The 72,089-nt window shown below is 35.3% G+C and overlaps 2 protein-coding genes and 1 pseudogene across 2 annotated transcripts; all 3 read left to right on the forward strand.

Annotated features, from left to right (window-relative positions):
- Positions 1 to 20,865: 20,865 nt before the first annotated feature.
- Positions 20,866 to 25,728, forward strand: LOC117340004 (2-oxoglutarate-dependent dioxygenase citB-like). Its single transcript, XM_033901747.1, is given in 3 exon segments — positions 20,866 to 20,939; positions 24,605 to 25,376; positions 25,378 to 25,728. Coding segments are annotated over 2 exon segments (990 nt in total). The 5' UTR covers positions 20,866 to 20,939; positions 24,605 to 24,612; the 3' UTR covers positions 25,604 to 25,728.
- Positions 25,729 to 29,777: 4,049 nt separating this feature from the next.
- Positions 29,778 to 45,348, forward strand: LOC117339880 (uncharacterized transporter slc-17.2-like). The gene is given in 11 exon segments (XM_033901592.1): positions 29,778 to 30,129; positions 34,346 to 34,578; positions 35,953 to 36,186; positions 38,011 to 38,098; positions 39,191 to 39,286; positions 40,094 to 40,128; positions 40,130 to 40,234; positions 41,820 to 41,969; positions 42,337 to 42,466; positions 43,216 to 43,457; positions 43,894 to 45,348. Coding segments are annotated over 11 exon segments (1,608 nt in total). The 5' UTR covers positions 29,778 to 30,062; the 3' UTR covers positions 44,122 to 45,348.
- Positions 45,349 to 58,749: 13,401 nt separating this feature from the next.
- LOC117339720 overlaps positions 58,750 to 72,089 on the forward strand; it is a 344,709-nt pseudogene continuing 331,369 nt past the window's right edge.

The following is a 72,089-nucleotide window of genomic DNA, read 5'->3' on the forward strand; positions in this document are numbered from 1 at the left end:
AACTTTTAACCCGGAGAAAACTGAGATGATATTAATTTCGAATTCTATCAACATATAAATGCACTATACAGTTCGGTTTTGAAGAAAATAAATGTATTAAGAAGATTGATTTTTTTTGCTAAATCGAAATAGTCTTTCAAAAATTTATAAATCATTTATCTTGCCGGTTTAAGAATATGCGTGTGAAGTATGGGATGGTTCTACTAAATTTGAAACTGAATTGTTAGAGAAAATTCAAAGGGAAGCTACCCGTAACATAGCAGGCCTTCCCTCGTATGCGCGTATAAAGGATCTACATTTTGAAACTGGTTGAGATACTCTTTCAAATCGTCGAAAACGTAACAAACTCCAATTTTTATATAAAATGCATAATTAGTGTTATCTCCAGATTGTTTAAATGATCTTCCACCTACAGTTGCAGAAAATAACCGATACGCTCTTAGAAATAACAGTGATTATCGAGTTCCTCCTTTTGGGCTTTCTCAAACGAATCTCTCGTTTATACCTTCCACTATTCGGAGTTGGAACTTGTTAGATCTATCTGTACGATCGTTGCCTTCCCTGGATTTGTTCAAAAACTCTATAAACTTTAATATACAACCATCAGTACCTATTTGTGTGACGTTTACAGGGTCCGTATCAGTTACTACTGATGATCCATATTGTCTAAAATATAATTAGTTTTACTCGAGTCCTCAGTGCAAAAATATACAGAAATATACAGCTGACCTGGCTGTGTTTATGTAATATACATCAAGTACCAACTAGCTATACAGTTGAAATTTAACACAATGATTGCTCAGTTCCTCTGAGTAATCCTACAGTATAAATACAATTATACCTAAACAGAGAGCTATTTATATTAACAGAACAGAATTGTTGTATTTATAGACACAGAAAATGCATAAATAGTAAAATTAAATAATTTTATCTTGAATTTACTTTAATTCCGGATATTTTGTCCATCACACTTTTACTATTATAATTTACTTAAATCCGGATATCATGTACCAATTTGTTTTGTAAATTAGTTGTGCCTTGGAGAAAAATAAAAATGGAAGGACAAGAAACGCTCTCCTCGTAATTTCACATTTACACCTCCACTGCCAAGCGACGATGATATGAACCATTTATATCAACATTTGACACTAACAACATTGGGGAACCTGATCTTCATTGACTTTTGTGTCCATTTATACCATTGTGTGTATGTATACCATTGTTGGTGACATTACTTTCATAGCTATGTTCTACAACGGTACACTTATTCGTTACGACGTGCGTTAGTCAATCCAACATGGCGTATCAGTCACCGTCTATATTATTGGGGGATAATTTGAATATGAACTTTTCCGGAAGTCCTATAATTACACGCCCAATCCCCAACCTGCGATCTGATGATAATCATGACTTTCCTGAACATTCTCCCACATTTGACACAAATACAATGGAAAATGACAATGCAAAGTTGACATCTGTGGCACCTCAACCTGTGATAGTAATTCCCGCCATGTCGACAGACAAAGCCTCATTGCGAAAATTCTCAGGTTATTCCCATGAGGACGGGGAAAAATTCTTGTCGGAGTTTGATAGCTATATCACTTTTAACGGTTTATATCTCGACCCCACTCCCGCACAGAAGATCGCCGCGTTCCACATGCACTTAGCAGGTCCAGCTCAAATCTGGTTCCACGCCCTGCCCTCAACCGTGAAAAGTGAATGGGACTTACTCAAGTCAGCCTTCGGTGACCGGTTTATCCATCAAGGTACCTTGGACCCAACATTGATGTTGGAGTCATCATCCTTCAATAAACTTAAACTCCAACCGGGACAGCCCATCGAAGATTTTCACAGTGTTTTACTAGAGAAGGGGATGCGCCTTCGGAAATCAGAACATGACATGGTGGCTCAGTTTCTGGATAGATTACCTCCCTCCTTGGGTCTGTTTGTCATGGCCACCATGTGCACAGATTTAAAGTCAGCACTCCTGGCCGCTAGGACAGGAGAGGCGGGTGGTTACAGAAATTCCTTACCAGGCACTACTCAAACCCTATTGGTGGCAGCCGTGTCCAAACCAGCCAACCACACTACAGCAGCCACAGAGATTCAAGATCTGAAAGGTGAAATCCAGGCGCTAAAGGCCATGGTTCAAGACATGTCAATAAGTAATGTTGAGACTGACTCGGGCTTGCATCCCCCAGCACTTCAGAGTCATCCTGGTCAAGGTGTTGTTTGTTATCGCTGTCGTGGCCCGGGCCATGTTCAACGTGCATGCCTCTGGTCTGGCCGAGGACAGGCGGACCCATCAACAACATGTAGATGGTGTGGGCAGAGGGGACACTCCGGTTTGTGCTGTATAACCCACGAGACGAGATCGACGCCACCTCCATTACAGGGAAACTTTCTGTCCCCGAGGGTAGGTCGCGCCCCCTCGGACGGGTTTTAAACGGTACTAGTGCGCGCCACAGTAGTCCACCACCATTTCGATGGACAGCTGATCGCCCCTCTGACTCGCGTGATACATCGGACAATCCTACCGCATGCTATGTTGACCAATCCAGTAACTCCCAAGAGAGTAGTGACAATTCAAGCAATGAACACTCAAAACCTACATTTATGTATCTACCAGTAACATTTGCTGGTTATTATAAAGTTGCGGGTTTGCTTGATACGGGCTGTTCCATTAATGTCATGTCTGACACCCTTTTTAACTCCCTACCCCATTCCTGTAAATCCCCCATAAATACATCTTCCAAATCCTCTCTTAAGGTTGCAGATTCCAGACATGTAGATATTGTTGGCACAGCTAGCATCAAAGCCTGCACAGAGAATGGTCATTGTAAATTCACTGTATATATATTTCCACAAACATCTAACCCACTCATTTTGGGAACAGATTTTATGTACAAACAAAAGATTGTTTTAAATTTTGACACCAGGAAAATACATTTTTCAAAAGGTAAAGTGAAAGTGAAATGTAAGCATGAGGTCTATATACAACCTACTTCAGAATGTATGATTCAGGGCCATCTACCTAAGGGTTTAATTGTGGGTGTCCAGGGCATTTGTACTGCCAGTAAACAGGTTGTCAGTAAAGGTATATTTGTTGCTAGATCAGTAGTAACTGTTAAAGTTTTAAACCCTACTAATGAAACCATTGTTTTACATCGAGGCACAGTGTTGGCAGATTTTGTGACAATGGACGAAAGTCATATTGTTGTACCTGTAAATAGTTCATTTAATTCTGAAACTACAGAAGCTGTAGTAAATGCCCAATGCAACAAAGTTGATGTCGAGAGTTGTTGTGACAAAAATTCTGTCAGAGATGGTACATCAGGTACTAGTGATTTACTGAATTCCAGTAACCAAACATTTTTCTCACACTTTGATCTGAATGTACCTAATTTATCACCTGCTCAATGTAAGTCATTGAAACACTGTTTATATGCAAATAAGGATGTTTTTGTTACAGAGGATAATCCCTCTCTTGGTTTTACAAATGTAGTGGAACATGTTATACATTTAAAACCAGATTTTGTTTCCAAACATCAACAACCTTATCGTTTGTCACCAGATAAGAAAGAGGTTCTTAGGACTCAGCTAGATAATTTATTGAGTCAGGGTATTATCATGCCTGTAGATGAGAAGGAGGAGCTACCTATCACTAGTCCTATAGTTTTAGTTTCTAAACAGAAGAAACCTGATGTTAAACAACCCAGTTCTGCCCCAGAATCCCATTTATCATCATATCGCTTTTGCTGCGACTTTCGCTACTTAAATTCTCAAACTCAGCCAATCAGATACACCATCCCCAATCTTCAGGAACTCACTGAGTCATTCAGTACTCAGACTGCAAATTTTATAACTTCCATTGATATGAAGTCAGGTTTCTTTCAGATGGGTATATCCTCAGGGTCAACAAAATATACAGCATTTAACACATGTTTTGGTTCATATAAATTTTTGAGACTGCCTATGGGTCTTAGCACAGCCCCAAATAGTTTCCAATTATTGATGGACAAGGTTTTAAAAGGGCTCACCTTTAGATCTGTACTTTGTTATTTAAATGATATTTTGATTTGTTCAACTGCCTTTGATCAACATTTAAAAGATTTAGAAGAAGTTTTTGCACGTCTGCGCTCTGCAGGTTTAAAACTAGGGCCAACGAAATGTACCTTTGCTCGTGACAAATGTGTGTTCCTAGGGCATGAGATTTCTCGTGAGGGTATCAGACCACCACCTGACCGCATGACAGTTGTACGCGACTACCCAACGCCTACCAACTCTAAGGAGCTTCGTCGTGCTTTAGGTATGTTTAGTTGGTTCCGGAAGTTCATATCACGCTTCAGTGAGATTGCCTATCCGCTCAACCTACTGATGAAAAAAGGTGCAAAATTTCGTTGGACACATACTCATGAACTCGCATTTCAGACCTTGAAAAGTACCCTCTTGAACTCGAGTGCCTTGTCATTTCCTAACTATGATCGCGAGTTTCGCCTAGCTGTCGATACCTCTAGTAAAGGAGTCGGCTACATGTTATATCAGTTATCTCCAGAGAACAAAGTGCGCGTCATTCGCTTTGGATATAAGGGCTTGCAGAAATATCAACAGAGTTATGGTCCAACAAAATTAGAGCTGTTAGGGATGGTTTATAGTGTACTTGACTGTGCATCATATGTTCGGGGCCGCCATTTTGTGGTAGAATGCGACCACAAAGCTCTCCAACCGCTTTTTCAAAAACAACTGAAAGGAGCTATATATGAACGTTGGCTGGCTATCTTGCAGCAATTTGATGTGGAAATTCAGTATAAACCTGCTGCTGAAATGGTCGTTCCAGATGCTTTGTCGCGATGTCATCCCAACACTCAGTTTGGCGCTATGGTTTTGAGTCCTGTAGAGGATGATCCCAATTTCCCTTATGTCACAGATGAACATGCTACTACTGTGAAACTTCCAACTGGACACAATCTCGCTTCCCTTGTGTAAGCTTCAAATACAGATTCGGAGTTCGCGATCAATCACATTTCATTTCTACCTCGAGTGGAGAATCTTGATGAGTTGCACTCGGCTTATGATGCTGATTCTGAAGAGGAACCCACTCCCACTTTACATCGAAAGCGTCGTGTTCGATCAAAAAGGCCGGATAAGTGTGTGTTGACAGACACTATTGTAGACAATTTTTGCCTTCACAAAGATAGTCCTGTCATAGGCAAGCCGACCAATGTTGTAGTTATAAATCCAACGTATGAAAAGACTCCATTAGACAACATGGTGTCTTCTTCCAAACCTTGTGATGACACAGTAGACACCTCGGTTGTTCACATAACTGGTGAGATAGCGACTCCTATTAGTGAACACTTGGATCCCTATGCTGTAGAGACCGAGTTAGATTATGTGCCCAGTGTTTATGAGAAAGAGACTCAATTACTTCATGAACACGACAAACCATATGAGAAAGAGACTCAAATAGATTCCACAAGTTCCACTGATAATGTGTTCAGCGCAGAAACTTTGTTGGATGGCAGTAATACAACAGATTTGTTTGAGGTGGACACTGAAATTGACTCTGCACACAGAAATGTACCTACTAAGTCCAGTGATAATGACTCTAGTGATATTGACATAACTGTAGGGCATTTAGAACTTTTTCGCAAACATGGATTTGATGTGAAGAGCTTTGCTCGTCTCCAGAGAGCGGATGATGATCATAAACTTTTGATTGATTACCTACAGGATGGGTCTTTGCCAGATTCTCCAAAATCAGCACGGAAAATTTTGCTCCGAGGTAATGATTTTGCCCTTATTGACCAGCTGTTATTTCATTCTAGAATGGCAAAGTCAAAGCGTACAAAGAACTTAGCTCACTACCAACTCGTCTTGCCTAAGAGTATGATACCTACGGTTTTAGAACTCTATCACGACTCTCCCATGAGTGGCCATGGTGGTATACAGGATACACTGGATCGACTCCGAGAACATTACTATTTCTCCCAGATGTCCGTTATTGTTACAGATTACATCAAGTCATGTTCAGAGTGTCAGCGTCGAAAAATTACCAGGGCAAAGGTCAAGAGCACCATTAGTGCTTACCCAACCCCTTCTCGTCCATTCCAGGTTTGGGAAATTGATCTATATGGACCACTTCCAGTAAGCTACTCAGGAAAGACATATATATGTATTCACGGCAGTTGACATGTTCTCTAAGTATGTTTGGACTTGTCCTATTGCCAACTCGGATGCATTGACTGTTGGAATGGCCATATATCAGTTGGTAACAACATTTGGTGTGTGTGATACTCTGGTGTCCGACAACGGTTCGGAATTCATAGCGAAGGCAACCCAAGAATCGTGTCGTTTACTCCAAATCAAACAGAACTTTACTCCAAGCTTTGTCCATAAATGTTTAGGAGCCTGCGAGCGTACCCATCGTGTGTTAGCAGAAAGACTTACTCCTTAAATGAACAAGACCAAGACAAACTGGGAACAGCTCTTGCCATCTATTGTGTTCTTTATGAATGCAGCAGTAAACGGAACTATGGGATACTCACCCTTTGAGGTATTGTTTGGCCAGCGTCCAGCTTTTCCATTATCACATGTATCGGCAGACCTTACAACCTTACCATCCGACATTTCTACCTACATTTCAGACCTTCAGAAAGGCCTGACACTTATTCGTACTCATATGTCAGAGACTATCACTTGTTCACAAGCAAACATGTAAAAGGCAAATGACCAGTCAAACAACCATAAAACTCTGCAGACAGGAGATTATGTATATCTCCAGAAGGAGCCAACAGGTGTGGGACATACACTCCAGAACATTTATTCGGATGTCATGGTAGTTAAGGAAGTGTTGTCAGCACACCTCGTTTTGCTTTCTGAACCTCACTCTGGTAAGGTTCTCCACAAGCCAGTTCATATAGACAGACTTAAGCCTGCTCATGTTCGTGCACCAACTCCAACAAATTACTTTCGTGTTGTGTCTAACGACAAGGTTGATCAGTTTGTTCAGACGGGGGACCATCATGTCTCGGAAACTCAAAATCTGTCCTCAGATAGGTCTAGTGACAATCAGACTTCCTCTACAGATTTTCAAGACACTGTTCTCTCTGAGCCTCAACCTCAAGTATCACCATTGTCGTCTTCTGTCCAGGAGTCTTCACCACCTCCACCGCCACTTCGTCCACGACGCACCATCAAAAAACCAAACCGTTTCCGTGATTCTGACTTTGTCCTTTCGGATAGTCACACCTCATCAGAACTGTCGGATAATTCCTACTATAAAATCAAACGTGTGCTTGCACAGAAAGGTTCTGGTGACTTTCGGGAATATTTAGTTCAATTTTGTGGTGAACCAGCACAGAAGAATGCTTTGTGGCTGAAACCTCAGGCTCTCAATGCTCATGCCCTGAAAAAGTGTTTAGAAAGTCCACCCAAAACAGTCGTATGTTAGATATCTTCATGGTTTGTTAATCTGTCTCATTTTAACCAAAGACATTCTAATTAGAGACAATGTGTTCAAACATCTCATGATAAATAAGTCATACCAATTTGATTGCATTTTTTGACTCTTATTCAAAATTTGTTGAATATTACATTCCTGTTTGATATATTGATATTGTATTGATTTGATTGCATATGACTATATGATTGATGGGTATTACATTAATTGATTATTTTCCATTGAAATTTCCAAATGTGGTGCATTTAATTGATTGCCCAAATGCAGATTTTTTTTTCACATTGAATAATTTTCAATCTTGCTGTTTTATCTTGTAATTACATTCTTAAAAATGTATAACAATACATAAAATATGTGAATGTATGTATTGCCTTCATATTGCATGATATTTCAATTTACAGATTGAGTAATGTTTATCTATCTCAGATATATATATATATATATATTGTTAAATATACAGGTATAATGTAATGACAGAGGAAAGGGTGACTCATTTTCACTGTTTGTATACAAAGCCAGAAATTGTTAATCTGTCCTCATTTTATACCATGTATGTTGACTGGCATGTTTTCCTGTATGGTTGTGACTCAAAACATTGCATTGCTCAATGTATCTTACCACTGGCCATGGTATACCTTTTTTTCAACTATACTGGGTAGTCAAACTTGTGTATGTCAGTTTATGGATGGAATGTATCTAGGAGAAGAATTATAGAAGATGGCCATTTACTCATGTTATGTGCAATCTACTGGCTATATATAGTGACAAATTAATTAGGTTTTTTTTTCAAATTACAAGTATTACCTGCCATTTCTGATTGATGAAATGTACATGCATGTGCCATAGAGTGCACAAAGTCAATACAACTATTGCAACCTTTTGTTTTCCTTGTAATACTTGATGTAATTTCTGTGATATTGCAGTGGGTTATAGTGTTGATGATCATGTAAGGACTATTACGAATGGGATTGTGATATTTGGTTAAAATTATTATGTGTATCTTGCTTTAACGTCACTATATCATTGTATAACAAACATAGATGGAATTGAACCACATTTTGATTTTGTCATTTGATATACATTTACCATATAATTTAGTCTTTGCGATTTGCTTTTTCCGCATCTTCTGTGTCTTCTGTAAAATTGTACACACAATTTTAGTTTTGGGGGCGGGGATGTTGTATTCATAGACACAGAAAATGCATAAATAGTTTAATTAAATAATTTGATCTTGAATTTACTTTAATTCCGGATATTTTGTCCATCACACTTTTACTATTATAATTTACTTAAATCCGGATATCATGTACCAATTTGTTTTGTAAATTAGTTGTGCCTTGGAGAAAAATAAAAATGGAAGGACAAGAAACGCTCTCCTCGTAATTTCGCGCCGTAGGCGCTAGCCGATTTTTTTTCCCCTTTTTGCGAGAGGTCTGGGGCCGCCAAACGGGTACCAGGGTGGAAAGCCACCCTGTGGATCTGCAATCGAAAGGGGGGCAGTAATTTAGTGATAAAGCGAGCGCCGAAGGCGCGAGACGATTTTTTTTTGTATTTCCTCGTACCTGTTGGTAATTAGTATCACTCGATTTACGTTAAAACCGCGCATTCTTATTCATGTTGTGTTTCTGTCTTGTTCTCATTATGAACTCAATTAACTTCACAAATTATCATCAACTTATTGAATCTATGTGATGAAGTTAAGCAAAATTTCGTATTAAGATATAAATATTGACTTACCAGGCTAGTGCAGACGACCGACACACAGGTCTGAGGATTGATATACTAGTATAAAAGTCGGAATGTTCCGGATGTACAAGATAAAGTTTTTATCGTTGCCTTCAAGAAAACATTATCGGTTCGAAAATATACAGATATTTATCGAAATGAATATATAAATTCGTGTTTTTTCCCCTTTTTTAGATTTTGGATGTCAAAAAGTGGGGGGGGCAAAAAGATATGTTTGCCCCCCCACTGTAAAAATTGGGGGGGCAATTGCCCCCCCCCCCCCCCCCCCCCCCTTCCTACGCCACTGTGATATTGAACTTACAACTTATGTGATGTACCGATCACATAGACTTATTACAGTCCCCACGGAGAAGGGAAGCCTTACTCAGGCACATCTGCCTCCGTACTCTACCGTAAGTTATTAAATACACAATACAGTACTTTGATATAGGGAAGCCTTGTTCAGGCACGTCTTTATCTTTACTATTACCTTTTTGTCCGGCCTTATCGTACTGTGTCAGACGAAGAAGTGAACGCTATCCAGCTTCGACCGTCGCCTTTTATACTCTCGCGAAAGTGGAAGCTAGCGCCACCTATTATAAAATCAGGATCTTTAGAACGCTTCTAAACCTCCTAGGTGTATATTACTTACAAACGTCTACCTGACGTCGAGACTAATAAACAAAGTGGAAGACGGACAGTCCGGAACGACAGGTAACATAACAGTGGTTCACCACATTTGCTACAGTTATGGTGAAAGAAAGTTAGATATTTTACTTACTAAATTGAGGCACAATTGTAGTGTTCTCAATTATGATCTGTATCGAGTAAATCTTATTAATGATCCGTTTTGCACCTGTGGACATCCTTGTGAAAATGCCTTTCATTTTTTCTTTGAATGCAAATTATATGAATTGATAAGATTAAATATGTTTCAAAGTTTAAATGTCTTAGGTTTGGTTTTGGAATGAAAACGTCTCCTGTTCGGAAAGTCAGATCTTTCTGTAGACCTAAACTCTCTTGTTTTCCGACATGTGCAAAACTACATCAAATCCAGCAATAGATTTTAATATGTATTCTTGTACTCGTGCTTTCAAACCTGTGTCTATGTAAAATAACTTATATATCTACTTTATGTTTGTACCAATGATGCTAACTCAATGATTTCATGTAATATATTTGTATGTTGGGAGAGGGCGTCCTTAAGTTAAACTTGTGCCTAATCCTTTGTCACAATTAAATTGGCAATAAAATGTTTGCTCTAACTCAGCAGTATACATTACAGTTTTAAATTGTATTATCATTAGATAACGCCTTTGTACTTTTCAGGCTACAAAAGAGAAACCAGAACTCTATTTAGAGTAGTGTCAAATACGTGGGAGACATTTTATCCGTGGTGACGAGAAACTTTTAACATTGATACATTTGTATCACACCCATCCTCTCACACACATCCTAAAATTCACACACGCACACCCTTCCTGACACACCTTGGAGGAAATCAGATATAGACATAACCTTGCGTTGGCGTAACAATAGCCTGTGTATAGGTAGTTACGGAGTTAGACAGTCGACAACGACGTCACAATGGTCTTTGACTAGCGCCACCTACATAGGCACGCCAAGATAGTCCGACTCCATACAACGTGTGTCTTGTAGCAGGCCGGGTTTTAATTGTAAATACTGTACATAGTTGTATGGTCGCCTTCTAGCTTCGGGCTAGGGGGGAATTCCCTTTAGCTTAGTCAGTAGAGCAGCGGACCAGTAAGCCGAGGGTCGCGGGTTCGATCCCGGCTGGCTGAACACTACTACTCCTTGAGACGTGTTTCATTCAATGCAAATTTTGTAAATTAATTGGAATCATCTGAATGCATATCATTTTGATTTATATATATTGAATGAAAAAAAACATGCATGTGCAATGTCGGAGCGACTTTCGCTGACTGACCAAAGAGTCATATACCACGTAAGCAAGCACGTGCGTTACTCAACCACAACGCCACTTATCAGAAATACGACACTAAACGGAAAATGATTATCGGCTAATTATATTCCATGGAACTCCGATGATAGTATAGTTCTGAAAATATAAATTCTGTACGGGCGCTTCCCATCGATGACACAGGGGTGTTATAAAAAATTGTGTTTATAGTCCTTTGAGTATGAAGATATAGACATTGTTGACACAAGTCCCTGTGTTAATGAAGATATAGACAATGTTGACACAAGTCCCTGTGATAATGAAGATATGGACAATGTTGACACAAGTCCCTGTGTTAATGAAGATATGGACAATATTGACACAAGTCCCTGTGTTAATGGAGATATGGACAATGTTGACACAAGCCCCTGTGTTAATGAAGATATAGACAATGTTGACACAAGTCCCTGTGATAATGAAGATATAGACATTGTTGACACAAGTCCCTGTGATAATGAAGATATAGACAATGTTGACACAAGTCCCTGTGATAATGAAGATATAGACAATGTTGACACAAGTCCCTGTGATAATGAAGATATAGACAATGTTGACACAAGTCCAAGTGATAATGAAAATATAGACAATGTTGACACAAGTCCCCGTGATAATGAAAATATAGACAATGTTGACACAAGTCCTTGTGATAATGAAAATATATACAATGTTGACACAAGTCCCTATGATTATGAAGATATAGACAATGCTGAATTTATTGGATAAAACGTTCTATTAACATACAATAATGCAAAATTGACAGGAAACTTACGTCATGCCATACAAAAACAAATTCAGGACCAAAAGTCTTCCAAGTCAATTTTCGTATGAGTTTAGAAGCAAACATGTACTAAACACAGTTGGCTTAACCACGTATGCACAATATAAAACGGTCGGCAAAAATGGGCACAACTGGATTTAAACGCATTTTAACTACATTTAGTGTATGCCTATTCTTAGCTTCACGCGCTGTCTTCTGTCGCATTTTGTTATTAAGCTACCAAGATTATATTTTATTTTAAGAAACGCTTCAATTTTCCCTTTGGCTCACGTGTACTAATGTCTTACTGCCTTTTCCTACTAACGTTTCCTTAATCAGACAAAGTGGCAGCTGAAATTACAGAATTTCAGAATTCGTGTGGGCTCTGTATCAAGCAACTCTTGCAATGTTTTCGAGAGGTATGGACATCGGTTTTATCATCTTCGCTAGCCAAGGCTTCTGATTACGTTATACTCCACGAACCCTTGGCGGATATAGTCGTGTTCAAACCGTCGCGCCCTGGAATCCCAGGGCAACCAATCAAATCGCATTTTACATTCAGGCTTGGTTTCGCATTAAACAAAAACTGCGGCACCCAGTACAGAGCTACATTGTCGACTATGTCATTGCATTTTACCTATATACAGAGACGTACAATCATTGGGGAAACATTCACAGTGTTTGATCAATTTATATAAGTCATTGATCACACATCTCATCGAAATTGACACAAGCCTTCATGTGTGTCTGTAAACATCACCGATGAAGTACATTGGTAACGCTCATTTGGATTGGTCGAAAATTTCATGAATAAAGAGGGGTAATTTCGAATCTCCGCTAGAGGGCCAGAACTGACGACTATATCCGCCAAGGGTTCGTGGAGTATAACGTAATCAGAAGCCTTGGCTAGCGAAGATGCGGTTTTATATGAATATTCATATTTTCATCGACCAATCAAAATACTTCTTATTAATGTGGCTTTTCATCGTCTAGAAAACAGAAAGGATATAGAGAGATATACAAAAGACCATCTAACACAGCAAATGGCTACGACTAGTGACTCGGCTACTCTCGTGAGCGGAAACGTTTGGGTATGGCCTAAATAGGGATAGACTTCCGCGCAACTTTGGCGAGATGTTAATCAAAGAGTAGGTAGAGCAGGATGGCTGTGTCCAGAGGTCATACTTGATTACCTACCATCTTGTTAAACAAAAAAGAAAGAGCATATAAATCGACGTTTCTTATTGGTCACATTTCCCGTAGCCATATCACACGGAACCAATCAATAACTGGATTTGAATTATGGATAATTCATGAATACGAGACTTTTTGAGCCAGTGCCTCTACTGGACAGAACACGTGGGTACCGACAATGTGCTATGTAGGTCATTGGGTTAATAGGGCGGTTCCCTCCATTACCAGTCCAGACGTTCCCTTCATAACCTCCATGACACGAATATTAAAAAACCATTAAATCATCCTCGATCACACACTCTTAGTGCTTAAAAGACCGTTACTCATGCAGCATCGAAGACGCCATGGGTGGTGCAGGAGGCGTATTTATAAAGATTGTTACATATTTGGTAACCAAGACGGTTTATAATGCTTTTGTATTACTAGTAGTTGTAACGTTTTAAAATGCCAAAGACCAAGCATAATTTGGACATGTTTATAGAATATGTAGCAACACTACAAAATCAGGGCCAATAGGAAGCAGCTTTCCTCGTGTAGTTCTAACCATAGATATGGAAATCAGTATATAATGAATACACATCCTCAAAATGAGGTTAACCTACCTGTACCTGGGGAACAAAAGTTATTGAAACAAACACAATTTCCTAAAGATGTCTTTATTACAAACATCACAGACGTTTCGGTAGGTTATAACGAGGTTCACAAAAAACAAACAAACCAAAACAAACAAAAAACCGAAAAGCCAAACCAAACAAACAAACAAAAATCACGTAATTTCTGATCAAAACAGCAAATATCAGCCCCGACACAAAATCGAGACTTTATCGGTGAAAGTTGAAAGTTTAAAGCTAACAATATTTGTTAATTTTTCAAAACGCTTGTTGTCAATAATTTCAGTACTTTAATTTTCAAGTATTTCAACGCTTGCCCAATAACAAATATGCCCGAAAAAAGAGCGATAACTAATGATTGAGTCCCATCAATGAAAATCGCAGAAACCAGTCTCATATGTTCTATTGTGAAATGTAATCAATTATGATATTCTACAGCTGAAAAACCACTCCTGAATTTCGGTCATTATTTCACAACTTACCATTCTCTTCGCATTCCGACGGTCCGAGATTTCTTCGCGTCAATATTTGACCTTTTTTGAAAATGGCTTTAATTATCTCTGGCCTTAAAAGGAGACAAAACCAACTCAAGACAAATGGAACAAAGGCATGGCCGTATATAGTAACTATATATATGCATATAAGTGGGTGTTAGACCTTGGCAATGTGTGTGGAGGACAGTAACTCGGGCAAGTATGTAAACGTCGCACATTGTCGGAACAACAAAGAACGCCTGGGCAAGCAGACTGGGTAACCAATGATAGGATAGGAAAAGTATGTATTATTGAGCACTTAAAGTGCGTCTTCATCTCGTGAGATCGATGGGTCATCCGGTACAGAATACAAGACGGAATTGACTGCTTTTTAAAGATATTATCATATCGGAATAATGATAATTGATAACATTAAGCATGTAAACACAACACGCTTTGACAATAAGTTTGTTGGTTGATGTTTATATAAATCTTTCTTCGTTGATTGTTATTAGTACAACATCTTGTAACCCTCTTTCTCTTCTATCCAAAAGGATAAACGACACAAATATAGCAACTGTATTTCACAGCGACATAGGCACAAGCTGATGAGTTTATTAAAGAAATATCATGATTATAAAAAAAAAAACAATGACGTCACAAAAATACACATCATACAAACTCCTCACGTAACATTTTCTATCGCATTAATAGAAAATAAAAAATAAATAAATAGAAAACCGTGTGCTCACTGTTACCTGTGTGGCCTGAATGACACGTATAAGTTATACCTAAACCCATTTGAACATGTAGCGGAACTGGATTAGGTCAATCATCAGCGACCAGGTAGCTCAGTGGTAGAGTGTCCATCTAGAGTTCGGAGGGTCCCTGCTTCGAGCCCCGGTCTGGCTGCTACATTTTCTCTTTCTCCAGTTACAGAACTGGCGAGCTTGCCAACCCTTGTTAAAAGCATGGAAGTACGTTTAGCAAGGGGATATCCGAACTTGTCGTTTTCGGGGGCGAAAACTTTGAAAAAAAAAGAAGGAGGAATGTAGCGAAACTGGACTGGGTCGAATATCGGCGACCAGGTAGCTCAATTAAATGGTAGACCATTCGGCTAGTATTCGGAGGTCCCGTGTTCGAACCCCGGTCTGGCAGCTACATTTACTCTATCTCCTGTTAAACACTTGCAGATACCAGTAGCGCTACCTATTGACGTATCCCATACCAAAGAGAAAATGATGAATTCTAACAATCATATTTTCCATAAGTCTGGTTCAGTAGGCTTGTGCGCCCTTGCTCGTCGTAGGCCTGGCATTATCTCTATATCTCTCTCCTATGTCTCATCAATTCTCACAATCGTGGTTGGATTTATACTACCAAGTTTTCCCCTAGCGACCACGATAATATGTGACTTCCGTTTATGAAGTTCCAAACCTGTTGACTGGCCCCCTCGGGCATAGTGAACATTACAGGAATACGAAAAGGTTTACCTACATTACTCAGAATCGCAGCGTTCGTTACTTGTAGGCTAATTCGTTTACGAAACTCTTTAAAATCTTAAAATAGAAGGCATCTCAAACCTACTGGAGCGAGTTTTCTGTGGTGATTGTTATCTTTGAACATTTAATGTCACCCGAAAATCAAGGTCATTGTAAAATCAATGTCTACATAAAGAGAACCCGAAATGAAAACATTTTTCTTTGGTGAAATGTTTAAAATGTACACGCACTTGTACAGGAAGGTAACTTTGTCAAAATGGTGTTACCAGCCAGTCTGTCTGTCTGTTCGTCTGATTTTGTGTCCCAACAAAGGTCAAGGTTATATGTCGACAAAGGTCACTGAAGACATCTACACAGCCACTTCAAAGCATGATATCACTGCAATGTCAGATAGACCGGAGGCAATATTATGGCACGTTCTTAATTAGGCTCATTCGTTTAGATTATCGACACTCATTAAAAGGGGGGCGCGGTGGCCGAGTGGTTGAGATGTCCCGACACTTTATCACTAGCCCTCCACCTCTGGGTGGCCAATCCGAAACCCAAGTGGGGCAGTTGCCAGGTACTGACCGTAGGCCGGTGGTTTTTCTTCGGGTACTCCGGCTTTCCTCCACCTCCAAAACCAGGCACGTTCTTAAATGACCTGGCTGTTAATAGGACGTTAAACAAAAACAAACAAACAAACAAACAAACACTCATTAAAGATATTTTCGTTTTGACAAACGCTAGGCAAGCGAGACACTCGGAAATGAAAGAGCAGTTACATATGGGGCGGGTGGGAGGAGGAGGGAAATCTGAAAGTTTGTGCAAATGAGCACAACCGATTCAGTAACGGTCCAGCTAATCTCGAATTTGTCACGTCTTTCAACTAACATATATACATGTACAAGCACGGGAGTTGAACAACGCTAAAAACAACTTTAACAAAATTAATGCATTCTGATCACTTTTATTAGCATTTAGATCGAAATTACATTAAAAAAATACCAGAACAACAAAACAGAAAAAAGAAATGCAATTTTCGTTTGCATATTCTCAAAGAATTTTTGAAACTTCTCGATGATCAAGCCCACCGTGTACAAGGCAACCATATAAGGGAACTAGACTGTGCTTAAAGTGTCTGTTCTTCTACAGCACTTTCACCTGTCATATATTTTGTAGTCCTAGTAGATCGTCTCGTTATATTCTTACGTTTCATGACAATTTCGGAAAAATCGCTATGACTTTTAATGACTCATGATCGTCTTTGACCTCTTGTTAACCTCTTCCCAGACCCGCTCACTTGTCTATTACAGCTCGTCTGGGATCGATCCGGCGTCATTGCTCGAATAGTTGCTTAAGATTGCCAATTACCCTGTGATGCACGTGCACTTACATCATACAACAAACTAGATAACAGCCGGAACAACGCCGGAATTGGTGTGTATCTTTCTCCGAGTGCAGAAACGGAAAAGGTCGCAATACAAGTAATTGAAAATGAAAGTCGATTGCTGGAAAACGCTCATATCGAGATGTCGGAATATTCAGTTTTTATTGATTTCTGTCTAGTCAAAACATTGTACAGACAGGATATATGGATAATTTCGGTACATATATATGTATATATTATTATCGGTCAGGGCACGAGTCAAAAGGTTGTCTTCCTTCGTCATAGGGCACGAGTCAAAAGGTTGTCTTCCTTCGTCATTTGTGTTGCTAAGTTATATATCTATTTATTAGCACAATGTATCATATACACTATGTGTTGGTGATCCGAAGATATAGATTTGAATTTCCTGTCGTAGTTGTACCGAGAGAAATATTAATAATATATGCACAATTCGTATCCATGTATGTAAATACATTGCGATCCAGGTATTCATATCATCTTATAGACGACTTCCACAATGATCATGTCAGGGTGTCGGGCCGACCATCACTGCGCCATTGAAATGTTCTTTTTTAGAATGCCGATGTGGCGCAGCGGTATAAGCTGCGGGTATTTCTGGCTAGGCGATTGGGTGCCGTAGATCGTGAGTTCGAGGCCCGGTCAGGGCACGAGTCAAAAAGTTGTCTTCCTTCGTCATTTGTGTTGCTAAGTTATATATGTATAACATTGTCTGTTGTAGACATTGTTCAGCTGGCGTCAAGCTTTCGTGATTGGCATGTTTAGTAAAACAAGACCGCCATGTTACCCGTGTTCATGTCACAGTACAATTCAAACAATTCTTGTTAACACTATTCCTCAAAAAGAGATACGATTCTTTATGGGTTTTAACAAAAAGTATTTTCCCTAAACGTACTGAAGGGGTCTGCCTCATATTTCACATCTCATTAGACATTTGAGCACGTGCAGTACGGTTTCAAGAAGATCAATTTAATTAAAATCTAGATTGTCATTCTCGCTACGTTACATGAACATCAAACAACATCCCATAAGGGGTCACGTTCTGATGACCTCTGAGATATGTGTATTTCACTTTCAGGGCGAAGTGTGAATTTGTGGATATTATCGAAGCGAACCATTTCGTCACAGCATGCCTCTGAACCAAACCATTTCGGCACAGCCTGTATATGTAGCTTCATGTATATGCTTTCAGGAACGAAATGACTTGAAACAAATTGAAAGATTATGCAAGCTATGAACTCTAGTCATGCTAATTCGGACATATAAAATTCACTTCAAAGATTCTGGAAGTAGTCATTTGATTGGCAAATCCAGAAGGTCATCCTGACGTGACCCCTTATGTGATGTTTTTAGATGTCCATGTAACGTAGTCAGAATGACCATCTAGATTTTAATCAGATTGCCAGAAGACTCTGAATCAAGTTTCTAATCTTTCAATGGTTTCCATGTGAGTCTATCTTTCATTTGTAGTATGTCCCGTTTTATACCGACATACGGGTTCGTTTTACAGGTAGGTAATCATAAGGATATAGCCTTCAAACGTCGCATTCCGACTTTCGACCTCGATGGACACTCCAGGGGTTACTTCACATAAGAGAGATCTAGAGTATGCGACAGTTTCAAACATCTCGACTTCCATCCTCGACATCACATAAGAGAGTGTGTAAGAGTTTCAAATACCCCGACTTTCATCCTCGACAGGTTACTTCAGAGAGACTGTGTGATAGTTTTAAACAATCTTACTTTCAACTTCGACACTCCAGAGGTTACTTCACATAAGAGATAGTTTTAAACCGTGACACTCTCCTGTTCACGGTTGTAAAGAAGAGTATCGTATTGAATACGAATGGCTAGCGAACTTGTCCCAGGTGTTACACCACATAGGAGAGTATTCAAGGATGTCTAACTTTTAGCTTCTTATCACGGAAAAATGATCCCGTGTCGTATTGTATTTATCTGTAACTAACAACGTTATATTTTACTCCCGGTAAGTTCTCGGTCTTCGTGGTCCGGCCACAGGGTCACGTTACTCGTCTCATGGCTGCCTACTTTACCGGTCTTTTAGGGTAAACAGACGTATACAAAGCCACCGATAGTGACGTACCCCTGTGATTAGACTAGATCACAAATATGATTTTTCTTCTTGCCTTTCTCATGTTCTTTTTTCCTCTACTTTATCTTGTCTTCCTACTAGATAGATATAATTATTGTTTCTCATTTTCTGAATTTACTATGTATTTGGTGTTGAATGTTGATCAACTGCATGTTGTCAATTGAAACAGAGCTTTGTGGCTGAATTTAGATACAAATTTCACTTAAATGGGATAAAGGTCAGGAAATTATTACAAATTGTATGTAAATATTTAGTGGTTGTGGAATATCCTACTAAAGTTAAGAAAATGTCCCTGTTTTAGCTTAGAAGAATACCTCACATTGTTAGATGTACAAATGCTTCGTAACATACAAGTGTGCAACCTGATATGCGCACATGTATCACTGCGCATGGGAGCTGTTGTTAACTTGTGTTTATTGCTGGGTTTGAAGACGATCGGGAACGTAATTTCGCACACCCATCTGACTTCTTTAAGTCTGTTGGTAAAAATAGTTTTCAGCCATTTTGTAGACAAAAAACATCCTAAACTAAGATTAAACCCAATGCCATGATTTAAAAAATCTTTAAAAACAAAATAATGTAAAATTAGAAATTGCCAATTTACCGCCATTTTTGCTTTAAATAATGACCGCTCCCTACGGCGGTAATGTAAACAAGGCGTCGAAAATGACGGAGTGTCTGCAGGTCAGCGCTATCATTAGTTACACTTTAGTGGGTTTGTATTCAGTTTTGTTTATAATCTGATCAAATGATATTTTCCTTAAATATTTGCAAATTAACATGCCAATCAACAACTGGGATTATTTTAAATAAAATATTTAATCATCCGGTATCAATTTTATCAGAAGAGAGTCGTATCAGTTAAAATTTGTTTTCAAAACGAACTTAATCTGAAAAGATGTACTTCAAATGGCAAATGTTCCATTAAAGGTTGGTATTAGTCAACATATAAACAAAAATACACAGTCCTCGACCGCTTGGAGGGAAAACGCAAAAAATCGCCAGGTGTGCGAATTTACGTACTGTGCGAAATTACGTACCCTTGCTCTATGTTTCACCAGAGTATGGAAATATGATTTTTTTTTTTTTTTTTTTGGCGAAAGCATTTTGTCCTGAATGAAATACATTTCCGTTTTTCCCCTCTTCTGGAAAGGGCTCTAAATCACAGGGACTTGACACATATTCCCAACCTGCTGTCCATATTATATGTATTATAGCACCAAGTCCATGTGCCAATGAACATATTTTTATCAACAAAATACAAGTGTGTGAGAGTTGTCTCCCTTCCATAACCTATTCTACACACAGCATCCAAAATATGTATCATGGGTTAAGAAGGGAGGCTACGATGACGACAAAAGTTTAATATCCCATTTAACAGTTGACAACGAATCTGACTCAAGAGCACGGTAACGATTATATATGTAATTAAATTTAATGTGCCATTCAATATACAGTCCTCTGATTTAATGACATGCCGCGTCGTCCGTTCGTCTGCTGTTATACTTATATACTATGCCTATGGTATATCATTGGCATATAATTTCACAACCAGTCACTCAGGGACAGTATTTCGCCGAATGGCCTTGTTAAAATAGAAATGACATACAAATGATATTCTTTCCGCACTATGAAACACACATTCTACGCAACAGTTGCGCACTATATGTGTTTTCGTGTGGAAGGATCCGGGTGTAGATTTATTTCGTTCCGCAAGGTAGACCATATACATAGGTAAGTCTACACATGGCCGTCATTCAAGGTTTTAGATTACGGTACAGCACAACTGTAGTTATCTTTCAAATATGTTTTAAGTAAATGTACCTCCTTACACGAGAACACATGGACTCGCAACAAAGTTTCAACCCTATGGTCTATGCCACGTGTGAAATGGATTGTAAGTTGGGTCTTTGCCACGTGGTATAATGAATCCGGATATAGGTACCAGGCGAAGCGGAGTTGGACCGATAATGTTAGAAGTTAGCAAGCACAGCGGGTTAACCAGCATGTCCGGTTTGGATACACGCCTACTGCGGTGATAGGCCCCGCCTACTTCTACGCCTGCTTCCTGTCTAGAACTTTACACGCATGCTATATTGTACTCACAGGCAATGATGTCATTATTGACGTATTCAGTTAACTGCACATGTAAAAATGCCATCTAGTACCGACAAATATCGGCACTGGTAACTTCAACACACCCAAACGCAGCTTTCAGGTGCTTTTAAAACACAAATAATAAATCAGGTTATGTCAGGCACCTGTGTATGGCAAGCCGTTTGGGTTTTTACCTATTAAATACAGATATCTGTATTCAAAATAAAGATATCATTACTAATATAAAAATTAAAGATATCTTTAATTCAAATAGAGATATCTTTAATTTAAATAGAGATCTCTTTAATTGAATTAGAGATATCTGTATTTGAATTAGAGATATCTCTATTTAAAATACAGATATCTCTAATTAAACACGAAATAGAGATATCTCTTATTCAAATACAGATATCTCTAATTCAATTAAAGATATCTTTAGTTTAATTAGAGATATCTGCATTCCATTGCAAACAAAGATATCTGTATTTAAAATAAGATATCTTTAATTCAAATACAGATATCTCTAATTCAAATACAGATATCTCTAATTCAATTAAAGATATCTCTATTTCAAATACAGATATCTCTAATTGTTGTAGAAATACAGATATCTCTATTTGAATTAAAGATATCTTTATTTGACATGAAATAGAGATATCTGTATTTAACCATCAAATAGGAAAAACGACTGCTCCCTTGATTCTCCCTTTTGCGCATGACGGAAGTAAAGCATTAATGATGCAAAATGGCGGGAAATGCAGACCGTGTGCTGCTTTCAATGGTACTGCGTATAGCCGCAACAGTTCGCTCTATTTCCCGTAGAACAGTTGCCATGTTCTGTTCTTTATAAATCCCCTCCAAGTAGCAAGTTTAGCGGTTTAGACCTACATCTCTCATGCATGCATATGGGATCCGGATAGTCCAATTTAATTACAAGCGTTTCGTTAACACTGATCAGGATTAGGGAGTAATCATTATTTTCTTTGTGTTTCAATATTAATCTTCGCACTGAGCAAACACGTGTAAATACAGATATCTTTAATTCAAATAGAGATATCTGTATTGCAAAGTAATTGCAGATATCTCTATATATAAAATGAAGACATCTCTATTTAAACAAATTAAAGATATCTCTATTTAAAATATGGATATCTTTAATTCAAATAGAGATATCTCTATTTTAAATAAAGATATCTTTAATTGTTGTAGAAATACAGATATCTTTATTTTAAATACAGATATCTCTATTTGAATTAAAGATATCTGTAATTCAAATAGAGATATCTGAATTTGAAATAGAGATATCTGTAATTTAAAAGAAGATATCTCTAGTTTCAGTAGAAATAGAGATATCTGTGTTTAATTTAGACATATCTTTATTTAAATATAGATATCTTTATTTAAATTACAGATATCTCTAATTAAATAGAGATATCTTCATTTTAAATATAGATATCTTTAATTAAATAGAGATATCTTCATTTCAATAGGTAAAAACCCAAACGGCTTGCCATACCTGTGTACTTTAGTAAAACAGGTACAGTGGAACTTCGTTAACTCGAACTCGGATAACTCGAATACCCCGCTTAACTCGAAGTACCTCGCCGGTCCCGGCCGAATTCTCTCTTTATCTTAGTAAAAAAAACTCGGATAATTCGAATTCGGATAACTCGAAAAACTCGGATAATACGAAGTTAAAATTTGGTCCCAACAATAAAAATCCTACTTGAAATGTTCGAATAACTCGAAGTATAATTTTCGTCGATCGGTGGCAAACGCCGACATTTTTTAAGAGCTAAATTCCGTTTGTAATACTGAACATATCGGCACTACTAACCTACATGCTATTATAAGTGTTTCATAAATTCATAAAAGAAATTGTCGGTTGAATCTTATAACAACAAGTCTTGGTGATAAAAAGTACTGCTTTACTTACATCAGGTAATTTCCCAAGGCGGTCGCCGATATCAGTACACACGATTGTCAACAACTCATCTACCCGTTCGCTCAAGCGGAACTAATCTCTGACACGCCGGTAGATCTACCCGGCTGATGTTTTTACAGGTGTAGAAATGACACAGTCACCGGCGCCTATTAAATCTTTAAACTGCTGAAACAATAGCGTAATTACTGCCGAGGTGTTCAGAGTACAACTGTAACGGTCAGTGCTGTCTATTAAATCGGATAAAACGCCAACTCAGTTACAGTAACATTTTATACGCACATGCGCAGCCCAACTTCCGGTGCTAATACACATGGAAATGGCGTGGTTATCAATAAAAAGTAAGTAGGCCGATCAAACGGTATTTTATATACATGTATGTCCAATAAAAGGAAATGGTTCTGTTACGTTTTGTATGCAATCTGTGTTAAACTTAAACGGTTATTTGTTTTTACATTAATAACTTGTTATTTTGTCGAATTCCGTTTTATCGTTTACATTTTGCAAACATGACTTGCACATCAGATCGTTATTGAAGTGACTAAGTGAAAGAAACTTTATCGTGACTGTATATCGGCAAAACTACACCAAATTACAAGTGACATAACGAAACATTACATATATATTTACATGTATTGACCAGTCTTCACACTAAACTGATGAACGACAGAGCGAAGTTATAATGATTATATAATGTTGACAAATATTGACCAAACTTTTCACCAAAAACGATAACTCGCTTAATTCGAACACTCGGATAACTCGAAGTTTTTTCGTGGTCCCGTCGACTTCGAGTTAACGAAGTTCCACTGTATCTCCATTTAATTTCCACTACATAAAAAATGAAAGGGAAAATGTTAATGTATACATATCACACGCTTATGTACAGATTATATCACAATGGTGACAGTCGATAGTAATTACCAGGTATATGCCTGTCGTTGAATTATTTTTTTCGGCATAGCCGTATAATATTCTTTTGACCCTGGATAGCGACAGGTGGCGTTACTGGTCAAGATCAAGTATGTGATTGGTCAATGTAGCGGTAAATGCAAAATGCAGATATGCAGTTAAAAACGAAACAAAGTTAAGAATGCTGGCTGAATAAGTGGATGTATCGTTTCAAATGCCGCATTAATAAAATTATATTCCTGATTCAAATGCAGTCTTATTATCACCAAAAATGATTCAAACTGATCTAATTTTGCTATCCGTGCTGAAAAGCATTAGTTCGTTGATTTATTTCGCCAGCAGTTTAACATTATAACCATCAGCATTAAACTATGCCGTTTATCTTTTTTAAAGATATTTCTTGTTATATATATAATTATGCATGTATACCTACCTATATGTATTACAGGGGGCCGAATGGAAGGGAAGTACGAGTTACCTATTGTCGATCTGGCAAAAGCCAAAACCGACAGGCAAGAATTGGCGAAGATTGTTGTGGATGGTCTTGAGAACACGGGTTTCTTGTTTATTGACAACGTTGAAGGTATTGAATTTGATAAGTTATACGAGTGCTGTCAGTGGTTCTTTACACAACCAGACGAAGAAAAAAGGCGTTTACAGAGAAAAATTTGGAATTCACAAAATCGTAACATTTATCGCGGATATTTCCCTGTGGGGAAGGATGAGCCGAGTAGAAAGGAAGGATTTGAGTTTGGAAAAGATATCGATCCAGATGACCCAGAAGTTGCACCAGGGAACTGGTTCTATGAACCATCAGTATGGCCAAAAGAAGATGGCAGCTTTCCCTTCAAAGAATTCTTGTTAGATACCTATGACGTCATGCACCAACTGTCTCTGGAGATCTTACGACTCACATCAATCGGTCTGGGAATTGACGAGTTTTCATTTGATGAAATATTTTCCAAGCGGCCATGTTCCACATTCCGCCTAATTCATTATCCATCTTGGGATGGAAATCCGCCAAAAAATGCCCGGATTGAGGACGGAAAGGCAGTAACAACTCCCGACCATACGGACTCCAATTTTCTCACCCTTCTGACGACATTTAACTTCAAAGGGTTAGAGGTACTCACTCAGAACGGGAAGTGGGCGGAGGTTGAACCCCGTCCCGGGAGCCTCGTTATGAATATCGGGGATGTATTTTCACGCATGATGGGGGGGTCGCTTCAAAGCAACAAGACATCGTGTGATTGATATTGGAATCGATCGATTTTCTGTTCCTTTTTTCTTGGAGCCGCGATACGAAGGAGACATTGGAGTGAATTTCATGACGAAAGCTACGGGCAAGGGAGAGGAACACGTTGTAGAGAAATATGGACCCTGGGCCATTTACCAGATGAAACATCTTAAAAAGTATTTTGAGTATAGGGATTTACCAGAATTTTAAACAGAGAATATGTAAAAATTCTAATCTGACATTTTTTCTATCAGACTGGTATTTCCTGAAAAATTGATGAAGTTGCTTTCAAATTATGGAAATTTCTGAAATGAACATAATATTGCAAAAATGAACAGTTCTGAGTTTGTTTTAATTGTTGACGTTATCAATTTTTAACATTTCGAAAAAAGTTACAGCAGTTTAAATCAATGACTTGTTGACCCATATGAAGCGCGTAAGGAGTCTCACTTTGGAAATTGATAGGGAATCGAACCCCGGCCGGGTATTTCTGGCTAGTTGATCGAGTGCCGTAGATCGTGAGTTCGAGGTCCAGTCAGGGCACGAGTCAAAAAGTTGTCTTCCTTGTCATTTGTGTTACTATATATGTTATATGTGTTTATGTATAGTTAGGTAAGTAACAATATTGGATATGCTTATACATGTATCTATATCTCTATAAATACACTATTGACAACGACGACCAGAACCTGAGTGGTATGGAATAGATTACAAACCAAATATGTGTTGTTAATAGAATATTTATTTAATCGAAAAATTGAGATAATGTTGATGATGTGTAATTGGGAACACCTTCTGAATATATCAAAAGATTTTCGATTTTGCTAGAAGATTTTGTATTTTACGATTCAGTGGGCTTATAAAACACCAATATTTTGGATGAGACAAAGTCTCAAATGACCTATTCTAATCACCCAGAGGACTTAGGGGCAGGGCCAAAGGGGCCAAATTGACTGAAATTTCAAAAATTACCTTCTCGTATACCTTCCCAAATAAGATAGAATCAAATACTCTTCATTGGTTGTGAATTGTGAATTTCATGACCCTGTGGTCTCAAGTTCGCTCCTGGGGTTTGGTTTGGTTTGTTTTTGTTTAACGTCCTATTAACAGCCAGGGTCATTTAAGGACGTGCCAGGTTTTGGAGGTGGAGGAAAGCCGGAGTACCCGGAGAAAAACCACCGGCCTACGGTCAGCGCTCCTGGGGAGGGAGTTAACATTACGACAGTTTATTTAAGGAAATCACATTTTTTTTTATTTCGATTGGAATTAATTCTTAATTAGTAGATTTGGATGACATTTTGATTACCTTACCGACACCATGGGCTGATGCGTGGGGCCAAAAAGGATCACATTAACTTAACTATTTCAAAACTAAGGAAGCCATTCATGCACATGCATGGGCCTCTTGTTGATAACCAATTTTTATACTCGCTTCAACGGAGGATGCGAAATAAAAGTGATTTGTAACGAAAATAGAAAATGATCTGAGTAAATTACAGTGACATCCAAAACGTGATGTTTTAAGTAAGGCATACTCGACGTCTTAACTAATATAAAGATTATCACAGCATGCTCCAAGCCTGATTGAAAGGGCTGCATTTATTTACCAACTTGTCGCCAACATTCACCCGTTCAATCGATATAGAATGTCTCCGTGGATACTAATGGTTACGGTAAGCACACCTCTCCTGATAACATTGTGTGTTGCTGATAAAAGACTTGTTAATATATATATATATATATATATACATTGTATATATACGTTACTCTAGATCGTATGAAACCAGACGGGCCTAAAGTTACTATTACAGCTCTCTGACACTGATCACAATGAGATGGGAGACTCAGAAGTTAATTAACTAAACTTGAATTGTTAACAATCACAGAGTATTGACATCATGATCTTATATTATATTGTATATGAAATATATTATTAGTTATAATACGATGTATGTATTTTTGAGTTACAAAATGTACCAGTCTCATTCTGATATAATAAAAGATATTTTATGCTAAGATGATTATTTTTTTTCTTTAAAACGTTGTTTCGCAACACTAGTTCGACTTTTGATAATATCAAAAACTTTATTAACTCAAAAGTTTATCCGATATCTCCGAATTAAATTACACACACCCACGCAAATATTTGGGTTGGGGGGGGGGGGGGGGGGGGGGGGGGGTGGATTCTGTCAGATTCTTATGTGCATTTTATTGCAAATTACTACATAATACCATACTTATTTTTTTTCAAAATGATTTTCATGGGAAACAGAAATTTTTGTTCGCCTTTGTATTTCTATTTATCGGAAACATACGATGTATACTCATAGTACTATATATAAATATGTCATAATATTTAAACAATTAGTAGGTTGACGAGTAAACATTCACAGATTTTTGTTTACAACAACAGGAAAATAATGGAATTCCAGTAATGTTAATATGAAAACAGAGAAGTCGATATCAATTGAAGCAACATTGTAGTCATCGTCGGAGAATCACGGTTGATTGCACTTCGCTTCGCATCATCGGAGACCCACGGTTGTTTGCACTTCGCTACGCATCGTTGGACTACATAACGCTATGCTACACTTATCACTACGTGTGCAAGCAACCGTGGGTCTCTGACGATGCACATTGCCAAATATAATGTGTTAATAACTGCGCCATCAAAATGAAAACTGTCCTAATATTATTTCGCGTGACCTTAACTAGTGAGCAAATTGTTATGTTACCCTCACCGAAATGAAAGGACAATCGTTGTGGCAATATGTTTAAGATCTGGCTATATTTTCAGAATTCGTATGCAATAGAGTTTTCTTGTGAATAGTTGCGGCAACATTGCTACAAATTAAATACAATATATTCGATACATAGTCAAGTGACCATAAAAGATAATGGAAATCTTAAAAAAAATATAATATCATTTTGATTTGAAACCAATTTAGATTAGCAAAACTATTAGCATTGTCTGTGTTTGTATGTATTTAATTTATAAAAAAATCTCAAAGAAAAAAGTCAAATTTTAAACAAACACTCCTATGCCGTTACTCAACCTTTTCATCACCAATCTTAAACCATATTGCCCCCCCCCCCCCCCCCCCCCCCCCCCACACACACACAGAGACAGGAAGTTGACGGTCCATATGAACCCTAAACCTTATTCCCCCCTCCGCCCCCCCCCCCACCCAACAGGATGCTGACCGTCCACACGAGGTCTCTTGACCAACCCTAAAACCTTACCCCCCCCGACAGGATGTTGACCGTCCACATGAGGTCTCTTGACCGATCCTAATAAATCTTATGTTTTTGCTTTCCTTCAACAGACAGCTAGAATGTTGACCATGTATATACATATACATACACATGCTAGTGGTGTAGGTCGATCCCAGTCATGCTTTCTAGCTATGAATTCCTAGACACCATTTTTTTTTAAAAGTTTGGTATTTTATGTTTTGTAAACAAATAGCTGGAATGAATTTAAATGTGAAATATTATGACAACTTTTTTTTTGTAATTGCCAGCTTCTCATGACAATCATATATACATGTATATATTTATATATTGATAAATAGACATTTTCATTTTTCCAATATATGCAATTAAGTATATTTTAATAGTTATTTTAGGCTGAGCTAGTCTCCAATTTATCTAGGCCTACATATATGTACATCTGTATATATATATATTGTATACAAACCTTATTGGGGGAAAAAAGAAAAAAAAGAAAAAAAATGTTAATTAAAGGAAAGTGTTGAATGTAATGCATGATACTGAGTGGTAGATCCCGGATTCGGACAGTTTTAAGTATAATCACTGAACTACATGTATTATCTGGTGAGCGATGCAGGCCCTCTAGGCCTCTTGTTTTATCTTAATTTTATTTATTTACACTGTGTATTCATTTGGTTGGTTAGCCTGTTAGCTAAATATCTGATATATATACTTTTGTATGTACCAGTATACCAGTATGAAATGTATGGGCATGTGTTTACTTCCGTAATATATTACATGGTGCTAAATGCAAATCGTGAGATGGACCTGTTAGACCATGGCCAATCTTGTATTTATTTTCATGGAATATCTAAATAGATAAAAACACATAAGTAATTCAGAACAAAAAGTTCGGTATAGTTTATAACGCTTAGATTCATTTATTTAAAAGAAATCGTTCTGTGATCCCATATGCCAGATACGGGGCCTACTGATTCCATCATCCGGTGTATATGTTGAATTTGGACGTTTCGTACCAGATTGATTTACACCGTCTGTTTCGACCCTTTTCGAAGAATCGTAATTGCTCTCCAATTACGATTCTTCGAAAAGGGTCGAAACAGACGGTGTAAATCAATCTGGTACGAAACGTCTTGATGTATATATATTTGGCACGAAACCTACATCGCCGACAACCCTTTGTGTGCTAATAACCGTAAAGGACGTGTTCAGCCAAAACTTTAGGCTGTAGATGGCTAAACACCTTCGGGGAAAAGTGAATGGAAGAGCTCTTTCTCACGTGATGAAGTTATTTTTAGAATATCAGAGTTAAAACTACCAAAACAACCGCCACGTGTGCAGTGCTAAATTGTAAACAGACACCGAGTGTTTCGTCACTATTTCGTCATCTTGTTCACGTGTAAAACAACAATAACGAATCGTGTAAGCGGTGAAAATGACTAAAACTGAATATCGTGTGGGAAATACAGAGGATGAAGAACTACAGTTTGACACTGAAAAGGGTAAGCATATGAAACTAGGCCTACATGTGTACATATACAATGTCAATTTAACCAACACATATCTCTTAGAACTCTCAAACACGGAGCAAGTCCGTGCCTTGACCGGACCGTTTGGTGTCGGGGCCAGAGGAAACCCCTGCTAACTTGTAAATTAAAGATTGTGAGAGTAGTGTTCTTTTTTTTCCTGAGAGATCTACTGAGAATATTTATATATAAATATCTCTACATCTGTATTTAGCTTACCGATCATGACTGAAACACCATTTTATACAGTACATACAGTGTACTGTAGCGGAACTGGACCGGGTCGATCATCGGCGACCAGGTAGCTCAATCGGTAGAGCATCCGGCTAGTGTTCGGAGGTCCCGGGTTCGAACCCCGGTATGGCCGTGCATTTTCCCACTCCTATTACATTTGGTGCCGTGATCAGGTGTGCAATAGGCAATACGCCTACAGTACTGCAGTACCGTATACGTAACTATTATCACACATGTATGGCAAGCCGTTTGGGTTTTTACCTAATAAATACAGATATCTGTATTCAAAATAAAGATATCATTATTAATATAAAAATTAAAGATATCTTTAATTCAAATAGAGATATCTTTAATTTAAATAGAGATATCTTTAATTGAATTAGAGATATCTTTAATTGAATTAGAGATATCTGTATTTGAATTAGAGATATCTGTATTTAAAATGAAGACATCTCTATTTAAACAAAATTAAAGATATCTCTATTTAAAATACGGATATCTTTAATTCAAATAGAGATATCTGAATTTGAAATAGAGATATCTGTAATTTAAAAGAAGATATCTCTATTTTCAGTAGAAATACAGATATCTGTGTTTAATTTAGACATATCTTTATTTAAATAGAGATATCTTTATTTAAATAACAGATATCTCTAATCAAATAGAGATATCTTTAATTAAATAGAGATATCTTCATTTCAATAGGTAAAAACCCAAACGGCTTGCCATACACATGTGATATACAAGTCTCTGTTTGAGTGTAATTATAATATAAGCTAACCTTTACATCCTCCCACATTCATAAATTACTCGGTAATTACAGTTGAGTGTAAGCTAACCTTTACACCTAGTGCACTAGTAGTGGTGCACTACGTTTAAACTAGTAGTGCACTGCATTTAAACTACAGGTAAATTAGTAGTGCACTACGTCACTGTATATGTACATATATTTTATTATTAGCTCACCTGGTCCGAAAGGACCAAGGTGAGCTTATGCCATACCGTTGCGTCCGTCGTCCGTCCGTCCGTCAACAATTGACTTCTTCTTCATAACAACTGATCAGAATTTGACCAAATTTTGTCAGAAGCATCCCTATGGGATGTGGACTCAAAATTGTAAAAATGGTGGGGCTGACCCCCAGGGGTCTGAGGGGCGTGGCCAAAAGGGATCAATTTGGCTCTATTAATATAAACTACTTCTTCTCTGAAACCATGCAAAGGATATCGCTCCTATTTGCCTGGTAGCATCACTATGGGGTGGGGATTCAAAATTGTACAAATGATGGGGCTGACCCCCTGGGGGCCTGAGGGGCGGGGCCAAATGTGTTCAATTGGGCTATATTGATATAAACGACTTCTTCTCTGAAAGCGAGCAATGGATATTGCTCATATTTGCCTGGTAGCATCACTGTTGGGTGGGGATTCAAAATTGTATAAATGGTGAGGCTGACCCCACGGGGGCCTGAGGGGCGGGGCCAAGAGGGGTCAATTTGGCTAAATTGATATGAACAACTTTTTCTCTGAAACTAACCAATGGATATCTCTAATATTTGACTGGTAGCATTCCCTTGGGTTAAGGATTCAAAATTGAACAAATGATGGGGCCAATCCCCTTGGGGCTGAGGGGCGGGGCCAAAAGGGATCAATTTGGTTAAATTGATATAAACAACTTCTCTGAAACTAATCAATGGATATCACACACAGTGGGAATTCAAAATTGTACAAATTTTAGGGTTGACCCCACCAAGGGGCTGAGGGGTGGGTCCAAAAGGGGTCAATTTGGCTAAATTGATATGAACAACTTCTTCCCTGAAACAGCTCATATTTGACAGGTAGCAGTGACAAATATACTTAATCATCATTCTTGTTTCATATATCATAAAATCCAGGTGAGCGATACAGGCCCTCTGGGTCTCTTGTTTATTATTTATCAGACAGAAATATTTTTAAATTCAGTGTATTGTTACTTCACTAATATCTGCTAATTCAACCATGAAATCATTTCATAGTACATAATCAAGAATCAAAGTTTCGTTTATTCTCTTTTATGTTCTGTAAGAGACATATGATATCTACACAACAAGTTATGTATATGTACCTGTATGTATAATTGGTACTCTTTGGACATGCTTGTTGTCATGGCCACCTGGGCCCCAGGGCCCAAATCCCACCTTACCACCACCTTATGGACCTCTATAACACCTTACCTATATATATCAGATGAGGATCAGTCTTAAGGTGTGCCTGTTTTAACACCTGGCTATAGTTTTGTCAAGTCCCCAATTACCTCCCCAGGGGTCCATTTCTTTATGTGTGCAGGTTTCTAACTTAAGCATTGGATGTAAACACATAGAATGTACAACATATATTTTGGGCTGAATTAAGTTTTAATAAGCATAATATCACATCAAAAATGAAATTATGAATATGCTTATTAATTTAATCTGAAATTAAACTACAATATAAATTTAATATATCAAATTGAAAATGGTCAAGGAACGATAATTGTTTTCCAATGTTTTATTATATACTTTCATCTGATGATGAAAGTTACTGGAATTAAACATGTGAAACATATAACTGATTAATCAATACAAAATATAAAGTACCAAAAGACAAAAGAAACTTAATTGGCTTGAACAATTTAACTTAGTTAAAGGTTTGCCCTTCTGTATTCAAGTTTACTGAATTATCTGCAAGTAAAAATGTTAAAACTTTAAGAAATTTCAGTAAATATCTAATGCATGCTTTAATTTGTCCAAAAGAATATCTCTACTCAATAACTGAATTGCGTTAGGTAGTATTTGTCAAGTTTCGTTATTAGTCCCCTACCCGAGGCTACCTGTGATTTTTACCTGTACTCTTTATGTAAGGCTATCTAGCAGTTATATTCAAAGAGTTATTAAAAAGGTTTTGGAAGTTTAGTTTGATGTTATATTTCAACCTTTTTATTCTTGTTAATTATACACTGTAACTAAGTTAAGACAGATTTACCGTATAGTTTAGTTTATTTCTGAATGTAGCACAACATATAGGAATTACATAATACATAAACGTACATTACAATTCATTTGAACAAGATGGCGGTGAACACAACTGATTTAATTATAATTCATACCATTACGGACGGACGGACAGAGGGTAAACCTATATATTGTCCCCCCGTTTTTCAAACGCCACTGCCCATTACCTGTATGGGGGTTTTGCTGTTCATCACCTCTTAGGGTGTAGTGCACTACTAGTTTATCTGTAGTTTAAATGTAGTGCACTACTAATGCACTAGGTGTAAAGGTTAGCTTACACTCAACTGTAATTACCGAGTAATTTATGAATGTGGGAGGCAATGTAAGTTATAAATTCAGATCTTAAACATTACATACCGTCAGGTACACAAACTTTGATGACTTTCAAAATGATAAATCTTAACTGATAAAGTTAGGTATCATCCAAAGTATACCAGAAACATATAAAGGGGCATTAACTCTGAAAATAGAGATATACAGGGAATTAAAATTTCATGATCGGTGCACATAACATGCACCGATATGCATGCCCATGCTCTTCTCAAAAGACATGCCTTAATTGTCAACTTGTAGTAGAGGATATTTTTTAATTGATTAAATTTATATAACTGCCTCCGCTTTAAAGTATCAAACCTGGGACCTCTGGCTTACTAGTCACTGTCTTATGCTGAACCGATTGATCGAAAGAGAAGACCTCTCTAGCTGAGTGGTATGTATTGCGTCTAGGATTTTTGCTATGGCTGAGTGGCTAATATAAGGTGCATTGACACTTTATCACTAGCCCTCATCCTCTGGGTCGCGAGTTCAAAACCCACCTGGGGCAGTTCCCTGGTACTAAAAAAAATAACCGTAAGACTGTGGTTTTTCTCAAGAGTAGTCCCGCTTTCATCCACCTCTGAAACTCATGTCCTTAATTTGAGTTTGGTTTTTTCTAGTACCATGGTGGACCTCGAAACGTCTACAGCTGGCCATCCTCGGGTTTTTCGGCTTCATCAATGTGTATACACTTAGAGCCAATATGAGTGTTGCCGTTGTGTGCATGGTCAACTGGACAGCGCTACATGAAACCCAAGGAAACTCTTCCAAGGAAAATACGAATCAAGTTATGTCTAGTAGCTGTGGCCTTGTGTCGGCTGGTTCCAACGTCACCAAAGCACCCAAGTTTGAGGTAATTAAGACAATACAGCAGCAATTAGTATAATTAGATTAATACCTAATGATTGCATGTACCTGTATGTTACAATTATTTTGCAAAAACAAGAATAATACGAAAAAACCCTTTTTTATGTCCCCACCATGAAATTGGGAAGATGAGGGTGGGGGAGTATATAGTGAGTGGGGAGCCGCGATGGCTGAGTAGTTAAGGTGTCCTGACACTTTATTACTAGCCCTCCACCTCTGAGTTGCGAGTTTGAAACCTACGTGGGGCAGTTGCCAGGTACTGACTGTAGGCCAGGAGTTTTTCTCCAGGTACTCAAGCTTTCCTCTACCTCCAAATCCAGACATGTCCTTAGATGACCCTGGCAGTTAATAGGACGTTAAACAAAATAAAGAAAGCATTATGTGTTACCTGGCCCATGTTCATCCAGTCCCGTCCCGCCCTGTCCTGTCTTGATGCAATGTAACTAGCTAATCTCAGGAATTACTGATGCGATCCTCGCCAAACTGTGTTTTAGGGTGTCAAGTGGCAACAGGGCATTTATGTCGTACAGCAATTTTCTAGTTTTATTTGAAACTTGTCATAAAAATGTTTTTACATAACTCATGAGGTCAAATAAAATGTTTCATGCTACTGTATTCTATAACTACAAGTATACGTACACATATATACCAACCACAAGTTTTTGTGCATACACATGAACAAGTGAACTTAATATTCATAACACTTTTTATACTAAAGTTTTCATGGCAGTTTTTATGGAATCACAAACTATTTGCATCATATTCCCCCTCATATTTCATTAAAAATATAAATATATTTGAAATTTTTTAAAATTTACCACATGACTTCTAGCAAATTAAAGTTTTCAAGTTCCACAGGAAACTTAATTGAAAAGATTTGATGTTAATTTTATGCTTGATATATTTTTGTGGTAAAACTAAATTGCCTTTTATTAATACAGTGTATATTGACAATAAATTTTATTTGATTTTCTGCATCAAGAAATATTTCTTACAGCAAACTTATCTCAAGGAAAAAAACAGTATATAATTAATATTGTAACCACGGTAAATACTGGCCACAATTTATATATCTCGGCCAGGAAGAACCTCTGATCAATTAAGCTTGATCAATTGAGTGTAATACTCTACTGGCCAGATGTTCCGGGTTCGATCCTGAGCAGAGGCATTGAAATTACCTTAATTATATAATTTATCGTGTGCTCTTATAATTAAATCTTGTAATATACAGCGGTAACATGCAGTTGGTATTTTTAATGTACAATTTCATTTATAAAATCATTACTTGAATTGTTTAAAATTTATTGGTATGTATATATACCTGGGTAAATTGGAATTTTTATTTCATATTTGATTACAGGATGGAGAATTCGACTGGAATGAAGATATACAGGGTTCAGTCCTTGGTGCATTTTTCTGGGGCTATCTAGTCACACAAATCCCAGGAGGATGGGTCGCCACGCGATTCGGAGGCAAGAAAGTATTTGGTGTCAGCATGCTGGCAGCCTCTGTAGCTACTTTCATCACCCCTGTGGCAGCCCAGACTAGCTACATATTCCTGATTGTGTTGCGCATCATCCTTGGAATATGTTCAGTAAGTTGTGCATTTATTATAATTAATTTTCCATTGTTTGTATGCAGAATGCGGCTTTCTGATTGGTTGAGATTTTTTTTTCATAACACTATGAAAAAATTCTGAGAATGGCGCGAAAAATGTGACGTCACAATTTGACAATTGACCTTGCGTATTGATTTGAGAAAAAGAATCCCGTATAAAACCAGTAAAATTGTACATACACATGTTTTAAATAAGAAAATTATTTTCAAAAATTAATTATAAGCGTTGATGTCAATTAAGTTTTAGTTTCATAGGGGTATGAAAAAAATTTGTTTGCAAACTTCTGTAAGAATCTGCTACACAGATTCATACAGTTTGCAAACAAATTTTTTTTTCATACCCCAATGAAACTAAAAAATATTGACATCAATGCTTCAATATAATTCATAATTTCAGTTATTATGATCGTCTCAATTCAGGATGCAGTTTATACCAAAGACATCAGACTGCCAGGCCTGACTGGTAAAACTTTCGTTAGACTAATAAACTTTGCTTTAATTAACCCTTCCAAATGTTTGGTATCCATTTTGTCATTTAGTTTTTATCTGTTCTAATCACAGGAACATTTGAAAAATATGGAAGTGCAAAAAGAAAATTTAAAGCATAATCATTTTTTTTTTCTCGGTCAGACACATTCTCTTGCGGTCCTTAATTAATCCTATGTTTTTGGTAAGGATATAGGACCGAATGGCTTATGTTCAGTATCAGTGTTAAGTCAGAAAGTTTTGCATACACTGTAGGATACACAGCAAAGTTCATACATCCAGATTAAGTGATTTTACTTCAGATAAAAGTTAAACAAATTCTTATATCATTACTGAATATCTTCCATCTTCATGTACCGTCAGTGTCAATGCTGTTTGTAATTTATCCTTTAAATATCCAGGTATTACATGAAGGAAAAATTTAATTTGCCTTTCTTGTATGTTTGTATTGGAAGTGAAATATCACAAAAAATAAAACAACCAAAGTTTGCTGGTATAAATTTATTCCAAAACATTTTCTTTTAGTTTCTCTCCAAAACCATTGTGGGCTAGTGGAGATAACTGTATTTTTAGCTGAGGTAGAATTTTACTAAAATTGGAGTGCCCTCGACTTCACAAAAAGTCAAACTAAATACGGTACATTGGTGTTAAACTGTTGAGAATTGGTTGGGAAATTAATGATCCGTTATCAATGAAATACAGTCTGCAGCATATATATATTGACATTCTCGCAACTTTTAAAATTCTAGATTGTGTTGATTGATTTGTCATTTATATCATTATTTTAGCATAACGTAAAATTAATCAGCTAGTTTAAATGAATTAACACATATTTGCTCTCTAGCATAATTTTGTTACAAATCTCAGCTTTTGCTGTCGTATCAATACCGAAAGAACTTAAATAACAGGGCCCAGTTGTTCAAAAGGTGATTAGACTAATCACATTTTAACAACATTTTTCAAATCCTGATAAAATAATTTCTGGTCAAACTAGCTTGACAAAACTTTATGAAATTCTGTAATTCTTAATTCTCTTTCAACTGGCATAGTTTAAAGATGATATACTCACAGGTTTTGCAACAAATGAGAAATGAAATTTTCACTAAACAAGTGATTAAGCTAATCACCTTATGAACAACTGGGCCCAGATTTTCATGTCTGATTTGATAACAATCAGTTGATTATTATATTGTTTTGACATGAAATGTGTAAATAAGGCTATGTGGAGTTGTTTTTGTGCTATGGCTTTAAGCCCACATACACACAGTAGATCAGAAATAGGAAGATATATGTTTATATACAATTTGATTTGCAGGGAGTAACATTTCCAGCCATGCATGCCCTCTGGGGAAGCTGGGCTCCGCCATTGGAAAGAAGTAAACTTACAGCATTCACATATGCAGGTCTGTATCTATACTCCAATAATATCAGCGGTTTACACGACAGGAAACTTTTGACAATCCACCAATGTAATCAGGTGGAATAAGACCTCATATACGTATAGGAGTAGTCTGTATCATACACATTTTAAATTTGATCTTCGGAATAAGGAAACAATCATACAACAATTAATAAATTATTTTTTTAGAAATATAGTAAAAAGAAAAGAAGCAAAATCACAATGTTTCGTTAAAGCTTTGTGTGTTAGTTTAAAATAGCAGGGGTGTATACTGGTAGCCTGACGGAAGATTATAATTTTTTTATATGTATATCGAAAATGCTCATAGCCAAGTCACTAATGTAGTTTTGGGATTCAGGCTAGTGGAATTGTAGAAGTTTGATGAAAAATTGAGGTGATTCTCTTAAAATGATAATAAAATCATGCTTGCATTATTAGATGAATGAGTGGAGTTATATGTGGAATCACACCACTTTAAATTTTTATGCTAACAAATTCACTCTAATTTAAAGTACAGCTTATATACTTTCTTTAAAAAAGATGGAGTCAATGACTGAAAATAATCAACTACCTGGGTATTCTTTTACAAGGAAATTGAAAAATCACACTCCAGAAAAATAATAAAACATTTAGATACCTTAAGAAATATTTTATTCCCTAGAAACAGTAGCAGGCCAGGTAGGATAAAAAAAGTGCTTTGAGACCAGAGACTTATTCTCAAGTGCCATACTCTAGATCTTGATAACGAAGAACACCTTTTCTTTAAATGTATCATTATGGACGATCTTTCAAAAGTCTAATTATAGAAAAAAAATTTCCAAACATAACCATTTTAGATTACAAAAATAGTACATATTATTTCTTCAGATAAAATTCAATTAATACCTACTGGACTTATGTTCTTGAAAAAGTCCCTATAGAACTCATGAGGATGGGCTTAATTAAGTGCAACTATGTGATTTAATTAATGTACTGTTATATATGACGGTACATGTATTCTAGAACTCATTTCTTGCTGTTTTATCTGTTGTCATCAAATTACTTAATATGTTATTACAATTGCACAATAAAGAATTGAATTGAATTATAATTTCAGGTGCACAGCTAGGGAACGTTATTACATATCCACTGTCAGGGATGTTGTGTAAATACGGATTTGCTGGAGGCTGGCCATCCATATTCTATGTATTGGGTAAGAAATTTAGCGGAAAATGTTGAATTATTTTCAGAAAATATTGAACTATTTTCAGAAAATATTGAATTATTTAAAAAAAAAATTTATTTTTTTTCATAAAATATTGAATTATTTTCAGAAAATAGTGAATTATTTTCAGAAAATAGTGAATTATTTTCAGAAAATAGTGATTTATTTTCAGAAAATATTTCGGTCTTAGATCTTTGATGTAGATCAGGCTATCCTCTTCCATATTATAATCTATGATGTCGCTGGAATTGTTTTCCTGTTGCATGGGTCTTATGCAGGGATAAGCCCTCTCCCAGCCTGTGCCCCCCCCCCCCCCCCCCAACCCCAACCCCACCCCCAACCCCCCATGCTTTTTGCCCATTTTCAGTACGTACAGTAGCATAGGGATTTTGAATGATTATTATTTGGTAGTCATATCGATCAGAACAGTGTGAATTGAGCTGATCTTGACTTTGTATCAAATGATAAATCTTATAGCAGCTTAAAGTAAATCAGATTCCAGTGTAGAGTTTTACATCGTTAATATTTAAATTTCAGTTACATTTGTTTCTGTGAAGGGGGACTGAATAGTTTTAGACAGCAATATTTATAAAATTTGATTATGTATGATGAAGATGATGATGATGTTTGATTATGTATGATGATGATGGATCGACATAATGATGCTATTATGATGATGATGATGATGATGATGATGATGAATGAATGTGTTGTGACATGTCATATTGTATTTGTTGTCATATTGAAATGATTAAAAATAAAACAATAATAAAAAAATTTATTTGGTGTATGTAGGGATGGTGAACGTGGTGTGGGTAGTAGTATGGTGGGATTCTGGCCAGTGACAGTCCGATGGAACATAAAGGTATCACTAAGGAGGAGAGAGACTATATCACTCACGCCCTGGCAGAATCGACACACAAAGAATCAGGCAAGGTGAGTTTGAAAATCAAGATAAGATACCTACCTACCTTTGTCTTGAAGAGGTAATTTGTGCAGATTTGATAAACATTTATATCGCATACCGATGTACATGTAGTTAAATAAAGCTTTACATATAAGAAATTTATCCTGAAAAAGAAATTTAAAGTTCAAACTTCTGTACACCAAAATTAAAAGCTGATATTTTAGACCAAACCATGAACTAGGTAGGGGTGTACAGTGAAATTTCTTGCAGTTGCATAGATGACCATGATCACACTTTGGTTTGATGTATTAAGGTCTGTTTCTCTGTTATTAATGCCTTTTTATTCTTTAATGTTTTTTCTCAGGTCAAATTTATGTTATGGTGTTTAGCTGTATTTTTTAAATAAATATCTGACACTCAGCCAAAATATACATGTACAAGATACATTTGTCAATAGACTATGTGTTAATCTTGTTTCAATCATAATTATGCCAGGGAATCATTTTGGCCGGGTGGCACAGTGGTAACACACTTGCCTTTCACCTAGGGGCCGGGGTTCGATTCCCCGATTGGACATGAAAAGGTATGGGGTCACCTGCCTGACCATGATGGTTTTCTCCGGTTACTCCGGCTGTATTTCCTCCCACAGTAAGACCCCTCAAGTGCTTTCATCTGGGCCAACAAGCGTGATTATATAACTTGTTTCGCAATTATTGAAAAATTAATAAAGTTTACAATTGTTTTCCAAAGCAGAAAGGTAAGGGAGAGATAACTCTGAAACACCTGTACTTAGTTCTATGTTTTAGAACACAGGGGCTTGGCATGAACTCCTAACCGGCAGTCCATTTTATAGGGATCTGTGGGTTTGGAGTTTGTGTCAAGCCCCTGTATTTCAGAAGGTATATTTAGCTCTGCTGCCAATTAAGCACTTATTATTTCAATGTTTCAGAAATAGAGAATCTGACATGGGTGGTTATGTCATAATGTTATGTTAATAATGCTGTAGATGTTCCCTGGCTGTTAATAATGCTGTGGATGTTCCCTGGCTGTTAATAATGCTGTAGATGTTTCCTCGCTGTAATAATGCTGTAATTGTTTCAGTGTTATAGAAGATGTTCCCTGGCTGTTAATAATGCTGTAGATATTCCCTGGCTGTTAATAAAACTGTAATTATTTCTATGTTACAGAAGAAAGATGTTCCCTGGCTGTTAATTATATAATAATGCTGTAATTATTTCTATGTTACAGAAGATAGATGTTCCCTGGCTGTTAATTATATAATAATGCTGTAATTATTTCTATGTTACAGAAGATAGATGTTCCCTGGCTGTTAATTATATAATAATGCTGTAATTATTTCTATGTTACAGAAGATTGATGTCCCCTGGCTGTTAATTATATAATAATGCTGTAATTATTTCTATGTTACAGAAGATAGATGTTCCCTGGCTGTTAATTATATAATAATGCTGTAATTATTTCTATGTTACAGAAGATAGATGTTCCCTGGCTGTTAATTATATAATAATGCTGTAATTATTTCTATGTTACAGAAGATAGATGTTCCCTGGCTGTTAATTATATAATAATGCTGTAATTATTTCTATGTTACAGAAGATTGATGTCCCCTGGCTGAAGATTTTTACGTCTGGCCCAGTTTTTGCCATTATCTGTGTGAACGTCATGTCGGACTGGGGGGCCTACACTCTGCTTGCTAATATTCCGCTCTACCTTAAGGAGGTGCTCAAGTTTGATATCACCACGGTAAGATTGGTTTTTTCTTCAATTTCTGTTTTAATTTCACATCACTATTATAGTAGCAGATGTTTAACACTGATACTAAACTAAGTTCATGCCAATATATATGTTATGATCTAGTGAATAAAGCTAGCTTTTACCTTTTTATTTAGAAGGGAGGTTATTGATCACAGAGAATAAAAATATTGAGATTCAGTCGATATTTTGAGCAGTTAAAGAACAAATCTCACATTAAACAAGAAGAAATTTGAATAAGTTATTTAAAGTTTGAGAACAGTATGTGTCATGTAAAAATGAGAATTCAGATCAGCCCTATTCACGGTAAAACCATAGCTCATAACATTTCTTATTTGCTCTATCTTGTTTATTGCAGAACGGTCTGTACTCTGCCCTGCCGTATATTGTTTTCTGGGCTGTGATCAACATTGGTGGGTGGTTAGCGGACTTCATGATGAGGAGATGTTTCACTGTTACCATCACAAGGAAGTCTGTCAACACATTTGGTAAGTAATAAATATTCCTTTCCCTTCGTTTGAAGTGTAAATTTCTAGATTCTAATCTATATATCTGGAAGAAAACCTTGTATCCATATATTTTGCGCATGAAAAAATTTGACCAGGAGGTCCCAAAATTGATGCATGAAAATGAAATAAGGGAGATTATCACAAAACTTTGCTTACAATTATTCTACTAAATACTTGGTGCTTCAAATGATTTGATCATTTCATGATTGTAGTTGTTTTAAAGGTAATAGCAAAATTGCGTGTTGTTTATTTTCTTTGAATCGATGTAAGAGGAAAAGCTACGGTAAGTGCTGTGCACATAGCATATAAACATTCATCAGCTTACACGAAATTTCAAAGAAATTTCAAATAAAACGATCTCATGCATGTATTCTGATTTTAACTAGTTCAGGGATACATTTTGGTGTTTTGTCAGAATTACACAATGGGCTAGCCAAAAGTTACCCCATCTCCAAAGCTGATAGGGGGGAAACTTTCAACTGGGGGGGGGGGGGGGGGGGGGGGGGGAGAATTGGCTAGCTGATTGCTTCCCCTGTGGGAAGAAATTGGTTAGCCAATTCTTTCCCTGAGGAAACTTTTACAGGGGGAAAAAATTGACTCCTACACCTATAGCCGGTATACAGAAAATGAATAGATTTACATCATTATATCAAATGAAATTCGCCATGATATTTTACAACAATACATTATCTCCTGTTTATCATTATGACTATGTGTTCTCCCAACAGGTATGATAATGCCCGCCCTGATGCTCATTGGCTTAGGTTATGTGGACTGCAGTTCTCCAATCCTGGCAATAGCTCTACTGACGCTCGCTGTAGGATTGAGTGGATTCCAGTACAGTGGCTGGCTCGTCAATCATGTAGACATTGCTCCAGCTTACGCTGGAATTCTTTTTGGAATATCAAACTCTATTGCCTCGGTCACAGGATTTGTCAGCCAGCAAGTTGTTGCTGCCATCAGAAAAATGGTATATGTTTAATACTTACTGATAGTTTTGAATTACCTCCCTTTATTTGGTTTTCGTTATTTGTATACATATTGACTAGGTGACTTTCGGATACACTAATTCACCAGACTCTGTGAGGTCAGCCTGATATTGGCCATAATATGAGCTCAGATCAAAAGAATTTTAAATCAAAATTAAAAAAGTAATTTCAAAGTGACTAATGTTTAAATGTAGCATATCAAATATACAAATGATGTATATAACTTGACAATGAAATTTATGCGTGGCATTTTGTGACAGTGACTCCTTTAAATACATTTTAAGCCTTAATGTTCTTGGTAATGACCAGATTTTTCATTACAACTTGAATTCAGATGAATGAAGATAAGAAACTGTGAATTTGAAGTTGTTGTCATATATTTCAATGGATAACAATCGTTTTTATCATTGTTTATAGGAGGGAATGGAGATGCGATCTCAATGGCAGATTGTCTTTTATGTGGCTTGTGGCATGTACACATTTGGAGCACTCATATTTATTCTTTTGGGAAGTGGAGAGCTTCAGCCATGGGCAATGGAGAAAAAGAGCCCAGAAGATGAAGAGCTTCACTGTGATATAGAGTTAAACCAAGTTGTCAGAAAAGAGTCATCGGAAAACAACGGTGAAATTGCAGCTATAGCATAATGTGTGCTAGCTAATAGGCATTTTGTTGTTAAGGTTTTGCCAAATCAGCTTAAGGTATGATTTTGCTAAATTGAATATTTGTTATATAATATGACCAATTTCAGACATTGTATGATTTTTACGATTAAACAAATGATTGTTAAAAGTTTGCCAATTTAAAATTGTTGATATTACACATATATGATTGTTAGAAATCTAGGCCAGTTTGAACTTAAGTTATATAAGAATTTGTAATTTCACAATTGTGATATGATTATGAAAATTTAACTAATTTCACTGTGATTTCTACCAAATGATCAATGTTTATATCACTACTGGGATATAATGATTAAAATTGATTTAAGAATTGATTTAAACAGATTATAAGCAAATGCCATTACTGTGATGAACTGTGCAGGGTACATATAGGCCTAATTTTTTTTGTTGATGTTTATAAACCGATGTGATATCTTATAATTATACCACATTAGATAAATCATGAAACATGTTTTTAAAGTAAATCAGGTTGAATTTTTAATTACTTCATACTTCTAATAATTGATTATATGAAATACATATTAACAAAATGCTTTAAGATATGAAAAGATTCAGAATAAATTAAGGGTCAATGATCTCCATCAACAGAAAATTCTTCATATTTATGATGAGTTATAATAAAAGTCCGGAGATTAGATATTAATCAAATGAAATTGTTATTTGAAATATTAGACTGTAATGTTCCTCTATAATAAGAAATTCCATATATTATCTTGGATCAATTTATTTCTTCTCAGATTGTGTTCAATTGCAAAAGGTGACACTTTTTTTCTGAGTGGAAAACTCTCTTATTTAAACTTCACTACTCAATAATCTTGAAATCCTTTAAGCTACAGGTTTCCATACTTTTATCTCTCAATTAACAAAGAGCATTCAAAAGCACCACCTTATGTACAAAAATAACACAATGTTCTCTAGTTTAAGTTTATTTTGTCGTGGTAACTATCCAAGTGTCTCTAAGTCAGATTAATCAACCGTACAAATGAAGTATATTTTCAGATCTTTTGATAAATTATGAAAGGATTCAATATACTTCAATAAATATCAATTTTAATCAAAATAAGATATTAGTATACATTTTTCATGACGCATGCTGTGCATTTGTAATTCTGCAAAACGACATTGTGTTCAGTTGAGATGTTTTGTGTGTATGTTGGAAGCCTACTAAATAAGGCTGTCATTTGTGTGTTTTTTTTTAGGTCACCTGAGACAAAGTCTCAAGTGACCTATTCTAATCCCCTTTTGTCCGTCGTCGTGCGTCGTGCGTCGTCCGTCGTGCGTCCGTAAACAATTTACATTTTCGACTTCTTCTCCAAAACCCCTAAACCAAATTCAATGAAATTTTGCAGGAAGCTTCTATGGCTAAAGGTCAACCAAAATTGTAAATTATATGGTCCCCACCCTCCAGGGGCCTGAGGGGCGGGGCTAAAAAGGGTCAAATTGACTAAAACTTCAAAAATCTTCTTCTCTACTCTCAGATATGGTGGAATAAAACACTCTTCATAGATGGAAGGGTCTTAAGGTGCTTTACTAAAATTGTAAATTTCATGACCCAGGGGTCTCACGTTTGCCCCTTGGGAGGGGGTAAACTTTACTATAGTTTATATAGGGAAATCACATAATTGACTTTTATTTGTTTTATTTCTATTGGAATTCATTCTAATTTGGTTAACATTATCAGCATGGGATGACAGTTTGATGGCATGCACATGTTGGCCCTGACTGACCCCCAAGGGCTGATGGGCGGGGCTAAAAAGGGCCAAATTGACTGAAATTTCAAAAATCTTCTTCTCTACTCTCGGATAATATGGAATCAAATACACTCCATAGATGGCAGGGTCTGAAGGTGCTTTACCAAAATTGTGAATTTCATGACCCCGGGGTCTCAAGTTTGCCCCTGGGGAGGGGGTAAACTTTACTATAGTTTATATAGGGAAATAACATTTTTGACTTTTATTTATTTTATTTCTATTGGAATTCATTCTAATTTGGTAAACATTGTCAGCATGGGATGTCAGTTTGATGACATGCACATGTTGGCCCTGACTGACCCCAAAGGGGCTTATGGGCGGGGCTAGAAAGGGCCAAATTGACTGAAATTTCAAAAATCTTCTTCTCAAGACCGAAATAAGTTGGAATCAAATACTCTTTAAAGTTGGAAGGGTCTTAAGATGCTTTACTAAAATTGTGAATTTCATGACCCCGGGGTCTCAAGTTTGCCCCTGGGGAGGGGGTAAACTTTACTATAGTTTATATAGGGAAATCACATTTTTGACTTTTATTTGTTTTCTTTCTATTGGAATTCATTCTAATTTGGTAAACATTGTCAGCATGGGATGACAGTTTGATGGCATGCACATGTTTGTCCTGACTGACCCCCAGGGGCTGATGGGCGGGGCTAAAAAGGGCCAAATTGACTGAAATTTCAAAAAGCTTCTCCTCAAGACCGAAATAAGTTGGAATCAAATACTCTTTATAGTTGGAAGGGTCTTAAGGTGCTCTACTAAAATTTATTAATTTAATGACCCGGGGGTCATAAGTTTGCCCCTGGGGAGGGGTAAAATTTTACTATAGTTTATATAGGGAAATTACATTTTTGACTGATTTGTTTGATTTCTATTGGAATTCATTCTAACTTGGTTAACATTTTCAGCATGGGATGAAAGTTTGATAATATGCATATGTTGGCCCTGACTGACCCCTGAGGGCTGATGGGCGGGGCCAAAAAGGGTAAATTAAATTTACTGAAATATTTCAAATCTCAGGTGACCGTTAAGGCCCATGGGCCTCTTGTTTCAATTTGTGGTGGTGTTCATGCCCAAAATTGATAACATGTAAATGTTTGTATTTTTAGTGCTATGTTGAATGAGTGCATAGTTTCTAATTTAGATTAAATATTCTTTAACCCTTTCAATCCTATGAAACTTGAGTAGACTGTGCCATTCATTTATCATTTTATGTCCAATATGGTCAGTAGGTACTTGTTAAGCCAATATGTCAAAGGTGGGAAGAACTAATGTCCTATGTTTATGTAAATTTGATGTAAGTTGGATTGCAAAAGTCACATGAATTTACTATTTCTAGTGAAGGGAATGCACACACATCCAGTTGCAAACAGTTTCTTCCTGGCTCATGTTTTTTTAATTTTCCTGGTGAGTGCCCCGTTTTTATAGAGCAGTTAGAATAAATACAGTACATGTATGTATCTCATTAAATAAGTTATTAAAATTATCATTAATTGTTAATAATTATATAATTATATTTGAACAAGTACATTGTAAGTTTTCTATATATTTTTTCATATGTCACTGTCTTTTACTGTTCATTTGTGTGATGCTTGACGCATTCTAGTCCAATATTATGCTTCGCATTTTCTTTTTATTCAATTAAAATCTGAATTGTTTCTTTTTAAGGGGGAAATGCATGCATGATTATTACAATTATTCAACAAATACGATAATTCAGATATATGTGGAGTTATAATTTTGATCTATATCTTGTAAAGAACGATTTATTCTACAAAAAGTCACCGCTCATAAGGTTGCTTGCTTATTATGTTTGTCTTTATATCGTACTTTTTAATTTCGTTTTTTATCCAAAAATATATCTCTGAATATGATTTGCTACACTGTTATGTGATTTGAGAATTGAAGTGTTTCAAATAATAAATATCAATATGCATTTAATGAAAAAATCTACTGATTCCTGTGACACAATCTAAGAATTAATGTAATTTTTATATAGTGCACGTGAGTTAGGGGTAACAGACCGTGCAACCCTCATTTACAGATGCGTCTTGAATCTCATTAGCTCGCTGCTAAACAAATGATGATAGCATATATATAAGTAATCCGTATTACACCGTATCATAATTAATCCACATTACACTCTAGCATAAGTGATCCATATTACACCCTAGCATAAGTGATCCATATTACACCCTAGCATAAGTGATCCATATTACACCCTAGCATAAGTGATCCATATTACACCCTAGAATACGTAATCCATATTACACCCTAGCATAAGTGATCCATATTACACCCTAGCATAAGTGATCCATATTACACTCTAGCATAAGTGATCCATATTACACCCTAGCATAAATAATCCATGTTACACCCTAGCATACGTAATCCATATTACACCCTTGCATAAGTGATCCATATTACACCCTAGCATAAGTGATTCATATCACACCCTAGCATACGTAATCCATATTACACCCTAGCATAAGTTATCCATTGTACACCCTACAATGTAGCATTAGTTATCCATTGTACACCCTAGCATAAGTTATCCATTGTACACCCTACAATGTAGCATTAGTTATCCATTGTACACTCTAGCATAAGTGATCCATATTACACCCTAGCATAAGTTATCCATTGTACACCCTAGCATAAGTGATTCATATCACACCCTAGCATACGTAATCCATATTACACCCTAGCATAAGTTATCCATTGTACACCCTACAATGTAGCATTAGTTATCCATTGTACACCCTAGCATAAGTTATCCATTGTACACCCTACAATGTAGCATTAGTTATCCATTGTACACCCTAGCATTAGTTATCCATATTACACCCTAGCATAAGTTATCCATTGTACACCCTAGCATAAGTTATCCATGTATTAGGCTACCATTGAGACGAATTGTATAAATTATATATATTTGATATACATATCTTAGAATATACTGTACCAACCACCATAATATTTTATAAGTGTAAAATGTTGTTCACATTAATTTCATTAATAAAGATGGTGTTTATTTTGATAGTTGTCCCAACACACTGCCATATTTATTGTAAGATGATAGTGTACTTGCCAATGTATGAATGCAAATAAAAAAACAAATGTTGAGATTTTTTGGAAAAACTTCATTATTGCAACATCATTTCTTTTCAACCTTCATTGTATGGAGGAAAGGAAGTACAATGTTGAATTTCATAAGCATTCTTAGCCCGAGTCAAATGTATAAAATTGTTATGAAGTGAAGCTTGCCAAAATCAAACCATCAATGGTTGTTATCTCGTGGATAGCTATAGGTGAGTCTGTGATAATTTACTTTAATTACGAGCCGAATGTGAAAAGTCCAAATGCGACTGAAATACTATGGGATTCGGGTAAGAAGGCTTAATTAGTGGTGTTATTTAGATATGTATATATACTGTAACTTTGTTATTGGAATATTATAGAAGGTTTTCTTTATAGATATACATACCAGTATTACCGTTACGGAGATCCTCATAAAATTTGTCCACCGGGGACCAGGAATTGGGTGGGTGACTATAATTTTACGTTGTGTCCATCCTTCCTCATATTATCTTGTCCAGGCTCCATTTCCTACACCACCTGATACTTGAACTCCATGCTTGTTGCTCAGGTGAGGTGAGGTGAGCTGAAATGTATCAAAGGTACATTTGTAAGTTATTTTGACCTTTGACCTACAAGAAAAAAAAAATGTCCGAGCGCTATCACATATTCACACTGACTTATATTTTGACCTTTGAATAGCATAAAACAGAAAGGTTTGCCGGGGCTTTATTTCAAAGAACAAACCATCTTTTACGAATATTATCTGCCATTCTTGGCATGTTATGAGGAAGTGAAGTTCGCCGAATTGTCTTGTTTGTAGTTTCTTTTTCAATAAAGACACAGGTAAATGTTAGAAACAACTTCTACGTAATGGTAGTTGTTCTCTTTTCTTTTCTTTTTGGCAATAGAAGGTATCATATATAAATATGAAATTCGAAATTTGTTTGAACATGAATTGATTACTATTTATCTATTATTTTGTGATAGATGTAAATTGTTGAAAGAAATTATGATTGACGCTTTAATCAAATGACCTTAATCTGCATTAGCTGCTGGCTTCTGCTGGCTTCTGATGTACACATAAGGTTATACAATGCTGTACATCTTGATGTATTTCGGTAATATCTATTTTTTTCATAAATTACATGAGAAGATTCATGAAGATGATTTTACGCAGCATTGCTTTTACATATCTTTTTTTCATCAGTATCAAATAGGAAATTAACTTTGTTTGAAAAATGACTAAAATAACAAAGCTCAAGTATTTATCTTGAGGTTTTAAAAAAAAATCTTGTTTTATATTTTCCTTTGAAGTTGCAGCTCGATTTTTTTGATTGTCGTATTTCATCTTGTTTGATTTTAATTGAATTTTACGATGTTTGAGATTTTGTTTTAAAGAGATTTTCGTTGATTTTATTGTTTCACCTATAGATGTTGGCATGGATTTGCAAAAGCTGTTCATGTCTTTAAACCGACAAACAATTACCACATGGCGTATCGTTCACTTGGTGTGTGACATATGTACAAGAATGTTTTCTTTTCAAATTCGGTTTCTGTCGAAGTTTTCGATTTCAAAATGTCATATTCCGGTATTTCAAAGACAGATTAAAATATAAGAATGAATTACTTAAAATACAATTATATTCATTAGAGAAGTCATGATTGGTTTCATCTTCTCATGAACACTCTACAAAGCATTGAATAGCTTAGTTGGTTTAACTTCTCATGAACACTACAAAGCATTGAATAGCTTAGTTGGTTTAACTTCTCATGAACACTGTACAAAGCATTATATAGCTTAGTTGGTTTTATCTTCTCATGAACACTACAAAGCATTGAATAGCTTAGTTGGTTTAACTTCTCATGAACACTGTACAAAGCATTGAATAGCTTAGTTGGTTTTATCTTCTCATGAACACTGTACAAAGCATTGAATAGCTTAGTTGGTTTATCTTCTCATGAACACTGTACAAAGCATTGAATAGCTTAGTTGGTTTAACTTCTCATGAACACTACAAAGCATTGAATAGCTTAGTTGGTTTTATCTTCTCATGAACACTGTACAAAGCATTGAATAGCTTAGTTGGTTTAACTTCTCATGAACACTACAAAGCATTGAATAGCTTAGTTGGTTTTATCTTCTCATGAACACTGTACAAAGCATTGAATAGCTTAGTTGGTTTTATCTTCTCATGAACACTGTACAAAGCATTGAATAGCTTAGTTGGTTTAACTTCTCATGAACACTACAAAGCATTGAATAGCTTAGTTGGTTTTATCTTCTCATGAACACTGTACAAAGCATTGAATAGCTTAGTTGGTTTAACTTCTCATGAACACTACAAAGCATTGAATAGCTTAGTTGGTTTTATCTTCTCATGAACACTGTACAAAGCATTGAATAGCTTAGTTGGTTTTATCTTCTCATGAACACTCTACAAAGCATTGGGTAGCTTAGTTGGTTTTATCTTCTCTCATGAACAATACAAAGCATTGAATAGCTTAGTACAGAAACGATTATTCAGTCTTCAGCAATTAGTTTAAAACTGTTAAATACGATACCTCCTAATTGATGGCGTTCTGTACTTTATTGCATGTATTTATAGCGTGGTATTGTCACACTAACAATTTTCTTTTTCTTAGAAATCCTTAGATATACAAATGTACATTACTTATGTAGTGCAGTTCATTGCTTGTATGAACAGTTTTTCTAATTGATTTTTACTGAAAAAAAAAAAGTTTTCTTATCTTTACCATTTGTTAATTGGATATGTAGATATGGTGAATGGTACATTTGTCCAATAATACTATTTTTTGAAATAATTTGTTTTTAGTTTAGAAAATATTTTTAGAAATCAAGATAGCGATCTATGACTAGTATTAGGACTATCCCCGATATAGACAATGGAACAGTCGGTCCTCTCACACAATCTTCATGTCCTCAACACTTTTTAGATGTTTACATTTATCCTCTCAATCTTCTTTGATAAACGAATTTACATAACTTTTTGATTTTTTTTTGTGGTGTCGGCGAAAATTAACATGAATCCACTAATTGTATTTTCATTGACATCAGTGTGTTAATAAGTTTTTTAAAATGAAATATTATTGTCAAGCCAAAAAACAACTGCAATATATTTTCTTATATCTGAGATTTATGTTTCAATTTTACATTTGTGAAGTATATTTAGATATCACTAAGATTCAATCAATACAAAAAATGATAAAATAGCTCGTGGAATTCATTTTCATCAAACTTCATTTATTTTGACGCGTTTAAAACGCAAATTAAGGTTCTTGCAAAACTGAAAACTGCTGTAATTGTGTGAAATTGTTATATTGTTGTTGAACTGTTTGTGATTTACTTGTAATGAATAAACATTTACTGCAGTGAAAAATTTGTTTCCTGTTTTCAATAAAGTCTCAAGTGACCTGTTCTAATCGCATTTTATCTGTCGTACTCACGCAGATGTACTTATACACATGTGCTTTTTGGCACCGAAATGAACGGAAATAAAAGTGAAATCTATATAAAATATAAACCCTTGGATTGTCCTCCACAAGTCTTAACGTGTTTTACCAAAATTTTGAACTTGAAAAAGTATAGTAATGATAAATATACAACAGCACACAATCTTTCATGGGGAAGCACAAAGTTTAATCTTTTAGGAATAGAATATGATGTTGATTTGCATAAAATAGTAAAATTGAATTCTGACAAGAAACTTATTAAACTGAAATCCCTCATTAACTCGTGGAGCCGAAGAAATCTTATTCCAATAGGGAAAATAACTATTATAAAAACACTACTTATTACACAATTCAATCATCTCTTTATAGCTCTCCCGAACCCAAACGAATCGTTTATAAAAAAAGTCAACAATATATTATATGAATTTCTTTGGTGTGGTAAAACAGACAAAATTAAACGTGATGTTATAATTAAGTCATATATTGAAGGTGGTTTAAAGATGATTAATTTAAAATCTTTTATAACAGGTCTTAAGACAACATGGGTAAGGCGGATTTATAAAGATGATGCTAGTTGGATGTATATTACAGATAAATATATGGATACATTTGCTTTGGCAAATTGTGGACTTCAAAAACTCAAATTACTTTGGAAGAATGTACAAATTTGTTTTGGAAAGATGTTCTGAAAGCTTGGTATATAACAATAGATGGGTCCAATACTTACAATGAAAAAATTTGGGAAAATCCTTTGTGGTATAATTATAACATCAAAATAAACAACAAACCTGCTTTCTGCAAAGAATGGTTCAGGAAAGGGGTAATGTATAAATATGATATTGTTAAAAAAGATGGCTCATTTTATAATTTTGAAGAATATAACAAAAATATGGTATAAGATCCAACTTTTTAACATTTCATGGTATTATTAGAGCTGTAAAACATTTTATAAATAGTAAACAGGAAATTTTCTCTTCAGCAATCTGTTTACCAAACATACCTTTAAATTTGAAAGTTATACGAAGAAATAAAAAAGGGACACATGACATCTATAGAATCTTGTGTCATAATCACACAAAGCCTACATCACAATGAAAATGGACCTTAATTTTTAATATCCAGGAAAACCAATGGAAAGAAATTTATACAAATGTTTTTAAAACCACTAATAGTACAAAACTAAGATGGCTTCAATACAGAATCAATCATAGAATTTTAACTACAAATACAATTCTACATAAAATGGGTATAAAACAAGATAATTTATGTACATTCTGTAGAAATTTTCCAGAAACCATTGAACACTTTTTTGGGGATTGTGATAAGGTTAGTGCTCTTTTACGTGAATTTAAACAATTACTTGCTGCTAACAACATTTTTGTCGATTTTATTAAACAGGAATTTATACTTGGAAAATTCAGTTTCAGTGATGCAGATTTGGTATTAGATAACCTTATTTTACTATTGATTAAACAATATTTGTTTAAAATGAAATGTTTAGAAAAAGATATCAATTTAATAAGTTTAAAAAACCATATACTGTTTGAACTGAAAGCTCATAAGCTGATGATAGTTAAGCATAAGGCATACCGAAACAACGTTGAGTTACAAAATAATATTGAAAACTGGCTTAACATATGATTTTAATGATTTTAATATATCTATTATGTGGTTTTATTTAATGTAACAGTTTTAGTTTTGTGCTGACAATTTAAAGTTCAGGTCTATACTTTTAAGTGTACATTGTATACACTATTTACCATCTGTGTAATCAAACAATTAGTCTGAGGCTGCAAAAGAAAATCCCCCCCCCCCCCCCCCCCCCAGTATGTTTGTAATGTGTAAGTTTGATTTGGTGTCTTTATGTGTGTGAGTGAGTGAGTAAAGACATATAGAATGGCTACATGTATGAATATATATATCACAGTATATCTAAATGAATATGATGTATGCTTGTAAGTTTGAATGGACATGTATTGTATTTGTAATGTGTTGTTGATAAAATTAAAATTGAATAAAAAATTGTTAAAAAAAAAAAAAAAAAAAAATTTGAACTTCATCTCTCTGGGGGCTCACGTTTTCTCCGGTGAATAGGTAAGTTAACTATAGTTTATAAAGGGAAAAAAGCTTTTTCAGATTTTTTTAATTGCCATTGGGAATAATACAAACTTTGTTAAAATTATTTGTATGTACAGTACATGTTGGCCCTGAGTAACATCAAAGGCCTGATGTACGGGACCAAAACGGTTCAAATCGACTGAAATTTAACAAATCTACTCGACACCCAGATAGTACAGGGTCCGTAGGGGCTTCAACAGATTTTTGTTTTCTTGACCACTGGGGCCTCGCATTACACACGGGCTGATGGGTGGGGCCAAAAAGGGAAAAGTTACTGACATATTTTAGAACTGTAAGTTACCGTTTAGGAAATGAATCTCGGAGATGGTGTTGATGATATAAATATAACATAAAAACAATCTATAGCCACAACCTATGTCGATGTCAAAACTGTTTACAATTATTTGCGTGAAATCCGGCGATCAGTGATCTAATTCTCGCCATTGCGATATAAGCTTAAGTATGGTGTGGCTCCACTGGGGCTGGAGGGGCGGGACCCGTTAAGGGAAAAAGCGGTATGTATAGCGAATAAATGCTTTAAATCGCTACCAGTCCTGAACAATTGAATAATTTTCGATAAAATTTGGCCTGAAGCATTATTTCGAAAAGGGGGATCCGACGTATGAATATATCTAGGATGTGACCTCCCTGTGACTGGAGGGGCGGTACCGAATAGGTAAATAAAGGTAAATCTTTTAAATTGTTCCTAGTCCTGAACGACTATGGATTTAATGAAATTTCGTCTGGAGCATTATTGGGCAATGATGTTTAACAGTGGGTGTGGCTCTCCTGGGGTCAGAGTAGCGTGGCCTAATATGGGAAATATAGCAAAACATATCCGTCTTCTTTACGAATGACAGGATTTGGTCCACATTTTATTCGAACCAGCTCAAATAATAGGGAAAACATTGTTATATAACTTGAACGTATTTTTCCATGATTACCGAAATATCCACACGCTTTCCTTTTCATGATAAATGTAATCAAATTAAAATAAACCTCGTGACATGAAAAAAGGAGCTCACAGGACCTCTTACATGATTGGATTTTTCTAAAAATATACCGTAACGCAACTTTAAGTTAAGATGAAACATTTACCGGTTCTCCTTTTTTTTTTAAATTCGATTACTCAACATTACATCCCAAATAATTACAAAATATTTTTGATATACAAGAACCTGAAGTTGGTATATTCCGTAAAATATTGACGTTGCTGAATATGTACCTCAAAATTTGCACATATTTTATTTTCAAGATTGTTACATATTTCAACATTTCCTTTCATATATGAACTCATACATGTAATTTTCAGAAATACATATTCTTGAGATTATAAGATCATTTGACAGCATACGGCATTGTTTTGTTAGATTTTTTAGGTAGAAATGAGAATTCTGTTGTACATTTCTGATTGACAACACTAAGAAGGCCATATCACAGGCCCCTGGGACCTTTTAATTATTATCTTTATAACTGACAACCTAAATCAAAATATCGACAGTTAAAATGAACATTATCAGTCAGTATTAACCATCTGTGACAATTCTGTTAAGTATTGTAAGTTAAAAATATTTTTTAAGTGACAGCCCTTTCAAAAAGTGCATGCGTTATTTATATCAAAGTGACGGTACAATGAGGCCAGGTAACAGAAATGTCAATATAGGAAATCCTATCCAGTTTCTTATCATGTTCTGCTTTCTTCCAAACTACATTGATCTCGTGTCTACCAACGTGTGATTAGCGTTGTCCGTATGAGGTGATATGGCCAGTGGTAAGCGCTGTGTCCACTTGTGGTCAGTTTAGAAAGTAGAACGTATACAGATTAATGCCCATCAATCACATTCCCGTTAAGGTATACAATGTGGACCGTTTGTTCAACTGGACATCGTTTCTGAGAGAAATGCAGTCTTTTATATTATAAGCTTTAATATAATATGTCAACCATGGTTAATGCTTATACACAGTTGATACACTTTTTAACCTTACTGAGAATGTTTTATTTGCTTTACAATTTTAGTATTATTGAACGTCGTGAATCTTCAATGCAATGGCCGCAAGGATATGTATCTGTTCATCGTGCATATTGTCGTTCGAGGAGAGACACAACACCTTACGAACAAGAGAATATAATACTGTATAGAAATTCTTCTCTGGAATATGACAAGCCTATGGGAAAAATATATTGTTTTTAAGCGTATGTTTTCTAAGTTAACGTTATCTTGCATATATAATCATACAGTGCATGTCGCATTTAGATTACCATGAAGATTGCTACCTGTCAAGACAAAACAAATTTACATATTCTTATACATATGTATACTTGTATCCAAAAATTAGAATTAATTTCCTTTCCTCTAATTTGACATTTGTTCAGACTAAAATCAAAATTCAATTAACACTGTTGAGTTAACAATATCCCTGTACTAATAATGATCATAAAAAAAACCTTGGATAAAGGCTTCGCTGAGCAAATTCCTTAGCGTTGTTTAAAAGGATTATTAAATTCATTAATCCAATATAAACGAAGTGGAGCCAAATCCTTTCCATTAGCTTGAGTTTTAAAATATTGCAATACTGCAATGATCAATAGTAAAATGCATTAATTAGCACAGATATATACATTTTTAAGCGTAATATTTTCAGTGCGGAAATGCATCATAGTAATTAACCGTTAGATATCTCCTCTTGCAGTCGGCAAAATATTGCAACAACTAATTCGTATATCAAATCATTGATTAGTCAGCATGGTAATAGTTGATAGACTAAATAAAGTCTGGAAGCAATAAAACAAATCAGCGTAATAAGTAGCTCTTTGTTCATAAGTTTTAAAAGAACCTTAAATTAATTGTTGAGGTTTGAGGTTAAGCATTGTATAAATGCCAATCACGTGTTCTCGCGCTCGCTTCCATCTGCCTTTTGTTTTATTTTCCAACAAGTTAGTCTACAGATTATATTTACCTTATATAAGTCACATGTTGGCTAGAGTCACGTGTTGGTCAGCATGGAATGTTGGTCAGTGCCACGGGATCTCCTAATATAGTACTGGTCAGATATCGTATCTTTGTAAATTCCATGGCTGTTGTGAACTCGCCGAACTTGTGTGACCTCCAACTGTACACACATCTGATTATGAAAATAAGATTTTTTAAAATCACTGAATAAATACGAAAAATAAGAAAACACAGATTCATCTGAATATGTGTAAAACTTAAGTGATAATTAATCATAAATACGGGGAAAACAAAATTAAGAGACAAACAAAATTAGCAAGTAACAGAAAACCAGCTTTGTGTTACAAACCTTTGAATTTACCGGATCATTCGGACATTGATTTTGTTAATTGCAGTCCATGGATAAATACAACATGTCTATTTCGTCATGTTTGATGCTTATATCAATATGTCCAGGACTTTCACTACTGTATGGCAAATATTATGTTATCGAAAAAAACCCAAAAAACAAACAAACAACAACAAAAACACAGTAACTCAGGCGTACATATGTATGCCAAATATTGTGTTATCGCAAAAGTAAACAAAAACAAACAAACAAACAAACAAAAATCATACAAAAAACCTAACAATAAATCAGACGTACATGTATATTCTTCAGTGATTAATCTACTAAAGTGCCGATAGGTAGAGACAATACAATGTTATTCTAGCATCAGAACGAACATAGTCAAATAACTTTGTTTTAATGAATGAAACAGATATAAACTGAAAACACTAATATGAGACATATGTTATTATCCTATATCAAAACTAACGAAAATAATCTAAAAAAAGAACGGTGAAATAGGCACTCCCAAGAAATGTCATTGTGTTATACCAAAGTACAATACAGTAAGGTAATGATGCAAAGGCGCATTTCGTCTATGTTTAATCATTCAGAGAAATAATTTATCGTCGAAGAACTTACAAAATATGGAAATCTATGTCAAAGTGCCGTTATAACTTATGTGTTTCGCATAAAAGCAGAAAATGTATACCTGGTACACATTAACTGACCGATGTATTTTTGTAGTATTAACTTGTTCATCTTGATGACCCGTGTTCCCACGTGAGGGCTGCATGTGCGTCCCCCTGAACTGATAACCGTCACGTTTACTCGCCACGGGGAGCGATACTGGGGTGTTATATCACCAATTTCAAATTTGTATAAATACGAGCTGAATATCGTCAAAAGGTACCAGTCACCTCAGAGACTTCCAGACGAAATCACTTCTAATCTTCATTCAAGACGCACCATGCTCCGTCTAATTTGCTTCACTCTTGCTCTACATGCCGTATTGGGCGGTAACCTAGTACAGGTATTACAGTCCTCCGGAGAGTCAACACTGGTCAGTCTGGTACAGAAAGCAGGCCTAGCTGACGCACTTGGACAAGGTTAGTAGTCACCTGTAAACGTTTGCGAGTTTTACTATTTTTATTTTAGGTTAAGCTAACGTGCTTTTATGCTAATGCCATTTCAAAAAGAAGAAAAAAACTTTCTACGTTGCCTTAATACACTTTGTATGAAATTACCGGACAATATGGGCCTACAATAAATATATCAATACATAATTTGAGCGCATTTGCTTCAATTCTAATGATTCGTTTATCTATAATGTTTTACTGAGTCAAATATAATGTATATAGTTATGTATGTGACTAATGCACACTAATAGCCCACTCTACCAACTTACAGGAACCTTCACCATCTTTGCTCCCACCAATGCTGCCTTTGCCAAGTTGCCGGCAGACCTTCTGGCCTCACTCAGCAATGACGTAAATGCTCTCGCTAATGTTTTGAAATACCACGTAGTGCAGGGATCTATCCGGAAACAGGATGCATCCAACGAGGCTCAACTTGATACTTTGGCTGGTCAGAAAATCCGTCTCAATATCTACAGTCATAACAATGTAAGTAATTGATTTCTTATTACTTATCCTTTAATGGTAAGTAAAACACTGTCATATCTATATCTTGGATATAGTAATAGCTTATTTATTGTAATGTATTGTATTGTTCATGACATGATAAGGACATTGTCAATGCTAATACATTGAGTGTTCATAAATAAAAGCAAAGTAGAAATTCACACGGTTCCTTCTGGGAAATGTCGCGCAACATGGAAATAGCGACGTTAAAATACAAAAGGGTTTTTTTATGAAACATTAAATTTGCATGGATACTATTGAAAGATAGAAAGACTAGATATCATTGAAGGATAAGCGTCTTCGGATTAAACAATGTTTTACATAATTAAGTATTTGATGTATATTACTGTACACATGATTTGCGATGTCTGCATTTTAAATTGCATCAAATATCTTTACCGCTGAGTATGTATTTACTGTTCTAGTTATATTCTTTTCTCAATTATCAGGAAGTAACAGTTGAGGGATCAAAGATAACACATTTCGACCTCCAAGCTGACAACGGATATGTCCATATTATTGATACAGTAATGCTGCCACCAGAGGGCAGTATCGTCGATATCGTCGCTGGAGCCCCGGAGTTATCCACTTTGTTATCCAAGGTCAAATCAGCAAACCTTGTATCAGCCCTACAAGGTAAGCTGACTATACTTTAACAAATGTTTCTATTTAACGCTAACACAGGTAATAGGTAAATCTTCAAGTGAAATGATAGTATTTCAGGATATTATATTTACAATAACAGTATGGACTAAGACAAAAAATCAAAAGTAGGAAAATACAAAGGTATTCAAAGATTCAAATGCAGTCTGATAATCCTGTATATTTTAACCATCATTTACCGCTATCTCTATTTATAAAATGTCAATAGTATCATATGATATATATTCTACGTTAAAGTCTTTGAATTCATAGAGTGTGAGGGTATATAGTTCTGAAATGAAATATTAAAGCAAATTTAATTCAATATTCATCATTGTATTGAAAAAAAAATACTTGACCTTTTTACAATTTGCCATTTGCACCCAATAGGAGACGCTCTCACTGTATTCGCCCCAACCGATGACGCATTTGCACGACTAGGATCAACAGTATTGAACAACCTTGCCAAGGACCCACAACTTCTAAAAGGTAAGATTCACACTGAACACTGTTTGAAGTTTCTAATAACTCTTTAATTCGTGCAAAGTTTAGTCGCTGTATCGGGGTTTGAGAAATATCACGCCATTGATTTTAACAAGCAAGTATACAAATGGGATCAGATATAAATTGTAAAAACTTATTATCCGTATTCTCTCGCAGTAACTTTATTGCTATTATCGATTAGATTACTTACAAGCTTTTGCATTGTCATGTCATTGTTTTTAGTACAATGCAAAAAAAACAAAAAAAAACGAAAATGTTTATTTTCAAAAGGATTAAAACAGTTCCTTTGGTTTTGATATCGGTTTCCTTAATGATTATGAGTATTACAGTATCTGTCTTTCTTCCCTACGATATATATAGAGTGTTTCATTGATACCAATTTTCCGTCTTTACTCTCAGAAATCCTTGAATACCACGTGGTCCCACACACAGAATACTCCGCCGGTCTGTACAACAGGGAATACGTTAGGACACTGGATACCAACCATGACGTCATCAGAATAGGTACCAGAGGTACGTAATGGTGCTCCTCCTCTGTTTATGCCTCAAATATATTGTTCATTAGCAAAAGCCCATCTATCATAATGGTACCCTCCTTAAAGACACTATAAATGCTGTTGTCGGTTCTATTCAGAATAACTAATATCATGAGGTTTGTTCAGATGTTATGTCAAAATGAATATGAATTTGTTTCCTTTCCCATCTATTTTAATTCAATAATATTTTGTTATTGTTACAGGAACCTCAGTCTACGCTAACAATGGAAAAGTGATCAAAGCCGATATAGCCGCCACCAATGGAGTTGTACATATTATTGACCATGTTCTTGTACCTCTGAGGTTTCTAGGATCTGCAATATTCGGCAAGAAGTAGGACAATTCTCATCAAATGTACATATTAACATTATAGAGTCATTCATCATCATTGTTGATCTTTCTTGTATATATTGTTTGTTTTTATTTACAATAAAAATTTAAATATTTGTTTGACTTATAGTTATATCTTGAAATTGTATATAATAAATTAAGTGCTAATGTACAATGTGTATTGTTTATGACAATTTCGATAAATGATGACAATATATAACAAAATAATTAAATCAACATTTTTGGCAACACAATTATATATGAATGTCGAGTTCTGATTGGTCGTGTTTTAATCATTTTATTGCATGTATTGGTAAATTGACATTTTTTAATCATTTAATCCCTTTGATGTACAAATGTAAATTTTCATTCAGTTCATCGACAATATGGACATTTTTCTAATGGATTTTTTCCGATAATTTTTTTCCTAACTTTTTCATTTGTTAATTGAATAAGTAAATATGGTAAATGGTACTTAAGCCCAATCATACTATCTTTTAACTAATTTTTTTTTATAGTTTTTATATTATCTTTATGACTTAAGATAGCAATTCATGACTAATATTTGGGCTGATCTAGATGTAGATAATGGAGCCGTCGATCCTCTCACACTATCTTCCTGCCCTCAACACTTTTTATATGTTTGCATGCGGACTCCTCTCAATCGTCTTTGATAAACGGATTTACATAACATTTTGGATTTTGCTGCGAGAGCTCATTGATAAGTTGTGAGCCTTGTATTGAAGGAGGTACTCAAGGATGGTCTTTTTAAATCCTACTATTTTCTGACTATATAGGGCGGTGTACAGAAGGACTGGTCTCATTTGGTTCATTTATATCGACGAGGTAGCTCTCGAAAGTAAACAAGACAAGCGGCTTTTGCAAAATGGACAAAGTAACGGTTACGGTTTAGGGTGAAAGAGTCTGCCATAGTCATGGCTACCATTCACGATTGTGTCTTTAAATTAATTGAGCATCCGCCTTATTCACCTGATCTCGGTTCAGCAGACTTTCATCTATTTTTAAAGCTGAAAACAGCTATTTCAAACACCCTAACCCTAACATGAAGTGTAAGACTTTTTGAACAGCCAAGAAAAGAAGTTCTATAGAAGTGACAATGAGGCCCTTAAACACCACTGGCAAAAGTGTATAGATACTGGAGGGGGTTATGTTGAAAAATAATACAATACGTACGGCAAAATTCAAATCCTTCAATATGAGGCTCACAACTTATCAATCAGCCAATTCTTTAAACCTTTAAAAAGAAATATCATTATTATTATATCAACTGTAATACATATAAGTATATTTAAGATTTAATTTCAAACATAATAAAACATTACAGGTATGTAGTATGAAGTAATACAAACAACGATAAAATAGCTTGTTGATTATTTTTTTACAAAACTTCATTCGTTTCATTTCATTATATAAATTAGCAATTTCAGGTTCTTGCAAAACCGACTATTGCTGTAAATATGTTGAATTGTTGTTATGTAACTGTTAATGGTTTATTTGTAAATAATCAATATTTACTACAACCAAAACTTTGTTTCCTTTTTAATGAATTCTCAAGTTTTAATCGCATTTTATCCATCGTACTCACACATATGTACTTGTGCGCACATAAACGGAAAAAGTGAAATCCGTTTCAAAATAAAACCCCTTGCATTGCCATTCAAATGTGTTAAGGTGCTTTATAAAAATACGACATAATATAACCTATTGAATAGCTCCTCTTGCAGTCAAAAAACTATTGCAACAACTAAAATGTATATTGTAAAAAATTGATTAATAAACGCAGCATGTTAATGGTTCATTGACGTACTTAGGCACAGTCTGGAAACAAAAATATAAATCAGAGAATCTCAACTAAATTATCAATTATGAATGAGATGTGAGATTTAACATTAGCATTATTTCCTACGCGTTAGTCTATATTATATGCCTGATATACGTCACGTGCTAACTAGAGTCACGTGTTGGTCAGTGGCACATGAACTCCTGATATGGTGCTGGTCAGGCATTGTATCTTTGTAAATTCAACAGCTGTTGTGTACTCGCCGAATTTACTGAATGACTTCTGCCTGTACAATCGTACTTTCGGACTGAAAATATACAACTGAATTTTTCAAAAATTCAATAATGAAGACAAGAATTGAATAACAAAAACAAAAATAAATAATAAAAGAAAAAGAAGAAAAAACAATTCATTTGAAATCGGTCAAAATTAAGTTTAGATGTGGCGTTTTTGTTAAAACTTTTAAACTTCCAGATCATTTGTATATTGACTCACAAGAAAATTTAACTTCAGTACGAGAATAGACAAAGAACTGAGACAGCGCTCTTGAGTATTAACAGATGTTGACTGAAAACACCAAAGTGGTGCATATATTATGTTAAAAGAAGAAGAAGAAAGCATAAATTCATTTGAAATCGGTTAAAATTAAGTTTAGATGTGGCGCTTTTGTTAAAAACTTTTAAACTTCCAGATCATTTGTATATTTAAGAAAATTCAACTTCAGTACGAGCATAGACAAAGAACTGAGACACAGCGTGTTAATTTATCATGCAGTAAGATTAAGGTACCTTTTCTCTTTATAACTATTTAATTATTGCCACTTTTGAACTACCCATTAGATAGGCGAATTTGTAAAATATAAAAATGTATACCAAAGTATAGTACAAATTATACTTTTTGTATTTGAATGAAAGTAAGAATTTTTAGACGTAAACTGACTGATGTATTATTGTTGTATTAACTTGTATAACTTACTAGCTCATGTTCCCACGTGAGAATAGTGCGTCCCCCTGAACTGATAACAACCACGTTTACGCGTCACAGGGGGCGATACAGGATTGTTACATTACCGATTCATGAAACAGACGAAATCACTTCTGATCTTCATTAAAGACGCATCATGCTCCGTCTAATTTGCTTCACTCTCGCTCTACATGCCGTATTGGGCGGTAACCTAGTAGAGGTATTACAGTCCTCCGGAGAGTCAACACTGGTCAGTCTGGTACAGAAAGTAGGCCTAGCTGATGCACTTGGGCAAGGTCAGTAGTCACTTGTGAAAGTTTTACATTTGTGCAACACTTTTAAGATAACGTTAAGGTAACGTGTTCTTAGTCTGTTGCAATTTCCGGATTAGATATTTTTACGTTGCTGTCACCAGTTTTATATGAAATGACCGGAAGTTGTGAGTCTGCCACAAACATCTTGATATATAATTTGAGTACATCTGCTTCAATTCTTATGATTGTTTTATGTTAAATGTTATACTAAATAAAACATATGCCAGAATTACTAATCTACACAAATAGCTCCCTATACCAACTTACAGGAAACTTCACCATTTTTGCTCCAACCAACGCTGCCTTTGCCAAGTTGCCAGCAGATATTATTGCCTCAATCAGCAACGACGTAAATGCTCTCGCCAACTTGGTGAAATGCCACGTGGTCCCGGGATCTATCCGGAAACAGGATGTTTCCAGTAATGCCTAACTTGATACTTTGGCTGGTCAGAAAGTCCGTCTCAATATATACGGTCATACTCATGTAAGTGATTGATTTTCTTACTTATAATCCTTTATTATCAGAAAAATATATAATATCAATATCTTGATACAGTGATTACTTATTGTATTGTATCGGCCATGTCATGATTGGTCAATTGCCGATGTTAATACATTGAGCTTTCATAAATTTAAGCAGGATAGAAATGCATATTGTACTTCGTGGGTTATGAACGCAACATGGAAATAGCGACGTTTACATAACAATGTAATTCTAATTCAAAACACAAACAAAAATATATATAAATAAAATCCAAGGATACCAATGAAAGTGTTTAAAGACAACAGAACCAAATATCCATGAAGGATAAGCGTTGGATAGGTCGTACAAAGAGAATTGTCGGCATATCAAAAAGATCAAAGGAAATATTCAAAATGGTGCACCAACTTAACGGCAAATGTTATCGAAAAAACTATTTACATCAGAATCATTGGAATGGCATATTCCATGGATCTAGTTTTTTTTATCAGAACAAAAAAAAGGTGACCTTTGACCCCAAAGCGAACCTTTTTGTTTGACCTCTGACCTTAAAAATTGCGAGGAGTAAAAATTAGCCCCAGATAGCATTTACGAAGAATATAATTACATGAACTCTGTATAATACACACTTTTTGAATTATGGTCTTTTCAAACTTTTAAGATATGACGTCATTGTGGCCATATTGGATTTCGGCCCGACCAGATAATAATAAGACATTCAATATGAACCTAAAACATTTTGAAATGAACTAAAACATTAAATAAATTAGTTTATTATCCCTCAAAATTGTTATACTTCATAAATAGTTGTATATAATCATTCAATGCAATATTTATGATTAATTTATTGTTTATATTGATATTTATGCATGGTAAAATTACCTCCCCTTTTATGATTATTCTCAATTGAAATGTTACCTAATATTTTTTATAGAATTAACTTTGTGTGAATTTTTTTTCTGATTGTACTGTTACAATTTTAACTTTTCAATTTAATATGGCTATTAGTATATTGAAAAGCAAAATAAATTATTTTAAGAACTTGTTTCATGAGTATTTCCTTTAATGGTAAGGATGCATTGTTTACTGATAAAACATAAAATAACCCCAGCTGTCATGCTCAACGTTTTATTTATCTATAGCCATATTTATCATTCTATTAATTTGGCTAAAAAAATGAAAAAATATATAAGGGTCGAGATAATTTTAATTTATAAAGAAAGACTATGATATAAATGTATGTAAACCATTTCCAGGTATGTAAATACAAATAAGATGTTCAACTATCCCATAGCCAATTATGACATAAAATGTCCAATGAATTGCAGTCTGACAATAATAAAATATATAAGCAATTATTTGTAACTGAAAATCTACATATGTCACCATGCAACATTATTACAAACAGGAACATGTTCATGATAGAATTGTTGTTTTATGGTGAGTTTTGATTTTAGACCATAATGTTTGGAGAATAATTTTCTGGTCAGTCCGAGTCGGTCACATAAAAAAAGTTACTACATGAAGCTGTCACTTTGTGTTGTGTAAATGTCCCGCAATGATAGACATCAGCCATTGTTTCCCATTGAATTCAATTCAAAATTGCACATGATATTGAAATCGTATTCACTGCTTTCCCATGGTGTTTTCCCATTCTTCATAATGATTGCAGTTGATGTCGATGCAGCAATGTGGGCTGTTTGTGAAGTGTAAACTGAAAATAAAACAGAATAAAACTCTTGCATAAAAACCTAATAAGATTACATTGTCTATATGTAGTTATTTGTGTCTGAAAGGTAATTATAAAACAGATTTTATGCTAGTTTCGATAATAACTGTGTGATATTTCAGTGACGTCTATCAGTATCAAAATTCTATGACATATATATTGCTTAAATTTTTACATGTAAAGTTTAATGACATTTAGTCCAACAAGCATTACAATGTCATAATAATGTATTACATAAACATTGCTTATATAACTGGACTGAAGTACGTTAATTAAAATTAAATTATGATATTGAAATTACACTACAGGTGAGACTTGTGATGTCATTTTGATGTTTCTAACTAAGTAATCAGCTTCATGTACCTGTCCAACATAATGTAAATTTGTATATACATGTACAGTTGAGTGTAGACTAAAGGTTACACCCAAGTGCACTCCGAGTGCACTCCATTTGGACTTGGAGTGCACTCCGTTTGGACTCCAGGTAAACTTGGAGTGCACTCCAAGTGGACTCCAAGTCTACCTGGAGTCCTATAAGACACCATGTCTGCCCTGGGTCTATAATCAGACTACATTATATATATATATATATATTAATACTTTGATGCTTTTAATATAATTTATATATAAATAAATAGATTTTTACAAATTACTTTTGTTCTGTTAATATTACTATTTACATTTGTTTAGTCTACTAGGAATATTTATTTTATTGTTAATACATGGTAACAATGCCTACATTTAAATCTATATTTATTAAGATCCATTAAATACAGTTATACAATTTATGCTATAATCAGGTTTTTATGAAAGTTAATTGCTTATTATTTCCTATTTTATCAAAATGTAATTAAATTGTATTTCATTTTATTAAGGAAGTGAAAATTATTTCAATTAGAATATTTATTTCTGTACACATATCATGACTTTAAAGGAAGTTTAGATAATGTATCTATATTATGTTATTGATTATTCAAAATATTGAAAGTTTACAGTATTTAATGACTTATGTGTTTTTTTTAATAATACATTCTCTACATGAAAGGAAAATATAACTACAGATATGTACTCAGTTCAGGCAAGTAATTATAAAATAAACATACTCAATATAGTTTATATAGGTTTATACTTTTAAATGTATTGTTCAAAAATATACTTTTACAACTGTAAATATTTACGAGCATTACCTGGTTAAAATTATGTTCTGACATAATGTACACACAAGTATGTAGTTCTGTACTACCCATAATAAATGACAGTATCTTTTATAATTGCTATTATTATTGGTCATGCATGACTGACTCTGGCCTGACACACCTGAGAACTGTGCCAGGTGAGTTTTAGGAGCCAGCTATAGGTACTGTCCTGGGTTCACAGAAATACCTATGTCTATATTTGTCGTTTTATGGCTTCAAATGATGAACCTGTGCAAAGCAGGGTGTGTAGCCATCAGAACAGTAAGATTATCTCCTGACCTGAAGGAAAGGATTGTAGCTCTCCATCTGAGAGGCCTTAATCAGACAAAAATTATAAACGAAATACTGATGTAATTAAGGTGGAAATGTCAAAATAAGCTGTAAAACCATTAACAAACCTGTAAACAGGTTTTAGAAGACCAACTTTATTGAAATGAAGTTATTCTATACTGAAATTAGAAAGTAAAAATAAGCTGTTTCTTATTACATTGTAACCTGTCTAAACTGTAAGTCATTGAGACTAAACGTATTGGCCGGTTTATGCAGGGGTCCGGTATGTAGAGGTACAATGTTGAATGATATAAGTTCAGAAAAAAATAATGCAAATCAAATTAAGAAATGATGAAGTTCTTATCTTGTTATATTCAAAAATATAAAGACATTGCTTTGAAAAATTAATTGTAAAGAAAGAGATTAAAGTAAAAAAAAAATCAGTATAATTTCCAATGGTATAATAAACGTAAATTCCATTTCCCAAAACCAACCTATAGCCTTATACCCGTAATTAGTACACATTGTTCTCATCCAGGAAATAGGATTATAGAGCCTGAGGTACAATTTGCCTCTGGACAGTTGGACACCGGCAACCTATGTACCATTTACCTGTAAAACTGACCTGTTGGATCTACATCGTTTTCTATTCCTATTCAGTCAATATCTATCATCGATGTGTCACTCATACATGTAACAGATACAGGTCATGAATGTACAATGATTGTTCAAGACAAATATAAAATCATAAAGTTAAATGTTCAAACTTTAAAAAAAAATGTCATACACCTACACCTTCAGACACCTATCTGCCACCAATGACACCTACAAAAACTCCTTTTTTCCACACACAATAACACAATGGAACCTCCTCCCGGTGGCAGCAGTACAATGCACTACACTAGATATCTTCAAGGCACATATACAATATGCAGCCCTTGATGATCTCAAACACACACCGTAAACACACCCTCATAATGTTTTTATCTTATAGTTTCCACTAAATTTTTAAAAAAGAAAACCTCTCACTGTACCCAAATCCCTGCACTTTTTACTTCTTTTGAAGAGCATGTGCAACGATCCTTCCATTGGCCGTAATCGTCATTTTTTGACGGAGGCTGAATAACGAAAGAAGAAGAAGGTAAGCTGCAGTTAGTGTATGGAATGTTTGATAAGTATTTACTTAACTCATACATGAAAATTATATTAATCTATGGTGATTTACATTATAATTGACTTCTAATACTCTATACATACTTCCATTATAATATCAAAGACACAAAGTAATAGTACCAGTTTGAAATAAAATATCTTTTGTCATTTTTTTATATATAATAATGACTTATAACTGTTGTAATAGTATCTTAATAGTAATGAACAATCATATCATTTCAAAAGTGTCAGATATAGACAGTCACATATTCTATATGACCTTGGTATATATGTTAGCCCGAGTTTCCTCTGGCCCTGACACCATATACACCAGATATGGTGTCAGGGCCAGAGGAAACTCAGGCTAGGTAAAGGTAAGGTGTGATGACAAGTTTCCATCTAACAATTAAGGGGGTCTTTATCTTGTTAGATGACTATGTACACCTGTCCAGCTTCTCACACCTTATAAGGTAAACAAACTTGGAGGAAGGGGTCATTATTGGGGTCAGTGTAAGTCTGTCTTTTCTCCACACCCCTGTAATCATGCTTGATATACAGGTAAATATTGATTCTGGACGTGGGGAGGGGGGTGGGGGAGGGGGAATGGAGCGGGATTGTATCTTATATAACAGATAAAAGAACTCCATGTATGACCTGGATTTAATGAGGCAGGTAGTACTTTGAGTACAAGATATTTCCAGTACACATATTCAGACTACATTTTGAGAGTCCACAAACAACTTGCCAAATACATTTTTGTTTATTCCCAATTTCTATTCATTTACGGCGTGGTTTGTTAAAACTCATCAAATCAAAGGAATGCTGTCATTCATTTTTCAACAAAGTGTCATATCTATTCAGTTACTCATATAGGGTTTTCTAATAAAAAAAAATCAATTATATTATATGCAGTGTTTGTTAACCAAGTAAAAATGAACCAACAAAATTCTATGATATATACGAAGATAAAACAGTAACACATATCTTATTGTTACATGTTTTAGGAGTCTTAATGTATATGAGTATACATCTATATATAAACAGTATGTGTATATGTACTTGCATGGTTACAAGTACATGTGATACATGTGTACCCAGGTAGAATTGGAGCCTGATAGGACTCCAGGTAAACTTGGAGTGCACTCGGAGTGCACTCCAAGTTTACCTGGAGTCCAAACGGAGTGCACTCGGAGTGCACTTTGTGTAACCTTTAGTCTACACTCAACTGTATGTGTAAGTCATGTTAATGTGATCTACATCCTCACAAAAGAAACTGAACTGAACTAAAAGGCGAATATGTTAATATCTCCATTCTCCCAATCTACTTAAAATTTAGATGGTCATTCTCACTACGTTACATGAACATCTAACAACATCCCATAAGGGGTCACGTTCTGATAACCTTTGAGATATGCGTATTTCACTTTCATGGCGAATTGTCAATTTATCGATGTTATCGAAGCAAACCATTTTGTAACACCTTGCATCCGAGGCAAAACCATTTCGGCACAGCTGTATATACATGCAGCTATATGCTTTCTGGGACGAAACGACTTGAAACAAATTGACAGATTATGCAAGTTATGTACTCTAGTCATGCTAATTCGGACATATAAAATTCACTTCCGAGATTCTGGAAGTAGTCATATGCATTTGATTGGCTAATCCAAAAGGTCACCCCGACGTGACCCCTCATGGGATGTTGTTAGATGTTCATGTAACGTAGTGAGAATGACCATCTAGATTTTAATTAGATTGCCATTCTCCAAATGTGACACTGACAGTGGGGAGATGCCGAGTAACGGCATGCTGGCCAATGTTCATCTATTGTCGTCCAACTATTTAAATCTCAGATTCTCAAATCTACCAGCAATACTTATCAATCATATATATATATATAATATCACAATTATTTTACTTTCAATGTAAAGTTCATTTATAATGCTGTATGCCTTGGGTGGTGTCGTCTGCTGTATCATTTAATAACAGTACTGTTCTCTCTTCATGTAGTAATGTTACTGTACTCACTTAATATCGGTTTCCTTACAAGATTTCATGACAATTTTGCCATATTTTCTTCTATTAAAGCTTAACACTGCTGTAAATATATCCCATTGCTTCTTCGCTCTTGTTTCATGTTACAAAAACTATCATATGTGCAAAGACGAAGACGTGTCTTTGACGGCGTCACCAGTTTATAGATTGTACCGACATACGGCATGTCGTAAACAAAACAAACTTCGCTAAAATAGTAGTAATTGTTTTGAATAGTCATTCTAAATATAAGTTTTATTATTTATTTTTTTCACCAAAGATGGAAAGCCCTAATAGTGATACACATAACAAAAAGATAGGTCTTTCAGCCAAAAGGTGAAAAGTCCTAGTTATTAAATCAAATCAACTCAATACGTATCAATGTATTGAAAAAAACAACAACTTTACATTGTTTAACATTATCATTTGAAATAAATAGGTGACGCTCTCACTATATTCGCCCCAACAAATGCATCATTTGCATTATTAGGATCACAGTGTTGAACAACCTTGCTAAGAACCCACAAATATTAAAAGGTAAGATTTAGGATGGATATCAAAAGGTTTAATGACATTTGAATTGATGTAAAGTTTAGCTTCTGTAACGAGATTTGAGGACATATTCTATTTGTAAGTATACAGA

Source organism: Pecten maximus, chromosome 12 (genome assembly GCF_902652985.1).
Source record: "Pecten maximus chromosome 12, xPecMax1.1, whole genome shotgun sequence".
Classification (NCBI taxonomy): Eukaryota; Metazoa; Mollusca; class Bivalvia; order Pectinida; family Pectinidae; genus Pecten; species Pecten maximus.